This window comes from Rutidosis leptorrhynchoides, chromosome 3 (genome assembly GCF_046630445.1).
Source record: "Rutidosis leptorrhynchoides isolate AG116_Rl617_1_P2 chromosome 3, CSIRO_AGI_Rlap_v1, whole genome shotgun sequence".
In the NCBI taxonomy this organism is placed as follows: Eukaryota; Viridiplantae; Streptophyta; class Magnoliopsida; order Asterales; family Asteraceae; genus Rutidosis; species Rutidosis leptorrhynchoides.
Genome location: NC_092335.1, coordinates 461564061 through 461636149, shown reverse-complemented (window position 1 = coordinate 461636149; position 72089 = coordinate 461564061).

Genomic DNA, 72089 nt, shown 5'->3' with positions numbered 1-72089 from the left:
TTAAAATCTTTTCGGTATAAGTTGTTTGATATACAAGTAAACCATTAGGCATATGCTCAATTTGCAATCCAAGGTAATACTTGGTTTTTTTTCAAGATTTTTTTATTTCAAAATAATTCTTTAGAAGTTGAATAATTTCATAGATTTCTTTATTTGTACCTATGATATTAAGATCATCAACACAAACAGCTATGATCACATATCCGGACATTGTTTTTATAAAACATATGTGCAAAATAAGTTTATTTGTATACCTTTTTTTTATCAAGTAGTCATTTAATCAGTTATACCACATACGTCCCAATTGTATAGACCCATATAAAAATCTTTGTGATTTAATAGAATACATTCCCTTGGATTTTGCATTAGATGCTTATGATACCTTAACTCTTTAGGTATATTCATATATATCATTATTAAGTGATCCATACAGATAAGTAGTAACAACATTCATGAGATGCATTTAAATAACTACCAGGTTGATTAAGTATCTAATAAGTAATTGTATCCATTACAGGAGGATAAGTTTTCCTCCTAATTCATTTATGGTCTTTGTGGGAAATATTGAGTTACAAGTCTAGTTTTCCTTGTAACTTCATTTGCACATTTCTTTTCGGATAAAAATTCATTTGTATCTCATACGTTTCACATCTTTAAAAGTGATAACGATTAATCAGAAAACTTTTTTTTTATTGAGCGATTCTAATTCAGCTCGTATTTCTCCTTTCCATTGAGCTCAATCATGTCTATTTTGATATTCAGTGACAGATTTTGGTTCTAGATCATCATCTTTATTCATGATGTCATTGTAATATTATATGAAAATATCTCATCAAGATTTTTCATTTCATTTCGGTTCCATAATATTGCATAATTTATCGCAATTTATGTATTTACATTTATCAATATCCTCTGCAGAAGGAATATTAATTTGTGGTTCTTCTTGAACACTTTCTTTTACCTCATTATCAGCTGATTTTCTTTTTCGGGGATTTTTATCTTCGGAACCAATTGATCTTCCACGTTTGATGCGTGGCAAAGACTCAACAGTGACATTATTGCCAGCTTTTGGAATTTCAGTTCGAGCTGGAGCATTTATCGCTGGTATAGTGGTATATATGATTTAGTCACTTTTTTTATATCTGTAAATGCATAAAGTAATTAATTTGCAAGTTCTTGCATATGCATTATTTTTGAACTTTCGTTTCACATTCTTTTGTGCGAGTTCAATATACCTTAATTGATGTTCACATCATGAAGCATCATTTTATTTATTTATTTATTTATTTTTACGTCACCCCCTAATCTAGGGAACAATGTTTTATTAAAATGACAATCAGTAAAACGTGCTGTAAAAACATCACCCATCATGGGTTCAATATATCTTATGATTGAAGATGTTTTATATCCAAAATATATTACCATCTTTCTTTGAAAAACCATTTTATTGTGTTGTGGTGATACAATTGGAACATACACTGCACAACCAATGTTCTAAGGTGGAAAATATTTGGCTCTTGGCCAAAATCTAGTAAGTGAAAAATATTTATGACTTCCACATGGTATAATGCGAATTAATGTCGCAGCATGTAAATTTACATGTCCACATATAAATATTGAGAGTTTTGTACTCATTATCAATTGTCTAGTTATTAGCTGCAAGCGTTTATCTATTGATTCAGCTAAACCAATTTTGTGTATGCACATGAGCAACTGGATGTTCAACAACAATTCCTGTAGATATATAATGATCATTAAATGCTTGAGATGTTAACTCACCAGCATTATCAAGTCTCATCCTTTTAATGGTGTAATCAGAATAATGTGTTCTCAATTTAATAATTTGTGCAAGAAACTTTGCAAATGCCATATTACGGCTTGATAACATACAAATATGAGACCATCCGATAGATGCGTCTATTAGAACCATGAAATATCAAAATGGTTCACATGATGGATGAATTGGTTCATATATCTTTACCTTGAATTCTTTCAAGAAACATTTGTGATTCTTTTTCACAATATACTTTTCATTAATCACCATATGTGTTTTCCATTAATCACCATATGTGTGTTTTTTTTTTTTTTTTTTTATAAATCACCATATGTGTTTTTTCATCATATATCCTTTTCACCATATACGCTTTTAATCATATGCGCTGTGTTTTTTCACCATATGCGCTTTTGATCATATGCGCTGTGCTTTCCATCATATGCGCTTTTCATCATATGCGTTTTTCATCATATGCGCTTTTATAATATGCGCTTTTTATGTGAATAGTAAATTAATTAATTTCGTTTTACTATTCATATGAATTAATTTCGATTTACTATTTTGTTAATTGAGTAATATATATACATCATATACTTGTGACTCCGAAGGCTCAAATGAATTTGACCATATAGTTATATGTTGTACCTTGCACATTAATTTTCAGTAGAAGCTTTAGATGCATATTTTTTTTTTCTTGATGAACTATTTGTTTCATATCTAGCTTAGGCAATTATTGTGAACATTTGGTCCCTATAAGAGCATTTATCTTTTAGACTTTTAGTTGATTCGTACTTGTCACAATTAGGGATAGCACCCGCGGGTCGTGGATGCGGATCCATTGGATCCATCACCCGTACCCGTGGATTTTTTTTTTAAATCAAATAACTGAAAATTTGGATTTTTTTTTTAAGAGACATCCAATTGAACCCTTGTTCGTTGAAACAATTTGACTATTTTTTTTAACACTCCATTTATTTAACTTCGTCTCTTGACCTTGCCACATCACCAAAAAGTACATCACTTGCCTTTGATGTCACCGTCACGGTTAGAAACAGTCTAATATAATGCTTATGGCTCTTTGTATACACATAAATAATTTATGTCCATTTTCATTTCCTTACTTATTTTTTCTATTTTTGAAAGACAATTACACCGAGCAATCTTTGTCTCATTCTTTGAAACAATCTTCGTCTCATTTCTAAGATTTGAACATTATCTTCAAGGTTAGAAGGTTTGGCTCTGTACCGCCAAATCAGAGTCCCTTTTATTAGACAAGTTAGTGTCCCTTTTATTATTAGATAATTAGGCATTAGAAAATAGTTTTACATTACTATGCTTTGTTTGTGTACCCTTTTTATTTGGTTTGTTTATAAGTATATATGCAGTGTTTCTTTTCTTTATACTTCTCTTTCATCTTAATTAACACATATAATCTCTCATCATAAAATAAATAGTGTGAATTCTTTTAAGAAAATGGATTATGTAAATCAAATTTGTTTAGATATTGAACCAAATACCTATTGGAGTATGATACTAATTCAAAGCGAGCGGAAGCATTTTTTAAAACTTTATAAAATCATACTCTTCCACGGATCATTGTACAAAACTTTAGTAAACAAAACAAATTAACGAAATCGAACGAGAGAAGATTAGAATACAACCTTTGTAGCCTTTTGAAAATCGAATTTGAAAACTCAAAGAAGAGTTCCTCTAAACGGTAGACACCCAAAGTTCCAATCTTGCTTCGATCTATACCTTCTACTTAACGGATCTTTTCTTCTTCCTTATTTCCACCAAAACCGAACCCAATTATAGATTTCAAGTATTTTGGTTACTTGAAAATGAGAAAGAAAAATAGCATTTTGTGTATGTGTGTTTTGTATCTCTTTTTTTAACTTTTAAGATTTACTTTTAATAAAAATACAAACTACTTTTTTTATTTTAACTTTTAAGATTTACTTTTAATAAAAATACAAACTATTTTTTTTTTATTTTAACTTTTAAAATTTACTTTTAATAAAAATACAAACTATTTTTTGTATTTTAACTTTTAAGATTTAATTTTAATAAAATACAAACTACTTTTTTTATTTTAACTTTTAAGATTTACTTTTAATAAAAAATACAAACTAATTTTTCTTATTTTAACTTTTAAGATTTACTTTTAATAAAAATACAAACTACTTTTTTTTTTTATTTTAACTTTTAAGATTTACTTTTAATAAAAATACAAACTACTTTTTTTATTTTAACTTTTAAGATTATAAATTTAAGAATAAACATTAGTATGCATGAAATAAATAATGATTAATTGCATAAGTAATCATAAATGTTAGATAACATATAAAGACCTCATCATATTCGTATTGATCGGAATTAATCTCGACCCATGGTACCGTGTTGTCAAATGACGTGTTGCGTACATAAAGTACCGTGTTGTCAAATGACGTGTTGCGTACAATCATGAGGTCTTATTAACATAAATATAAATGTTAGTGAAGTTAATAAGAGTTAGATTACAGAAAATATAATTTAGGCGGTATAACCGGCCATATATAACTTAAATAACATAAATATAAATGTTAGTGAAGTTAATAAAAGTTAGTAAACATAAATGATAGTTAGGCGATAGTGTCGACCATATATAATTTAGGTGGCAGAGCCAACCATATAATAAGAACAATACAAATGCACTAAGAACTTAATAAAAATTAGTAGTTCAAAATGTTAGTAGTCCAAAGTTTGATATATTCGAGTCTGAAAATTATTAATAATTTCATACCTTGATCAGTGACTCGTGATCGTTTGAGATATCCTTTGATTACACTAAACTCTTCGTGCTGATAACGTGTTATAATTCAGTAGGCTTATAACTACCTTTAATGGTTATAAGAACAAAGAGAGAAAAAGAGAGAAGAGAGAAGAAATATTGATATTGATATTTCAAGAGAAATGGTACACCTTAAATGGTTACCATACATGTCTATTTATAGTATAAAATATTACTATGCAAGAAATATAATAATAATAAAATTAACATCCAATCTAGATATTTTATAACACAATCTAGATATTTTATAACAAGTTTAACTTTAAAAGTTATTCTTTTTCAACTTTATTTTTAAATATTTTTATTTTTGTTATACAATACTCCATAGTATATTTGAGAAAAGTTGTATAAATAAAATGAGCTTTTAATATAAATGAATTAAAGGCTACTTTTAGCATTTTCTCTAATTATTGTTATACTATTATTATTAATCTTCTATAAGTTCTATTAAAATTCTAAAATGATGATGTCATAAAAATGCTATTTCTCTTCATAAAAAAAATTCAAAAATAAAAAGAAAAAATTTGAGCTACTCATAATGATGTCATTATTATTAATTAATTAAATTTACAATTAATTAAAAAACCCAAAAATATTAAATTATAATTTGGCACATGTATTGCCTAAAAAAACCTAAAAAAAAGGAGATACATTTTGTATTAATACGGAAAGAAAAAATGAAACTTGATCTCATTATTTGATTAATTTTGTAAGTCAAAAACGTGATTAATTGTTAAAAAATGGACGGTTTGATAATTACAATTAAATAAAAAAGCCTAACTTTTAGGAACAAATTAATTGGCCTTATAAAATTGAAGCCGATAATCAAGCAGTAGGAGGCAAATATTATACTGCTTTAAATTTTAGGTCTTTAAAAAAATCAGAATTCCTCAGCAACAAGAATTAAAGATTTACGCTATAAATATGGGATTTAGTATATCACATTAATTGGAAACTAAATTATTTTTTAAAACAAAATTATTTAGTACGTATCACATCAACTATAAACTAAATCAGTATTGTAAACTAAATTAATATTTTAGTATGTCACATTAATGATTCATGATAATTGATTAAACAAAAAAATTATACGTATATTTCTTTCATGTTAGTAAAGATTTTTTTTAAACGACAAAGAAATATATATTATATATATCAAAGTAAACATTTACAAAGAGTTCAGATATAAATAAGACCTATGAGAAAATAAAAACGACAAAATGATAATATTATAAATCCGAGAGGGTAAAGCTCCACTAATGTGCAGGAAAACGCCTTAGTCTGTTCATTATCATTAAGAACGAGATTGGACTTGAGAAAAATTAACTAAACAAGCTGGGATGGGACTGAACACAGTGTTGGCAATTCAACTACAAAGCATCCCTTTCATGTTAGTAAATATACATCGACCAACTCAATGGTTTATGTAATGCGACAAGACTAAGAGTTATTAATCTCGAGAAATCTTTGATCACAGCTAGGGTAGTAACTGGTAAAAATATTGGATTTAAAACCCTGATACCGTGCATGAAATTGGGTCCATCTAATAAACGATTACCTTATAAGATCATTAGAAAGCAGTTTCTAGTAACTCATTAGAAAGTGATTTTTCAAACATACTTAAAGTGATTTTTCAAACATACTTATAGTTTCTTCCACTTTAATAAATATTCTTAGTCTATAGTTTCTATTAAAATCCTATAATGATGATTTCATTATTAGGCTAATTTTTTTGTTAAAAAATTTAAAAAACAAAAGAAAAAAATCTAAGCATTGTGGGTGATGTCATTAATCTAAATAAGTTTGAATTAAAATTAAATCTTATTAATTAGTTATTATTATTAAATCTTATTAATAATTATTTTAATTATTAAAATTAAATAATTTTGAATTATTTTAATTAATTATTTTGAATTAAGTACGAAAAGGTATAAAAGCTAGGTAGAAGGAACCAATTCTAAATTTATATTTTAATTTACACTTTTAAAATAAAATGACAACCAATATTATCTCTTATGTTTGGATGTGGATTGTTTAATATGCATTTTAGCTGTTTGATGAAATGTTCAGCTGACGAGTTTCTTAGTCGAACTCTGTGGTTCCACGGGTCATTAAACTAAATGACTTTAGAATTTACGTTCACTTAATACCTAAAACATATCATTAAACTGTATCGTTTAAACAAACCCGTGATTTCACGGGTCATTTCACTAGTATTAATATAATATAACATAATATAATATAATAATTATATTACCATATTAACTATTAGACAAAAATAATGAATAATATCAGGGGTATTTTTGTCATTTCATCTTTTTTATACCTAACTTCCACTTTGCCAACCCCCCCCCCCCCCCCCCCCAAACTGGGATGGGACTGAACACAGTGTTGGCAATTCAACTACAAAGCATCCCTTTCATGTTAGAAAAGATACATCGACCAACTCAATGGTTTATGTAATGCGACAAGACTAAGAGTTATTAATCTCGAGAAATCTTTGATCACAGCTAGGGTAGTAACTGGTAAAAATATTGGATTTAAAACCCTGATACCGTGCATGAAATTGGGTCAATCTAATAAACGATTACCTTATAAGATCATTAGAAAGCAGTTTCTAGTAACTCATTAGAAAGTGATTTTTCAAACATACTTAAAGTGATTTTTCAAACATACTTATAGTTTCTTCCACTTTAATAAATATTCTTAGTCTATAGTTTCTATTAAAATCCTATAATGATGATTTCATTATTAGGCTAATTTTTTTGTTAAAAAATTTAAAAAATAAAAGAAAAAAATCTAAGCATTGTGGGTGATGTCATTAATCTAAATAAGTTTGAATTAAAATTAAATCTTATTAATTAGTTATTATTATTAAATCTTATTAATAATTATTTTAATTATTAAAATTAAATAATTTTAAATTATTTTAATTAATTATTTTGAATTGAGTACGAAAAGGTATAAAAGCTAGGTAGAAGGAACCAATTCTAAATTTATATTTTAATTTACACTTTTAAAATAAAATGACAACCAATATTATCTCTTATGTTTGGATGTGGATTGTTTAATATGCATTTTAACTGTTTGATGAAATGTTCAGCTGACGAGTTTCTTAGTCGAACTCTGTGGTTCCACGGGTCATTAAACTAAATGACTTTAGAATTTACGTTCACTTAATACCTAAAACATATCATTAAACTGTATCGTTTAAACAAACCCGTGATTTCACGGGTCATTTCACTAGTATTAATATAATATAACATAATATAATATAATAATTATATTACCATATTAACTATTAGACAAAAATAATGAATAATATCAGGGGTATTTTTGTCATTTCATCTTTTTTATACCTAACTTCCACTTTGCCAACCCCCCCTCCCCCCCCCCCCCCCCCACACACACACACACATTGTTCAAACATTAAAACTGGCCCCCCAAACAGGGGGAGGGGTAAAGTGTCAAATCAACATTTTCATAAAAAATCTTAAATAAACTCCACCCAAATATTCAACGGGTCATATCTTCTCGCTCGCAATGAGTTAAATTTTTCCGGCATCATCGTTAAGCTCGAAATAATTTTACGAACACAATGTCACTGACTATACGCAAATCGGATTCTTTTTAATAAACGCTAAATATTTGAGGTACTTTTCATACACGTTGATTTTGCGTTGAATATTTGAAGAGCGACAATTCCATTGCGAAACGCGGAGATGCACATATATTGTTAATTTAAAATAACATTTAAATCTTTCACGGGTTATACCTTTTAGTTCAACTCGAGTTGCGCTTCAACGACATCATCGTTAGCCACGAAATAATTTTACAAACTAAACGCAATAAAATACATTGAAAACCGAACCCCCGGCGCGAAGCGAGGGTTCGAAAACTAGTTATTACTAATAATAATAATAATAATAATAATAATAATAATAATAATAATAATAATAATAATAATAATAATAATATATAATTAAAATACTATTAGTTGACAATAAAAAAATCAGCATATTCATTTGGCGTGCAACACAAAACAAACTACCAGTACGCACCGAACTTGACAATCGTGGCTTAGATTTACACTCGACTAGATGTCCAGTATGTGAAGATGATATTGAAACACTACATCACACGCTCTTAACGTGCAAAGTAGCAACAGATGTATTGGAGAAGGTCCGCAAATAGTGGAACTTTGGCCTCCTAATGATTGATAATCTCTCTGGCCTTCCAAAGGTATAAACTCAAGTTTCAAATCCTCATTAGATTCTACCATCTGGCAAGCGATACTAAGGGTTACCTACTATTATATTTGGAAAACCCGCAACGATCATGTATTCGGAAATAACTGGGCTAGTCTACCAAAAATTTTATCCGTGATACAATCAAAAAGTTTCGAGTGGATCAATTGTCGAGGTAAGAAAGTCAGCCTCGAATGGTTAACCTGGCTAACCGACCCAAAGACTTCCATAGTTCCATTCTCACTTCAAAATTTAAAGAAGGAATTGGATAATTTGCAGGTTTTTTGCTCGTTTGCTTCATATGGTCTCGCGGTGTGAAACTAAGTGTGTTGGATCGAGCTACTTTGTAGCTGAATTGTCATTTGTCTATTTCGAATTTCAACACAGCTTGTGAAAAAAAGTATTTAAGAAAATGAAGTGCTTCCGTAAATTATTACCATATATACTAACAGACAAAACTTATGAATTGTACTATTCATAAGCTTCAATCACTTGCGCACTGTGCAACAATGGTTGTACTATTCATAAGCTTTAATCACTTGTACACTGCGCAACAATGACTGTACACCGGTCACTATTTGCGTGAACAGTACTATTCACATGAACATTACTATTCACGGTACTGTAGCAATTTTTTTTTTTTTTTGTAACAGTTTTTTTCCCATTTTTTTCTTTTTTGGTTTCCTTTATATTTTTCTTCACCCGCAGCAAATATCTGCTAGACAAAAAATATGAATAGCACCGATTGTTTCCTTTATATTTTTCTCTACCCGTTGTAACAATTTTTTTTTTTATTTTTTCTTTTTTGGTTTCTTTTATATTTTTCTCCATCCGCAGAGATGCACCTATATTGTTAATTTAAAATAACATTTAAATCTTTGACGGGTTATACCTTTTAGTTCGACTCGAGTGGCGCTTCAACAACATCATCGTTAAACTAAACGCAATAAAATACATTGAAAACCGAACTCCCGGCGCGAAGCGAGGGTAAACAACTAGTATTTATCATTTACATTTATCTTATTTTTTCTTTTATTTAAAAAATTAAAATTATACTCGTAATAACAAACCTAATTGTAGCGGCCCGTATTTTACAAACCCTAGGCTTCCCTCCTCCCAGCAACCACTATCATCGTCTTTTTCCTCTTCAACCGTTGTCAATCGCCATTGCTAAATGTCCTCTCCACAAACCCACTCCATCTACCATGTATAATTTCACTATCATCGACTCCACTCATTGTTGTTTACGATTCTATTTTGAAAGACATAAAATTGCTATGGCACATAAGTTCGTCATACTTTTGTGTTATTGTGTGTGTTGAAAAGTAAATTGGGTTTTGACCCTTTAGTTTCTTTTGTTTTTGAAGTTTTTGAAGTGAGTCAGTGTCCTAATTTTTTATTTTATTTTTTAATTTGTGTTCTCATGGTTGTCATATATAACTATGTAGTATACTAGCTTTAATAGTTCGGTTGCACGATGGCTTAAAAAATAAGTATACTAATACGTTAATGTTGGTACAGATTGTATGCGTTATACATTAAGTGTAGTGACCCGAACTTTTCTATGATTATATATTAAATGAAAACTATATTTGCATGATTAAATGTTTCCAACATGTTAAACAATCAAACTTGTTAAGACTTGATTAATTGAAATAGGTTTCATATAGACAATTGACCACCCAAGTTGACCGGTGATTCACGAACGTTAAAACTTGTAAAAACTATATGATGACATGTATATGATTATATATATAGTTAACATGATATTATGATAAGTAAGTATCTCATTAGGTATTTTAACAATGAGTTATATACATCAAATTGAGTTTATTGAATTAAGAAACTCGAAACGATATATATAACGATTATCGTTATAACGACGTCTTACTAAATACATATGAATCATATTAAGATATTGATACACTATGTTTAATCATGATAAATGATAAGTAAAGATGGCATTAAGTATATATTAACAATGAACTATATATGTAAAAACAAGACTACTAACTTAATGATTTCGAAATGAGACATATATGTAACGATTATCGTTGTAACAACATTTAACGGTATATATATCATACTAAGATATATTAATATATCATAATATCATGATAATGTAATAATTTAACATCTATTTAGATATAATAAACAATGGGTTAACAACATTTAACAAGATCGTTAACCTAAAGGTTTCAAAACAACATTTACATGTAACGACTAACGATGACTTAAGGACTCAGTTAAAATGTATATACATGTAGTGTTTTAATATGTATTCTTACACTTTTGAAAGACTTCAAGACACTTATCAAAATACTTCTACTTAACAAAAATGCTTACAATTACATCCTCGTTCAGTTTCATCAACAATTCTACTCGTATGCACCCGTATTCGTACTCGTACAATACACAGCTTTTAGATGTATGTACTATTGGTATATACACTCCAATGATCAGCTCTTAGCAGCCCATGTGAGTCACCTAACACATGTAGGAACCATCATTTGGCAACTAGCATGAAATATCTCATAAAATTACAAAAATATTAGTAATCATTCATGACTTATTTACATGTAAACAAAATTACACATCCTTTATATCTAATCCATATACCAACGACCAAAAAATACCTAAAAACACTTTCATTCTTCAATTTTCTTCATCTAATTGATCTCTCTCAAGTTCTATCTTCAAGTTCTAAGTGTTCTTCATAAATTCTATAAGTTCTAGTTTCATAAAATCAAGAATACTTCCAAGTTTGCTAGCTTACTTCCAATCTTGTAAAGCGATCATCCAACCACAAGAAATCTTTCTTATTTATAGTAAGATATCCTTCTAATATAAGGTAATACTCATATTCAAACTTTGATTCAATTTCTATAACTATAACAATCTTATTTCGAGTGGAAATCTTACTTGAACTTGTTTTCGTGTCATGATTCTGCTTCAAGAACTTTCAAGCAATCCAAGGATCCTTTGAAGCTAGATCTATTTTTCTCATTTCCAGTAGGTTTATCCATAAAACCTGAGGTAGTAATGATGTTCATAACATCATTTGATTCATATATATAAAGCTACTTTATTCGAAGGTTTAAACTTGTAATCACTAGAACATAGTTTAGTTAATTCTAAACTTGTTCGCAAATAAAAGTTAATCCTTCTAAATTAACTTTTAAAATCAACTAAACACATGTTCTATATCTATATGATATGCTAACTTGATTCTTTAAAACCTGAAAACACGAAAACACCGTAAAAGCGGATTTACGCCGTCGTAGTAACACCGCGGGCTGTTTTGGGTTAGTTAATTAAAAACTATGATAAACTTTGATTTAAAAGTTGTTCTTCTGGGAAAATGATTTTTCTTATGAACATGAAACTATATCCAAAAATAATGGTTAAACTCAAAGTGGAAGTATGTTTTCCAAAATGGTCATCTAGACGTCGTTCTTTCGACTGAAATGACTACCTTTACAAAAATGACTTGTAACTTATATTTTTGACTATAAAGCTATACTTTTCTATTTAGATTCATAAAATAGAGTTCAATATGAAACCATAGCAATTTGATTCACTCAAAACGGATTTAAAACGAAGAAGTTATGGGTAAAACAAGATTGGATATTTTTTTTATTGTTGTAGCTAAGGGAAATATTGTAACAATTCTATACAAATCATATCCTAGCTAACTTATATTGTATTATACATGTATTCTAATATATTATGTAATCTAGGGATACCATAGACACGTATACAAATGTTTTGACATATCATATCGACCCATGTATATATATTATTTGGAACAACCATAGACACTCTATATGCAGTAATGTTAGAGTTAGCTATACAGGGCTGAGGTTGATTCCAAAAATATATATACTTTGAGTTGTGATCTAGCCTGAGATGTGTATACACTGGGTCGTGGATTGATTCAAGATAATATATATCGATTTATTTCTGTACATCTAACTGTGGACAACTAGTTGTAGGTTACTAACGAGGACAACTGACTTAATAAACTTAAAACAGTAAAACGTATTAAAAATGTTGTAAATATATTTTGAACATACTTTGATATATATGTACATATTTGTTATAGGTTCGTGAATCAACCAGTGGCCAAGTCTTACTTCCCGACGAAGTAAAAATCTGTGAAAGTGAGTTATAGTCCCACTTTTAAAATCTAATATTTTGGGATGAGAATACATGCAGTTTTATAAATGTTTTACGAAATAGACACAAGTAATTGAAACTACATTATATGGGTGAATGATCGAAGTCGAATATGCCCCTTTTGCTTGGTAACCTAAGAATTAGTAAACCGATATACTAATTGACGCGAATCCTAAAGATAGATCTATTGGGCCTAACGAACCCCATCCAAAGTACCAGATGCTTTAGTACTTCGAATTCGTTTTTATCATGTCCGAAGGATTTCCCGGAATGATAGGGGATATTCTTATATGCATCTTATTAATGTCGGTTACCAGGTGTTCACCATATGAATGAATTGTATCTCTATGTATGGGATGTATATTGAAATATGAAATCTTGTGGTCTATTATTTTGATTTGATAATATATAGGTTAAACCTATAACTCACCAACATTTTTGTTGACGTTTTAAGCATGTTTATTCTCAGGTGATTATTAAGAGCTTCTGCTGTTGCATACTAAAATAAAGACAAGATTTGGAGTCCATGCTTGTATAATATTATGTAAAAACTGCATTCAAGAAACTTATTTTTGATGTAATATATTCTTATTGTAAATTATTATGTAATGGTCGTGTGTAAACGGCATATTTTAGATTATCATTACTTGATAATCTACGTAATGCTTTTAAAACCTTTATCGATAATATAAAGATTATGGTTGTTTTAAAAATGAATGCAGTCTTTGAAAAACGTCTCATATAGAGGTCAAAACCTCGCGACGAAATCAATTAATATGGAACGTTTATAATCAATATGAACGAGACATTTCAGTTGGTATCCGTGCGTTGGTCTTAGAGAACCAGAAATTTGCATTAGTGTGTCTTATCGAGTTTGTTAGGATACATTAGTGAGTCTGGACTTCGATCGTGTTTTCTTTAAAAACGATTGCTTAACACTTTTGTTGGAAACTATATATTATTAACTTGTAAATATTATGTGATATATTAACCTCTTAATGTGTTTGATATTGTGTGATAGATGTCTACCACTAGTACAAATCCCATCGACTCACCTAATAATAATGAAGAGTCGAATATACTTTGGGAAGATTCACAAATTCCCGAAGAGGAACCGAAAGAGGAGGAACCGGAAGAAGAAGAGGTTTCGGAGGAAGAAATATTGATACCTACTGTAAATCGATTAAATAAAAGAAAATCCTCAACCAACGGACCAAAGTTAATAATGGTCAATGGTGTTTCCGCCGAGAAAGCAAAATATTGGGAATATTACCAATTTTTCGATGAATCGGATCCCGATGAGGATTCCGATGATGTTATAGAAATTACCTCGACCCAATTTAATAAAGCGAAAGAAAATAATAAGGGAAAAGGTATAAAAATAGAGAAGCCCGATTCCAACCCCGATGAACTTTATATGTATCGGCAACGTCCGTATTTCCTAAATTTTAACAATAACCCGGGAACCTCTAAACCACCAGGTTTTTCTAAACCATTGTGAAAAACGACGGCTCGTATCAGAGGAACATCATATATCCCTAGAAAATTAGGAAAATGAACCAAGTCCGAAGAAGAAGAAACCAGTGATTCAGATTAGAGGGTTGTAATCATGTTGTGTATTATATGTATTGTAGTGTGCTTGTCCTTTTATGTTCTATGTAAAAATTGCTTGTATTGTTTATTAATTATCTTTTACGAATCTAATCCTTGTCTATTTTACAGTATAAAAACAAAATGGACGTTAAGGGTAGACAACCGAATATTTTAGAAGACCTACCAGAGGATATGATTGAGGAAATTTTGTCTAGAGTCAGTCAGAATTCATCGGCACATTTAGTTATGGCGAAATTAACTTGTCAAATATTTGAAAGACTTTCCAGAAATGCCTTAGTTTATAAAAGGCTTTCCTTTTATAGGTGGGGTATATCACATTGGGGAGACCGTAAGTTACGCCGTATTTTCTTTAAAGCGTTAAATGCGGGGAACCCAAATGCAATTTTACGCTACGGGTTAAGAACCTATTTTGACTCAACATATCCCAACATAGGATTTCGTGAATTAGAAAGAGCGTCTAACATGCAACATAAAGAAGCATGTTATGCTTACGGGTTAGTGATGTTCGCTTCTTACCAAAGTGAGAAAAAGAACATCGGATTGCAACTTTTAAATAAAACCTTCCCACAAGTGACGGATTCAGTAGTTGGGGTGAGAAACAAGGTTTTTAGATTATTACGGGGCTGTTGGACATTACGAAACCCTCGTCCTTTTGACGACATTACAACATGCTGCCTAGCCAATGGTCATAACGGTTATTTTCCACAAGACCAAGGATGGGAAGTCGTCTTAGTAAAACCAGAATGCATGACTTGTTTCTGGACTTATGAATTACGTGTCTTTATTTCCTTTACTGAACAACTTGCGTATTAACAAGATTTATCTTCAAAACTGTCCTGTATCAAAGTGTACTATATTTCATGTTATACGTAATATAGCGAAGTTGTAAGTTTGAAGAATATTTGTATGTGATATATTATTATAATCAGTTTTTCATATGGAATTGTAGTAGTTGAATTGTATATTAGCCACTAAGTATGAACTTAACGGGTAGGTAGTACCAGAATTTAAACCTATAAAACGCTAATATAAAGAAAAAGCTTTTATAAATGAGTTCATATTATGCTACGAAATACTATTGATTACTCTTAATATTCTGTATGATTAACTCGATTCAGTTGGCTATTTTGAAGGAAATGGCACCGACTACTCGACACACCATGAATATGAGCGAAGAGGAATTTTGTACCTTTCTTGCTGCAAACATAGCCGCAGTACAGGCTGTGCTACATGATGATGGTGAAACGTAACCTTTATTTTGAACGGATTTGAGTTGTTTTGTTACACGAACTGATTTATTGTATATGTGGTATTTTATTGAATTCAGGTTGATTTCACACATATATAGGCAACTAGTCCTATCCGTGTAGTTTAGTTTGTCGGTAAATCCGATTCGTTCCATAGGGAGATGGAGTGTTTAATGGTTTTTAATAGTCTTTGATGTCAAACTTAATTAAAGGGGGTTTTGGATTAGGAATTTATAATATAACAGTAAAAGAAAATAACTTAAACTAATTTAATTCATACATAAAATTACAAGATTATAATAAATAACTTACAAAGGAACTAAATGAAATTATACTAACTATGATGCGAGTATTTTATTACTAAATAGTAATTAGTAAAATAGTAACTTTTAATAAAACTATATGTTTAGAATTTTGTTTTGAGCAATTATAATATAAATTTATTTAAATTAACTAAATGACATGTTTAATAAGATTAATACAAATTAAAAGGAATTAAAATGATTAACTAATTGTAAACTCTTTTCTAATTATAAAGTATTATAATTAACACTAATTATTAGGATTTAACATGTATTAAAGTATTTTATAATAACTAATACAAATTATATAGTAATAACCTAAATATAAATAATTAAATAACTAAAACCCTAATTTTGCCCTAACTGGTACTGTAGCCGGATTACTATCTACGCGTTTCGCGTATTTATACGCGTATCGCGTATATCTTAAACCTTACACGAATTGTGTAGATCTGATCGTACAGTTTGATAAACAGGCTTACGCGTTTCGTGTAATCATACACGTTTCGCGTATGGTATAAATAATGTCTGGTACGAATTTTAAGTATTTTTATGTAATCTTTTATATTTTATAATAATAATTCGTAAATAATAATAATAATACTTTTATAAAAAATATAAATGGGATAAATGGGAGTATTTACTTAAATGTGTCACCCCTAGGTCCATGGATTGTTTTGAGTTTTAAGCCCTATTTAAAATGTTTTAGTAATAAACTTTATATTTTTCTTTCGAATAAATATAAGGTTACAACTAACTAAAATAAATCTAATTTTCATCGGATTCTTTTTAGATAGCTACTATTCCCTAAGTATTTAAATTGAGACCTAGCCTAGTTTTGACTTTCGCCAATACCCAAATCATAACGGTTTCCCTTTTTACAATTTCACTGTCATATAATTATTGATATTACCCAAACCACCGAAGTTTATTTCTGAATTGGTGTTAATAACTTATCCATAAATTCGTCTAGATCATTTTTAATGTTAAAGCTTAATTTATGTAAATAAAAACAACTTTCGTTATTTAAATCTAATAAATTAAGTGGCAAGGGTTAAATACCTAATTACACAATAATGATTCTTTTAACTAGGCTCAATATTAAAAATACTAAAGTTACATTTTAACTTTTACAATTGATAACAATCCATTTCACTAGAGGCTCTACATCTAAGCAAACACTATGAAAATTTAGCTATTCATTACACTAGGGTAAACATAAAAATATAAATATGCAAACATAATAACAACGATAATTTTAACAGAGTAAACTTACTAAAAATTCTTCACTTTCATTAACTTCAAACGGTAGAAAATTACAATAATAACACCCTTTCCACGCGTACAATAACACCCTTAATCACGAACAATACACCCTTAATATTTAAAACTACCTAAATATTTGAACCTTGAAATTAATACAAAGTAATAAAATGACAATATATTTCTGTATAATAATTGTTGTATATTATGTGTTGTCTCCACCCCTTGTACACTGACTGCTACTCCGTATTTAACATTGAGGATTAGTGATATAGTTGGTCAAAAAGCCATCCCATTTGCTGTAGCACTAGGAAAAAGAATAGTTTTTAATCTCAAAAGCAGCCGCCCCATTTCTGATCCATGATTAAACTCGGCCTAACATTACGTGTTTCATGTAGAGGCTACACGATTCGTGTAAGAACAAATTACTACGCGTTTCGTGTAATCCTACACGATTCGCGTAAGAGTAAATGGCAGTTTTCATATTTTTATTTTCTTGTTTGTTCTTTGTTGACCTCGTATCGATATATACTGACTTGGGACTTTCTATTTGAACTCTTTTTCTTCGATCATCTTGCACTTTTATTCGGATAAACGTTTCTTGATATAAATTTGGTTAAAACCCCTCGTTTTATCGTCGTTTCTTCAAACAGCAAGCTCTTGTCCGCTTTTGTCATTTTTCTTGAATATTATACATTGAATGTCTTTGTAAATGATAAAAGCTGATGAAATATAACTGATATTGCGTCGAATAATATGTATGTTTAGAGCAATATCAAAATACCCCACACTGGAATGTTGCTTGTCCTCAAGCAATTACATCTTTTAACAGAATCGGAACATTACATATTTTTAGATCACACAACACACACTACACGAAATGAAACACACGCTATATGGAATAGTTTGAAACACTACACAATTTTTATTGAATCATACGTACACCACACGAAACGAAATTCTGACAATAGAAACAAACATGAAACTCGTGATTAAGGTTTAAAAATTTGGATCCTTAGGGAAAATTGGACCTTGTGAAAACGTTTTATGATTTTATAAAATGTCATGCTAGTTTTTACACTAGACACGTTTTTCGGTTTTAACCTCAAATTCCGGTTGAGGGTAACTGAAAACCGAAGTCTCAGTCGGCGATTAGCAAGCTATTCGCCCCCATGATTGTAGTATCATGGAACTTGAAGCCGAATGTCCAAAAAAATAGTTTTACACAATATAATTCATAAAATAGCATAAGTTTTAGAACAAAATTATATCGTGTCCAAATATCATCGGTGAACCATGAGTTTGCACACCTCAATTTGTTATGGCATATGTATGTTGACCGCGATCAAACATAGATGCGGTTAATCTTTACGGAGATCATCCATCTGGGGATTAGATTCATTAGTCTTAAAAGCTAATTTGCATTGTGCCCCCCCATTGTACGAGACAGATCCATCTCATGGTTAGGATAAGTCTGACCACCAAAAACCCTGTTTGATGCTGAGGTTAGGTGGATTTCCAGCCGATGATAGGGATGAATTTTCAAGATTTTTCGTCAACCTACAGCTGTTCTGGACTACATCTTCTAACATAAGTTAGCAAGTGTGTCAATTTGGAAGACTTTACTTCCTTACGGGATGGACTTGATTCATCCTCTAATACTCGTAATAATGGAGTATTCAGGTTTATACGTTCCAAAGCAATGATATCTGCAATAACTTCATAGAAACATGTGATAAATGGTTCTCAACATAAGGTTTTATAAATGTTTGTTATAATTGGTTTTCTTTTATAGGTTTTAAACAAATATCCTTATGCATTTTTAATGTATTGAGACGATAATTTCGATTTTTTGACACCTATGCTTTAATCGCTCGTAGTTACCTTAAAAATGTATTTGATACATTTGTTTAAAAATTTTATAAACTTTGATAAAAATCACCAAATTATAAGTTTTCGAGAATTTATATATTCCCACCCCACACTTAAGATTATGTAATGCCCTCATTACATAAAATCAGATAATAATGTATAAATTTGAGAGGACAAAAAGTGTAAAGTATTTGGAACATCCTTTGTTAACCGTTTTGGATTTTCAAATTGTTTTACCTATGATTATATCCATCTTTTGTATCACAATGCATATCGGTGTTTCGTTGTGTTTAATTGCATTTTCGTCTGTACCTGTCAAAACCATGTTAAAAAAAAAAAAAAATACAAAACATGGGGTTGTACTTCAATCGTACAAAACAATTTTACCCCACACTATTTTTTTGCTAATATATAATAAAACATAAGAAACATAAAAAGTATCAATACACACCATACAATTATGTTATTACAAACCATAAAAATAAAAATGTTTTAAAGAATAGAACTAGTTAAATGGATTCCAAAACGGGCCTCCATGTTCGCCTTCTTCCTGTTGCTGTCGCTGCCGTTGTTCGTTTAGGCGTTGTTCCTCGTAGAAACGCCTATATGCATCCTGACTCGCGGCTATGGCAGCGTTATGGTCATATGGTGGAGGTAGAGGGTCATTGGGTGTCTGCCATTGGGAGTATGAAGGATAGGCTGAGGGTGCGTAATTCTGCGGGTTAGACGCGTATAAATATGCCTGATGATGCGCCCACTCTAATTGTGCTCCCTGACCCCTCTGATCGTATCGGATGTTAGACATAATATTATACTGATCTAGTTGGGTATGCCTAATATCCCCCAATTGTCGAGACAAAACAGTATACTGGTCTTCTGATCTCACTCCCCAGTTTTGATATGAGTTACGTACATCTAAACTCAATGCGTTAAAGAATTTTTGGAGCATATCAAAATCAGAAGTACCTGTATGAGACGAGCTAGCCTAATCTGTCTCTTTGCGTCTCCTCCTAGCTTCCCTCGCGGGTTCATCATCATCCTCCTCCATAGGTGCGTGAGCAGCAACTTCCTGTTGCCTTAAACTACGTACCCCACCCCTCACACGTATAGCCTTAGCTGTCTTATACATCTCCAATCCTAAAGTACGAACCCGTTGATCTATCGGCTGGATTGGAGGATCTAATTCGTTCGGGTTGAGACCGAACCAGGCTGCCAAACACGTGACATAGTGACCCCCCGACATGTCACTGGATCCTCGAGCACCCTTACCTATATGGGCCAAAAAGTAGGCCACTCCATAGGGTATACTAATAAATGTATCCCTATCTCTAATTGCATCCAAATACCAAAGGTCAACATAATTAATCTTATCTGTATTAAGGAATGCCCTTTGGTTAATTGTGTTCGCTATAAATTTATGAATTATTCGATAGCGAACATCAGTGATCTTAAGGTATGATTCTTGGCCTGCTACATATGTATTCTTTTGGGAAAAAGAACGCCAGACGCTCAAAGAATCATAATCTCCTGTATACTTAGCTCCTGTAAAAATATATTCCCAAAAACCGGGAGCATTCATCTCATTACCGTCATAAATCCCTAAGGCCATAGTCATGTCGCCTAGGGACATTACTCTATCTACACCACCCAATCTAAATTGTAGGAATCTAGTATCTTGGACATTTTCCGGGTGTACATTCATCCTAACGGTAGAATAAAATTCTAAACACAATTCTCTATATACAGGAGAATTCAACCTAAACAATCTCTCAAAGTCATTATAATACGTGATTTCCCCAAATTCATTCGTGAAACTTTGGGTTAAAATTTCCCTTATCGGTGTATCTAAGTTGACTGGGTCTCCTAGGGGATCCCAATCAACAACGTAAACTGGAGAGATGGTTCTATTTACCAGAATGAGTAAATCCTTAACCTTTTGTACCCTTTGATGTAATTCGTTAGGAAATTGCAGGATCGGGTGTAGGTTCAAGAGTTGTTGTTCCATTTCGGGTGTAACTTGATTTTCTGCTTGTTGTTGGTTAAATGCCCTCATTCTAATTGGTCCCTGCATAACATTTTAAATCAAGAAAATCATCCCAATAGGATGTGTTAATGTTAGCAAAGAGTCTAAATTCAACATACAAGCTTGTTTCAACAACACAGGAATCAACTTATTTCAACAACATTGGAAGATTTAGTTCTATGATTCAAAACAAAACAAAACAAATCAAAAATCATAAATCAAAAATCAAGTTTCATATACAAAGTTTAATTCATAAGTGAAAACACGCAATTTATCTAAGTATATCGAATTCAATTCAATCACATTGCGTGCATTTCAGCTTCTAAATAATCCTTAACAACATTACAATTCATACTTGATTCATGATATTTACAAAAATTATCAAATTTAGGCTAAAATTAAAAATCACAAAATCAAACAATCAAAATCATGTTCAAGAGTTCTAACTACCAACAAAACACTTAAAAACACCTAATTACAACCAAAATAACACACCTCAGTATCAATTTCTCAATTATCCCCAATTTGTATAAACCCTAATTTTTCAATAATCAATTAAACATCAGTTTTTCATGCTAATCGGGTTTATTATCTTACTAACAACATAGATATAGCAATAATCAAGCAAAAATCAACAATATCATGCATATAATTCGGATTAAAGCCATAAAAATAAATAATGAAAAACTTGAAGAACATGAGGTAAAATGGGTTTAGGACCCTTACCAATCTAGGCATGTTAAAAAATTGAAGAATTGGGGAAGATTGGAAGTGTTAATTTAAGTTTTGGGTGTGATTTTTGGGGATTTTGGCTTGGGTTCTCGTCTCAGCAGCAGAAATAATAAGAATGGAGTGAACAAAACAGGCTGCTGCTCGATCTGATATGTCCCAATTTTTGACCGTACGCGTTTCGCGTAGGTATACGCGTTTCGCGTATAACTGGGATCCACGCGTTTAGTGTACTGCTACACCTTACGCGTATGCCTTGGCCCTTTTTTTTTTTTTTTTTACTAAAAATTCTTTTTCGAAAACAAATTTAAAATAAAATAAAAACACTCTATTTTTTTGTGTTAAAAATATTAACATTTTTAATTTTTAGAACAAGTACATGAAAAATAAAAATTACACAAATTAAAATACACTCTATTTTTTGTATACCCCTAAATCAACTAATTTTCAAACTTAAAACTTTGTTTCCTATCGATTAGGTAGAGATAAATTCGGTCGTCAAACCTATCATTATCCACGACAAAGATTTACAAGTTATATATTTTTACGGTTATTGATAAAAAGGTATATTTTGCAATCTACTGTAGACTTTTAGAATTTAACAAATTTTTTTTGTGTAATTTAAAGAATGAAAATTCAGTTGTGACACCTAAATATTTTCATTTTCAAAGAAACAAGTTAAACTCAAGGCGTTTCACCTTCAATTTAGTAGAAAGGATTTTTTTTAAATTTTTATTTTGTTTTCGTGGTTTACTATTTAACAGATATCTTATGAATCCAACAAGAAATTTCGTGCAATTTGAAAAACGATAATTCAGTTGTAACACTTAACATTTATCGTTTTTAATGAAAACATATTGAACTCAAGGTTCATCACTTTTAAATGGTAGACCGTTTTAATAGAACATACAACAAACAAAAACAAACCAAACACACCAAAACATTACACACAAAAATGCACAAACACACAATTGGCGAGAAAAAGATTTAAAGAGTGAAGCCTCGTTGGCTCGCCTCGTAGTGGAGTCGCATTATTTCGCTCCCCATTGCTTCGTAGGCGTGACCTCGCTGGTTTAAGAGGTTTTCTTCTGCACATTTTAAAGGCCCTTCTCGGCATAAGGTTACGTACTCGTAATTAGAGTCCGTTTGGTTCTTTGGGCAATCTCCGGAGTGAGTCGGTTTTCCACATTTCACACATTTACCCAAATGACGTGCTCGACGCCTTTTAGCTGACTTAGATTTTCCTCTTGCATAGTTTGTCTCATTTAGTTTCTGTCTTTCTTCTTTCCTCGCCTTATCGCATCTTTTCTTAATATCTAACACCACATCCCTCGGTAAAATCTTATCGCACTTTAAAATGAAATGGTTGTAGATATACTGACTGCGCATCTTGAAATTACACAATAAAAACAAAAAGAAATTAAAAAGGTAGAATGGAGGGAGAAGACTAGTTCTTTAGGGTCTGCTAGGGAAAGACCAATCTAACCCCACTCTTAAAGATATGAATAAAAATCGAGAATGGAGTTTAAAACCTTAGAGTTACCCTGAATTTATTTGTCCTTAGGGTAGAAGGTGATTTCGTCTCTTTCCGTAGTATTGATTTCTTCAAAGTATAACTTTAGTCTGTGTCCGTTCACTTTGAAAGTTCCACCGTCTTTACCATACAACTCTGCATATCCAGATGGAAAAACCTGTTTTATTATATATGGCCCAGTCCATCGGGATCTAAGTTTACCAGGTGAAAACTTGAAACGTGATTGGAATACCAATACTTTATCCTTGTTCAAATTCTTTCTTTTTTAATCGTGCATCGTGCCATACTTTAGTTTTTTCTTTATATGTTTTAGAATTTTCGTAGGCTTGTAATCTTAATTCATCTAGTTCGTTAAGTTGTAATAACCTATTTTCTCCGGCTTGTACAAGGTCAGTATTACATTCTCTCATAGCCCAGTATGCCTTGTGTTCAACTTCAACAGGTAGATGACACGCTTTACCGTATACAAGTCTAAATGGTGTGGTACCTATTGGTGTTTTATATGCAGTCCTAAAAGCCCACAACGCGTCATCTAACTTGCGTTGCCAGATTTTAGGGTTGTTATTAACCGTCTTCTCAAGTATGCGTTTTAAGGCACGATTTGTGTTCTCTACTTGACCACTTGTTTGCGGGTGGTACGGAGTAGAGAAACGATGAGTTACGCCATACTTCTTCAACACCTTTTCAAGAAGGTTGTTGGTAAAATGTGTTCCTCGGTCGGATATGAGCGCTTTTGGGATTCCGAAGCGTGAGAAGAGATTTTTCAAGAAGTTTACCACCACCCTAGCATCATTTGTAGGTAAAGCTTTTGCTTCAGCCCACTTGGATACATAGTCAACGGCTACTAGTATGTACTTGCACTTATGTGAACTTGGAAAGGGTCCCATGAAATCGATTCCCCAAATGTCAAAGATTTCACAAACTTGGATGCCGGTTTGAGGCATCTCATCCCTTTTCGTGATGTTACCCGTTCGTTGGCATGCGTTACAAGTCCGAACGAAATCATGGGCATCTTTAAAGATCATGGGCCAATAAAAGCCCGATTCAAGGATTTTTCTTGCAGTGTGGTTTGGTCCGAAATGACCGCCGGTTGGCCCTTGATGGCAATGCTCAAGAATTTGTTGAGCTTCTTGTCCGTACACACAACGGCGAATTATTTGATCCGCACCAACACGAAATAGGTCTGGGTATTCCCAGAAATAAGACTTTAAATCCGCAAAGAATTTCTTCTTTTGCTGATAAGTAAGTCCTTTTTGTAGAATGCCTGAAGCAAGATAGTTTGCAAAATGGGCAAACCATGGGATTTCAGATTTTTTTTCAACCCTCATTAGAGATTCATCAGGAAATGTGTCCTTGATGATTGTGTCATCAAGTTTATCTAATTCGGGGTTTTCAAGTCGGGATAAATGATCGGCAGCTAGATTCTCGGCTCCTTTCTTATCACGTATCTCAATGTCAAATTCTTGAAGTAAAAGAACCCAACGTATGAGACGATATTTTGCATCTAGTTTCGAGAATAAATACCTAAGTGCCGAATGGTCCGTGTAAACAATGGTCTTGGACAACACCAAATATGACCGAAATTTATCAAATGCATAAACAACCGCTAGGAGTTCTTTTTCCGTGGTGGTATAATTAATTTGGGCTCCCGTTAGAGTTTTACTTGCATAATAAATCGGAAGAAAATGATTATCGAGACGTTGTCCTAAAACAGCACCTAAAGCATAGTCGCTTGCGTTACACATTAGCTCAAATGGCATACTCCAATCCGGAGATACCATAATTGGAGCTTGTGTGAGTTTTGACTTTAGAATCGAGAATGCATTCTCGCAATTAGAATCGAAGTCAAATGGAGCATCCTTTTCAAGAAGTTTGGTCAATGGGCGGGCGATTTTAGAAAAATCTTTGAAAAATCGCCTATAGAATCCTGCGTGACCAAGAAAGCTTCTAATTGCTTTAACATTTGATGGTTTAGGTAGCTTAGAGATAACTTCAATTTTAGCTTTATCTACCTCTATTCCCGCACGAGATATTTTGTGACCAAGTACAATGCCCTCTTTCACCATGAAGTGGCATTTTTCCCAATTTAGGACCAAGTTTGCTTTCTCACATCGGATAAGCATACGTTCAAGGTTGAAAAGACACGATTCAAAGGAGTCTCCAAATACGGAAAAGTCATCCATGAAGACTTCCATACAATCCTCTACCATATCATCAAAGATTGCCATCATGCACCTTTGAAAGGTTCCGGGTGCATTGCATAAACCAAACGACATGCGACGATAGGCAAAGGTACCGAAAGGACAAGTGAATGTGGTCTTTTCTTGGTCGTTGGGATCAATTGGAATTTGGAAGTAACCGGAGAAACCGTCTAGAAAGCAATAATATTCTTTTCCCGCTAATCGTTCAAGCATTTGATCAATAAAAGGTAACGGGAAATGATCCTTTCTAGTGGCATCATTTAGACGTCTGTAATCAATACAGACTCTCCAGCCGGTAACTGTTCTAGTTGGGACGAGTTCGTCCTTTTCATTTAATATAACGGTTGTACCCCCCTTTTTGGGTACTACTTGTACTGGACTAACCCATGGACTATCGGAGATGGGGTAGATTAACCCGGCGTCAAGAAGCTTGACGACCTCCTTTTTAACAACCTCTTTCATGTTGGGATTTAGCCTGCGTTGTCTTTGTACTACGGGTTTGTAGTCATTCTCAAGGAGAATTTTATGTGTACAATAAGACGGGTTTATTCCCGGAATGTCGGTTGTTTTCCAGGCTATAGCCTTTTTATGGGTTTTTAATACAGAAATTAGCTTATCCTTCTCATTATCTGAAAGATGTGAAGCAATAATTACTGGTAATTGAGATGTACCTTCGAGATAAGCATACTCCAAGTGTTTGGGTAGCTCTTTAAGCTCTAGTACGGGTGGTTCTTCTAAGGAATTTTTTATACGAAATCTATCTTCATTTTTGATTTCCTCAAACGATTCCTCTTCCATGGGAATTTCTTCTATTATGGTCTCGTCATCCGTGACCACCTTCATCAACTCATCAAAATCTTTATCAATATTGAAGTATTCATTCTCACTTACCGGGGCTAACCCCGGGATATCAATTTCAAGTAGCTCCTTCAATTCATTCTCGACACAAAGATCTATAACATCAATTTGAAAACAAGAGTCATCGGTAGAAGTGGGTCTTTTCATGGCTTTGTCAATGTGACAAATTATTCTCTCGTTTCCCACACCTAGACTCAATTGTTCTTTTTGGACATTAATGATAGCATCTGCAGTGTTTAGGAAAGGACGTCCTAAAATGATAGGAACTTTTGTGTCCTCTTGCATTTCTAGAATAACGAAGTCGACGGGAAAGATAAGTGAGCCAACTTTTACAAGTATATCCTCGGCTATACCTATGGGAGTATCAAATGATTGGTTTGCTAATCGAATACCCATTCGGGTTGGTTTTAAGTCTCCTAAGTCAAGTTTTAAATATAACGAGTAAGGCATTAAGTTAACACTTGCACCTAGGTCGGCTAGTGCATCGTACACTACCGAATCACCCATCATACATGGTATGATAAAACTACCAGGGTCTCCTAATTTTGGAGGTACATTTTGTTTCTTTAAGATGGCCGAACATTCCTCATGGAGGAATGTGGCAGAAACGTCGTGGTATTTACCCTTCGAGGATATGAGATCCTTTAAAAACTTCCCGTAATTGGGCATATCCCTAAGAACCTCCGCGAGTGGCATGTTAATGCTAATTTGCTTAATCATGTCCGCAAATTTCTCATACCGCCTTGCGAGTCTGTCTTTCTTTAATGCTTTTGGGTATGGAATGGGTTCCTTATGCACCTTTACTGTTGGTTCTTCACTTTTCTTTGGTATGACCTCAGGTGGATCATCTTTCTCTTGTTCTTTGTCAACTTGCTCATTTTCATCAACCGGTATTTGTAAAACAGAAGGACATAAAGGAACTTCCGGGGACTTAAGAGTCTCCGGTTTAGTAGTTAAACCACTTCTAGTAGTTATAGCATTTACATGCTCGTTCCTTGTTTGGGGGTTGTTGGGATTCACTTGAGTATTTGAGGGGAGAGTACATGGTGGTCTCTCTGATAGTAACTGTGATATCCTTCCAACATCCCTTTCTAAGTTTTGTATTGTGGCTTGTTGATTTCGGATTTACTGAGTTTGGAGCTCTGCATTTTGCTCGTGCTTAACCATAAAATCTCTTAAGAGATCTTCTAAACCAGATTTCCTCTCAGGTTGAGGTTGCATAATTGCTAATGGTTGTGGTTGCATAAGTGCTAGTGGTTGTGGTTGATTGTGTTGGAAATTATTTTGATAATTTCGTTGAGGTTGATTTCGGTTATTATAACCTGGTGGCGGATTTCTTTGATTTTGATTTGGGAAATTCCGGTTATTTTGGTAACCTGGATTTCCTCCTTGATAGTTATTATTATTTTGATAGTTATTATTATTTGATCCTGAAGGTCCTCCTACTTGATAGCTGTTTATAGGAGGATATTTTCGGTTGTTTGCTTCTATAGCTGGAAAATCACTGAAGTTCATTTCACCTTTTCGTAAGTAACCTAAGAAATTTGCTTGCTCTTCCATTGTACTTTGATCACAATCTCTAGTAAGATGGGGACCTTGGCATAGTTCACATCCTACTCTGATAGCATGCATTTCCTTGGTTACTTTCTCGATTTGCCTTGCTTGATTTGCTATTTGAACTTTTAAAGAAGCAATTTCATCATTACTTTCAATACTAGCAACATTTGATGATCTAGAGAATTCTATTTCTTGATGCCAATTATGGGAATGGGAAGCTAAATCAGCAATGATTGTGTGAGCGTCTTCAGGTGTTTTCTTCATGATCGAACCTCCGGCTGCAACATCTATATCTTTTCTAGTTGCCACATTGACTTCTTTATAGAATATTTGGACCTTTTGGAATGTATTCAACCCGTGTTGAGGACATACCCTAAGCATTTTGTTGAATCGGGTCCAAGCTTCATAAAGAGTTTCATTAGGCTTTTGCATAAAGTGATTTATATCACTTTGCAATTTTGCTGCTTTTGAAGCAGGAAAGAATTCTGACAAAAACTTATCCATCATATCATTCCAGTTTTCAATATAACCTTCTGGTAATGAGTCTAGCCAATCTCTTGCATCATCTTTTAAGGACCATGGAAAGATTTTTAAACATGCAACTTCATCGGTGACATCTTTGATTTTGAAAAGCTTGCAAATGCTTACAAACTTAGGAAGATGCTCGTTAGCATCCTCATTTGGGGCTCCACCGAATTGACATGTATTAGTCACCATGTGTAAAAATTGACCTTTTATTTCAAAGCCATCACTCATCGTGGGTTGGATGATTGCGTGGCCTTGACCTTTTCTTGTGGCCTTCATTAATGCTTCCATCGTTTGATTTGTATCAGCCATTTCTTCTTCTTCTTTAATAATCGGCTCTATGATTGGTTGAATTATTGGTTAAGAGTCGGATTCTAAGGAAAGTGACTCTAAATTTTTAGCAAGAGATTCTACTTCTTGAGCTCTTAAGCGTTCGTGGAATTTTCTTTCGGGTTCAGGATGTGAAGGAGTTAATTCAGCGTTGGAGGAACGTAAGTTCATGCATTAATTTCTATTATGAGATCATAACACCAAAAGCTTTTCTAGTGTTACTTACTTGTTTCTTTTTTAGTGTTTTTCGGTGTTTTAAAATTACTAGTACTTCTTTTTGTTGTTTTTGACTTTTATTAATTCTTTGTGGTTCCGGATTAAGTTTAACGAGTTTAGTATTTTCTGAACGGATCATACAATTGGGAAATTGTACAAAGAACTAAAGGATTTATTCATAAACTTTGAACTTTCTTGGAAATGAATTTCCTCGAGAGGATCGAATAACATAAAAACAATGATAAAAACCCTTAAACAAACAGATTTTTCTTCTAATTTTGCCCACATTTCGAATAGCCAAAAGATGCAGCAGAGGGGCAGGATCCTTCTATTGACCAATAAAATTGGTGATCCAACAACCCGGTCCACGTACAAATCCAACTACTACTACGAATCAGAAAAATTATCTATTTATTTAACTGCCAACTCCCCGGCAGCGGCGCCAAAAAGTTGATGATGGTGAAACGTAACCTTTATTTTGAACGGATTTGAGTTGTTTTGTTACACGAACTGATTTATTGTATATGTGGTATTTTATTGAATTCAGGTTGATTTCACACATATATAGGCAACTAGTCTTATCCGTGTAGTTTAGTTTGTCGGTAAATCCGATTCGTTCCACAGGGAGATGGAGTGTTTAATGGTTTTTAATAGTCTTTGATGTCAAACTTAATTAAAGGGGGTTTTGGATTAGGAATTTATAATATAACAGTAAAAGAAAATAACTTAAACTAATTTAATTCATACATAAAATTACAAGATTACAATAAATAACTTACAAAGGAACTAAATGAAATTATACTAACTATGATGCGAGTATTTTATTACTAAATAGTAATTAGTAAAATAGTAACTTTTAATAAAACTATATGTTTAGAATTTTGTTTTGAGCAATTATAATATAAATTTATTTAAATTAACTAAATGACATGTTTAATAAGATTAATACAAATTAAAAGGAATTAAAATGATTAACTAATTGTAAACTCTTTTCTAATTATAAAGTATTATAATTAACACTAATTATTAGGATTTAACATGTATTAAAGTATTTTATAATAACTAATACAAATTATATAGTAATAACCTAAATATAAATAATTAAATAACTAAAACCCTAATTTTGCCCTAACTGGTACTGTAGCCGGATTACTATCTACGCGTTTCGCGTATTTATACGCGTATCGCGTATATCTTAAACCTTACACGAATTGTGTAGATCTGATCGTACAGTTTGATAAACAGGCTTACGCGTTTCGTGTAATCATACACGTTTCGCGTATGGTATAAATAATGTCTGGTACGAATTTTAAGTATTTTTATGTAATCTTTTATATTTTATAATAATAATTCGTAAATAATAATAATAATACTTTTATAAAAAATATAAATGGGATAAATGGGAGTATTTACTTAAATGTGTCACCCCTAGGTCCATGGATTGTTTTGAGTTTTAAGCCCTATTTAAAATGTTTTAGTAATAAACTTTATATTTTTCTTTTGAATAAATATAAGGTTACAACTAACTAAAATAAATCTAATTTTCATCGGATTCTTTTTAGATAGCTACTATTCCCTAAGTATTTAAATTGAGACCTAGCCTAGTTTTGACTTTCGCCAATACCCAAATCATAACGGTTTCCCTTTTTACAATTTCACTGTCATATAATTATTGATATTACCCAAACCACCGAAGTTTATTTCTGAATTGGTGTTAATAACTTATTCATAAATTCGTCTAGATCATTTTTAATGTTGAAGCTTAATTTATGTAAATAAAAATAACTTTCGTTATTTAAATCTAATAAATTAAGTGGCAAGGGTTAAATACCTAATTACACAATAATGATTCTTTTAACTAGGCTCAATATTAAAAATACTAAAGTTACATTTTAACTTTTACAATTGATAACAATCCATTTCACTAGGGGCTCTACATCTAAGCAAACACTATGAAAATTTAGCTATTCATTACACTAGGGTAAACATAAAAATATAAATATGCAAACATAATAACAACGATAATTTTAACAGAGTAAACTTACTAAAAATTCTTCACTTTCATTAACTTCAAACGGTAGAAAATTACAATAATAACACCCTTTCCACGCGTACAATAACACCTTTAATCACGAACAATACACCCTTAATATTTAAAACTACCTAAATATTTGAACCTTGAAATTAATACAAAGTAATAAAATGACACTATATTTCTGTATAGTAATTGTTGTATATTATGTGTTGTCTCCACCCCTTGTACACTGACTGCTACTCCGTATTTAACATTGAGGATTAGTGATATAGTTGGTCAAAAAGCCATCCTATTTGCTGTAGCACTAGGAAAAAGAATAGTTTTTAATCTCAAAAGCAGCCGCCCCATTTCTGATCCATGATTAAACTCGGCCTAACATTACGCGTTTCGTGTAGAGGCTACACGATTCGTGTAAGAACAAATTACTACGTGTTTCGTGTAATCCTACACGATTCGCGTAAGAGTAAATGGCAGTTTTCATATTTTTATTTTCTTGTTTGTTCTTTGTTGACCTCGTATCGATATATATTGACTTGGGACTTTCTATTTGAACTCTTTTTCTTCGATCATCTTGCACTTTTATTCGGATAAACGTTTCTTGATATAAATTTGGTTAAAACCCCTCGTTTTATCGTCGTTTATTCAAACAGCAAGCTCTTGTCCGCTTTTGTCGTTTTTCTTGAATATTATACATTGAATGTCTTTGTAAATGATAAAAGCTGATGAAATATAACTGATATTGCGTCGAATAATATGTATGTTTAGAGCAATATCAAAATACCCCACACTGGAATGTTGCTTGTCCTCAAGCAATTACATCTTTTAACAGAATCGGAACATTACATATTTTTAGATCACACAACACACACTACACGAAATGAAACACACGCTATATGGAATAGTTTGAAACACTACACAATTTTTATTGAATCACACGCACACCACACGAAACGAAATTCTGACAACAGAAACAAACATGAAACTCGTGATTAAGGTTTAAAAATTTGGATCCTTAGGGAAAATTGGACCTTGTGAAAACGTTTTATGATTTTATAAAATGTCATGCTAGTTTTTACACTAGACACATTTTCCTGTTTTAACCTCAAATTCCGGTTGAGGGTAACTGAAAACTGAAGTCTCAGTCGGCGATTAGCAAGCTATTCGCCCCCATGATTGTAGTATCATGGAACTTGAAGCCGAATGTCCAAAAAAATAGTTTTACACAATATAATTCATAAAATAGCATAAGTTTTAGAACAAAATTATATCGTGTCCAAATATCATCGGTGAACCATGAGTTTGCACACCTCAATTTGTTATGGCATATGTATGTTGACCGCGGTCAAACATAGATGCGGTTAATCTTTACGGAGATCATCCATCTGGGGATTAGATTCATTAGTCTTAAAAGCTAATTTGCATTGTGCCCCCCATTGTACGAGACAGATCCATCTCATGGTTAGGATAAGTCTGACCACCAAAAACCCTGTTTGATGATGAGGTTAGGTGGATTTCCAGCCGATGATAGGGATGACTTTTCAAGATTTTTCGTCAACCTACAGCTGTTCTAGACTACATCTTCTAACATAAGTTAGCAAGTGTGTCAATTTGGAAGACTTTACTTCCTTACGGGATGGACTTGATTCATCCTCTAATACTCATAATAATGGAGTATTCAGGTTTATACGTTCCAAAGCAATGATATCTGCAATAACTTCATAGAAACATGTGATAAATGGTTCTCAACATAAGGTTTTATAAATGTTTGTTATAATTGGTTTTCTTTTATAGGTTTTAAACAAATATCCTTATGCGTTTTTAATGTATTGAGACGATAATTTTGGTTTTTTGACACCTATGCTTTAATCGCTCGTAGTTACCTTAAAAATGTATTTGATACATTTGTTTAAAAATTTTATAAACTTTGATAAAAATCACCAAATTATAAGTTTTCGAGAATTTATATATTCCCACCCCACACTTAAGATTATGTAATGCCCTCATTACATAAAATCAGATAATAATGTATAAATTTGAGAGGACAAAAAGTGTAAAGTATTTGGAACATCCTTTGTTAACCGTTTTGGATTTTCAAATTGTTTTACCTATGATTATATCCATCTTTTGTATCACAATGCATATCGGTGTTTCGTTGTGTTTAATTGCATTTTCGTCTGTACCTGTCAAAACCATGTTAAAAAAAAAAAAATACAAAACATGGGGTTGTACTTCAATCGTACAAAACAATTTTACCCCACACTATTTTCTTGCTAATATATAATAAAACATAAGAAACATAAAAAGTATCAATACACACCATACAATTATGTTATTACAAACCATAAAAATAAAAATGTTTTAAAGAATAGAACTAGTTAAATGGATTCCAAAACGGGCCTCCCTGTTCGCCTTCTTCCTGTTGCTGTCGCTGCCGTTGTTCGTTTAGGCGTTGTTCCTCGTAGAAACGCCTATATGCATCCTGACTCGCGGCTATGGCGGCGTTATGGTCATATGGTGGAGGTAGAGGGTCATTCGGTGTCTGCCATTGGGAGTATGAAGGATAGGCTGAGGGTGCGTAATTCTGCGGGTTAGACGCGTATAAATATGCCTGATGATGCGCCCACTCTAATTGTGCTCCCTGACCTCTCTGATCGTATCGGATGTTAGACAGAATATTATACTGATCTAGTTGGGTATGCCTAATATCCCCCAATTGTCGAGACAAAGCAGTATACTGGTCTTTTGATCTCACTCCCCAGTTTTGATATGAGTTACGTACATCTAAACTCAATGCGTTAAAAGAATTTTTGGAGCATATCGAAATCAGAAATACCTGTATGAGACGAGCTAGCCTGATCTGTCTCTCTGCGTCTCCTCCTAGCTTCCCTCGCGGGTTCATCATCCTCCTCCATAGGTGCGTGAGCAGCAACTTCCTGTTGCCTTAAACTACGTACCCCACCCCTCACACGTATAGCCTTAGCTGTCTTATACACCTCCAATCCTAAAGTACGAACCCGTTGATCTATCGGCTGGATTAGAGGATCTAATTCGTTCGGGTTGAGACCGAACCAGGCTGCCAAACACGTGACATAGTGACCCCCCGACATGTCACTGGATCCTCGAGCACCCTTACCTATATGGGCCAAAAAGTAGGCCACTCCATAGGGTATACTAATAAATGTATCCCTATCTCTAATTGCATCCAAATACCAAAGGTCAACATAATTAATCTTATCTGTATTAAGGAATGCCCTTTGATTAATTGTGTTCGCTATAAATTTATGAATTATTCGATAGCGAACATCAGTGATCTTAAGGTATGATTCTTGGCCTGCTACATATGTATTCTTTTGGGAAAAAGAACGCCAGACGCTCAAAGAATCATAATCTCCTGTATACTTAGCTCCTGTAAAAATATATTCCCAAAAACCGGGAGCATTCATCTCATTACCGTCATAAATCCCTAAGGCCATAGTCATGTCGCCTAGGGACATTACTCTATCTACACCACCCAATCTAAATTGTAGGAATCTAGTATCTTGGACATTTTCCGGGTGTACATTCATCCTAACGGTAGAATAAAATTCTAAACACAATTCTCTATATACAGGAGAATTCAACCTAAACAATCTCTCAAAGTCATTATAATACGTGATTTCCCCAAATTCATTCGTGAAACCTTGGGTTAAAATTTCCCTTATCGGTGTATCTAAGTTGACTGGGTCTCCTAGGGGATCCCAATCAACAACGTAAACTGGAGAGATGGTTCTATTTACCAGAATGAGTAAATCCTTAACCTTTTGTACCCTTTGATGTAATTCGTTAGGAAATTGCAGGATCGGGTGTAGGTTCAAGAGTTGTTGTTCCATTTCGGGTGTAACTTGATTTTCTGCTTGTTGTTGGTTAAATGCCCTCATTCTAATTGGTCCCTGCATAACATTTTAAATCAAGAAAATCATCCCAATAGGATGTGTTAATGTTAGCAAAGAGTCTAAATTCAACATACAAGCTTGTTTCAACAACACAGGAATCAACTTATTTCAACAACATTGGAAGATTTAGTTCTATGATTCAAAACAAAACAAAACAAATCAAAAATCATAAATCAAAAATCAAGTTTCATATACAAAGTTTAATTCATAAGTGAAAACACGCAATTTATCTAAGTATATCGAATTCAATTCAATCACATTGCGTGCATTTCAGCTTCTAAATAATCCTTAACAACATTACAATTCATACTTGATTCATGATATTTACAAAAATTATCAAATTTAGGCTAAAATTAAAAATCACAAAATCAAACAATCAAAATCATGTTCAAGAGTTCTAACTACCAACAAAACACTTAAAAACACCTAATTACAACCAAAATAACACACCTCAGTATCAATTTCTCAATTATCCCCAATTTGTATAAACCCTAATTTTTCAATAATCAATTAAACATCAGTTTTTCATGCTAATCGGGTTTATTATCTTACTAACAATATAGATATAGCAATAATCAAGCAAAAATCAACAATATCATGCATATAATTCGGATTAAAGCCATAAAAATAAATAATGAAAAACTTGAAGAACATGAGGTAAAATGGGTTTAGGACCCTTACCAATCTAGGCATGTTGAAAAATTGAAGAATTGGGGAAGATTGGAAGTGTTAATTTAAGTTTTGGGTGTGATTTTTGGGGATTTTGGCTTGGGTTCTCGTCTCAGCAGCAGAAATAATAAGAATGGAGTGAACAAAACAGGCTGCTGCTCGATCTGATATGTCCCAATTTTTGACCGTACGCGTTTCGCGTAGGTATACGCGTTTCGCGTATAACTGGGATCCACGCGTTTAGTGTACTGCTACACCTTACGCGTATGCCTTGGCCCTTTTTTTTTTTTACTAAAAATTCTTTTTCGAAAACAAATTTAAAATAAAATAAAAACACTCTATTTTTTTGTGTTAAAAATATTAACATTTTTAATTTTTAGAACAAGTACATGAAAAATAAAAATTACACAAATTAAAATACACTCTATTTTTTGTATACCCCTAAATCAACTAATTTTCAAACTTAAAACTTTGTTTCCTATCGATTAGGTAGAGATAAATTCGGTCGTCAAACCTATCATTATCCACGCCAAAGATTTACAAGTTATATATTTTTACGGTTATTGATAAAAAGGTATATTTTGCAATCTACTGTAGACTTTTAGAATTTAACAAATTTTTTTTGTGTAATTTAAAGAATGAAAATTCAGTTGTGACACCTAAACATTTTCATTTTCAAAGAAACAAGTTAAACTCAAGGCGTTTCACCTTCAATTTAGTAGAAAGGATTTTTTTTTAAATTTTTATTTTGTTTTCGTGGTTTACTATTTAACAGATATCTTATGAATCCAACAAGAAATTTCGTGCAATTTGAAAAACGATAATTCAGTTGTAACACTTAACATTTATCGTTTTTAATGAAAACATATTGAACTCAAGGTTCATCACTTTTAAATGGTAGACCGTTTTAATAGAACATACAACAAACAAAAACAAACCAAACACACCAAAACATTACACACAAAAATGCACAAACACACAATTGGCGAGAAAAAGATTTAAAGAGTGAAGCCTCGTTGGCTCGCCTCGTAGTGGAGTCGCATTATTTCGCTCCCCATTGCTTCGTAGGCGTAACCTCACTGGTTTAAGAGGTTTTCTTCTGCACATTTTAAAGGCCCTTCTCGGCATAAGGTTACGTACTCGTAATTAGAGTCCGTTTGGTTCTTTGGGCAATCTCCGGAGTGAGTCGGTTTTCCACATTTCACACATTTACCCAAATGACGTGCTCGACGCCTTTTAGCTGATTTAGATTTTCCTCTTGCATAGTTTGTCTCATTTAGTTTCTGTCTTTTTTCTTTCCTCGCCTTATCGCATCTTTTCTTAATATCTAACACCACATCCCTCGGTAAAATTTTATCGCACTTTAAAATGAAATGGTTGTAGATATACTGACTGCGCATCTTGAAATTACACAATAAAAACAAAAAGAAATTAAAAAGGTAGAATGGAGTGAGAAGACTAGTTCTTTAGGGTCTGCTAGGGAAAGACCAATCTAACCCCACTCTTAAAGATAAGAATAAAAATCGAGAATGGAGTTTAAAACCTTAGAGTTACCCTGAATTTATTTGTCCTTAGGGTAGAAGGTGATTTTGTCTCTTTCCGTAGTATTGATTTCTTCAAAGTATAACTTGAGTCTGTGTCCGTTCACTTTGAAAGTTCCACCGTCTTTACCATACAACTCTGCATATCCAGATGGAAAAACCTGTTTTATTATATATGGCCCAGTCCATCGGGATCTAAGTTTACCAGGTGAAAACTTGAAACGTGATTGGAATACCAATACTTTATCCTTGTTCAAATTCTTTCTTTTTTAATCGTGCATCGTGCCATACTTTAGTTTTTTCTTTATATGTTTTAGAATTTTCGTAGGCTTGTAATCTTAATTCATCTAGTTCGTTAAGTTGTAATAACCTATTTTCTCCGGCTTGTACAAGGTCAGTATTACATTCTCTCATAGCCCAGTATGCCTTGTGTTCAACTTCAACAGGTAGATGACATGCTTTACCGTATACAAGTCTAAATGGTGTGGTACCTATTGGTGTTTTATATGCAGTCCTAAAAGCCCACAACGCGTCATCTAACTTGCGTTGCCAGATTTTAGGGTTGTTATTAACCGTCTTCTCAAGTATGCGTTTTAAGGCACGATTTGTGTTCTCTACTTGACCACTTGTTTGCGGGTGGTACGGAGTAGAGAAACGATGAGTTACGCCATACTTCTTCAACACCTTTTCAAGAAGGTTGTTGGTAAAATGTGTTCCTCGGTCGGATATGAGCGCTTTTGGGATTCCGAAGCGTGAGAAGAGATTTTTCAAGAAGTTTACCACCACCCTAGCATCATTTGTAGGTAAAGCTTTTGCTTCAGCCCACTTGGATACATAGTCAACGGCTACTAGTATGTACTTGCACTTATGTGAACTTGGAAAGGGTCCCATGAAATCGATTCTCCAAATGTCAAAGATTTCACAAACTTGGATGCCGGTTTGAGGCATCTCATCCCTTTTCGTGATGTTACCCGTTCGTTGGCATGCGTTACAAGTTCGAACGAAATCATGGGCATCTTTAAAGATCATGGGCCAATAAAAGCCCGATTCAAGGATTTTTCTTGCAGTGTGGTTTGGTCCGAAATGACCGCCGGTTGGCCCTTGATGGCAATGCTCAAGAATTTGTTGAGCTTCTTGTCCGTACACACAACGGCGAATTATTTGATCCGCACCAACACGAAATAGGTCTGGGTATTCCCAGAAATAAGACTTTAAATCCGCAAAGAATTTCTTCTTTTGCTGATAAGTAAGTCCTTTTTGTAGAATGCCTGAAGCAAGATAGTTTGCAAAATGGGCAAACCATGGGATTTCAGATTTTTTTTCAACCCTCATTAGAGATTCATCAGGAAATGTGTCCTTGATGATTGTGTCATCAAGTTTATCTAATTCGGGGTTTTCAAGTCGGGATAAATGATCGGCAGCTAGATTCTCGGCTCCTTTCTTATCACGTATCTCAATGTCAAATTCTTGAAGTAAAAGAACCCAACGTATGAGACAATATTTTGCATCTAGTTTCGAGAATAAATACCTAAGTGCCGAATGGTCCGTGTAAACAATGGTCTTGGACAACACCAAATATGACCGAAATTTATCAAATGCATAAACAACCGCTAGGAGTTCTTTTTCCGTGGTGGTATAATTAATTTGGGCTCCCGTTAGAGTTTTACTTGCATAATAAATCGGAAGAAAATGATTATCGGGACGTTGTCCTAAAACAGCACCTAAAGCATAGTCGCTTGCGTCACACATTAGCTCAAATGGCATACTCCAACCGGAGATACCATAATTGGAGCTTGTGTGAGTTTTGACTTTAGAATCGAGAATGCATTCTCGCAATTAGAATCGAAGTCAAATGGAGCATCCTTTTCAAGAAGTTTGGTCAATGGGCGGGCGATTTTAGAAAAATCTTTGATAAATCGCCTATAGAATCCTGCGTGACCAAGAAAGCTTCTAATTGCTTTAACATTTGATGGTTTAGGTAGCTTAGAGATAACTTCAATTTTAGCTTTATCTACCTCTATTCCCGCACGAGATATTTTGTGACCAAGTACAATGCCCTCTTTCACCATGAAGTGGCATTTTTCCCAATTTAGGACCAAGTTTGCTTTCTCACATCAGATAAGCATACGTTCAAGGTTGAAAAGACACGATTCAAAGGAGTCTCCAAATACGGAAAAGTCATCCATGAAGACTTCCATACAATCCTCTACCATATCATCAAAGATTGCCATCATGTACCTTTGAAAGGTTCCGGGTGCATTGCATAAACCAAACGGCATGCGGCGATAGGCAAAGGTACCGAAAGGACAAGTGAATGTGGTCTTTTCTTGGTCGTTGGGATCAATTGGAATTTGGAAGTAACCGGAGAAACCGTCTAGAAAGCAATAATATTCTTTTCCTGCTAATCGTTCAAGCATTTGATCAATAAAAGGTAACGGAAAATGATCCTTTCTAGTGGCATCATTTAGACGTCTGTAATCAATACAGACTCTCCAGCCGGTAACTGTTCTAGTTGGGACGAGTTCATCCTTTTCATTTAATATAACGGTTGTACCCCCCTTTTTGGGTACTACTTGTACTGGACTAACCCATGGACTATCGGAGATGGGGTAGATTAACCCGGCGTCAAGAAGCTTGACGACCTCCTTTTTAACAACCTCTTTCATGTTGGGATTTAGCCTGCATTGTCTTTGTACTACGGGTTTGTAGTCATTCTCAAGGAGAATTTTATGTGTACAATAAGACGGGTTTATTCCCGGAATGTCAGTTGTTTTCCAGGCTATAGCCTTTTTATGGGTTTTTAATACAGAAATTAGCTTATCCTTCTCATTATCTGAAAGATGTGAAGCAATAATTACTGGTAATTGAGATGTACCTTCGAGATAAGCATACTCCAAGTGTTTGGGTAGCTCTTTAAGCTCTAGTACGGGTGGTTCTTCTAAGGAATTTTTTATACGAAATCTATCTTCATTTTTGATTTCCTCAAACGATTCCTCTTCCATGGGAATTTCTTCTATTATGGTCTCGTCATCCATGACCACCTTCATCAACTCATCAAAATCTTTATCAATATTGAAGTATTCATTCTCACTTACCGGGGCTAACCCCGGGATATCAATTTCAAGTAGCTCCTTCAATTCATTCTCGACACAAAGATCTATAACATCAATTTGAAAACAAGAGTCATCGGTAGAAGTGGGTCTTTTCATGGCTTTGTCAATGTGACAAATTATTCTCTCGTTTCCCACACCTAGACTCAATTGTTCTTTTTGGACATTAATGATAGCATCTGCAGTGTTTAGGAAAGGACGTCCTAAAATGATAGGAACTTTTGTGTCCTCTTGCATTTCTAGAATAACGAAGTCGACGGGAAAGATAAGTGAGCCAACTTTTACAAGTATATCCTCGGCTATACCTATGGGAGTATCAAATGATTGGTTTGCTAATCGAATACCCATTCGGGTTGGTTTTAAGTCTCCTAAGTCAAGTTTTAAATATAACGAGTAAGGCATTAAGTTAACACTTGCACCTAGGTCGGCTAGTGCATCGTACACTACCGAATCACCCATCATACATGGTATGATAAAACTACCAGGGTCTCCTAATTTTGGAGGTACATTGTGTTTCTTTAAGATGGCCGAACATTCCTCATGGAGGAATGTGGCAGAAACGTCGTGGTATTTACCCTTCGAGGATATGAGATCCTTTAAAAACTTCCCGTAATTGGGCATATCCCTAAGAACCTCCGCGAGTGGCATGTTAATGCTAATTTGCTTAATCATGTCCGCAAATTTCTCATACTGCCTTGCGAGTCTGTCTTTATTTAATGCTTTTGGGTATGGAATGGGTTCCTTATGCACCTTTACTGTTGGTTCTTCACTTTTCTTTGGTATGACCTCAGGTGGATCATCTTTCTCTTGTTCTTTGTCAACTTGCTCATTTTCATTAACCGGTATTTGTAAAACAGAAGGACATAAAGGAACTTCCGGGGACTTAAGAGTCTCCGGTTTAGTAGTTAAACCACTTCTAGTAGTTATAGCATTTACATGCTCGTTCCTTGTTTGGGGGTTGTTGGGATTCACTTGAGTATTTGAGGGGAGAGTACCTGGTGGTCTCTCTGATAGTAACTGTGATATCCTTCCAACATCCCTTTCTAAGTTTTGTATTGTGGCTTGTTGATTTCGGATTTGCTGAGTTTGGAGCTCTGCATTTTGCTCGTGCTTAACCATAAAATCTCTTAAGAGATCTTCTAAACCAGATTTCCTCTCAGGTTGAGGTTGCATAATTGCTAATGGTTGTGGTTGCATAAGTGCTAGTGGTTGTGGTTGATTGTGTTGGAAATTATTTTGATAATTTCGTTGAGGTTGATTTCGGTTATTATAACCTAGTGGCGGATTTCTTTGATTTTGATTTGGGAAATTCCGGTTATTTTGGTAACCTGGATTTCCTCCTTGATAGTTATTATTATTTTGATAGTTATTATTATTTGATCCTGAAGGTCCTCCTACTTGATAGCTGTTTATAGGAGGATATTTTCGGTTGTTTGCTTCTATAGCTGGAAAATCACTGAAGTTCATTTCACCTTTTCGTAAGTAACCTAAGAAATTTGTTTGCTCTTCCATTGTACTTTGATCACAATCTCTAGTAAGATGGGGACCTTGGCATAGTTCACATCCTACTCTGATAGCATGCATTTCCTTGGTTACTTTCTCGATTTGCCTTGCTTGATTTGCTATTTGAACTTTTAAAGAAGCAATTTCATCATTGCTTTCAATACTAGCAACATTTGATGATCTAGAGAATTCTATTTCTTGATGCCAATTATGGGAATGGGAAGCTAAATCAGCAATGATTGTGTGAGCGTCTTCAGGTGTTTTCTTCATGATCGAACCTCCGGCTGCAACATCTATATCTTTTCTAGTTGCCACATTGACTCCTTTATAGAATATTTGGACCTTTTGGAATGTATTCAACCCGTGTTGAGGACATACCCTAAGCATTTTGTTGAATCGGGTCCAAGCTTCATAAAGAGTTTCATTAGGCTTTTGCATAAAGTGATTTATATCACTTTGCAATTTTGCTGCTTTTGAAGCAGGAAAGAATTCTGACAAAAACTTATCCATCATATCATTCCAGTTTTCAATATAACCTTCTGGTAATGAGTCTAGCCAATCTCTTGCATCATCTTTTAAGGACCATGGAAAGATTTTTAAACATGCAACTTCATCGGTGACATCTTTGATTTTGAAAAGCTTGCAAATGCTTACAAACTTAGGAAGATGCTCGTTAGCATCCTCATTTGGGGCTCCACCGAATTGACATGTATTAGTCACCATGTGTAAAAATTGACCTTTTATTTCAAAGCCATCACTCATCGTGGGTTGGATGATTGCGTGGCCTTGACCTTTTCTTGTGGCCTTCATTAATGCTTCCATCGTTTGATTTGTATCAGCCATTTCTTCTTCTTCTTTAATAATCGGCTCTATGATTGGTTGAATTATTGGTTAAGAGTCGGATTCTAAGGAAAGTGACTCTAAATTTTTAGCAAGAGATTCTACTTCTTGAGCTCTTAAGCGTTCGTGGAATTTTCTTTCGGGTTCAGGATGTGAAGGAGTTAATTCAGCGTTGGAGGAACGTAAGTTCATGCATTAATTTCTATTATGAGATCATAACACCAAAAGCTTTTCTAGTGTTACTTACTTGTTTCTTTTTTAGTGTTTTTCGGTGTTTTAAAATTACTAGTACTTCTTTTTGTTGTTTTTGACTTTTATTAATTCTTTGTGGTTCCGGATTAAGTTTAACGAGTTTAGTATTTTCTGAACGGATCATACAATTGGGAAATTGTACAAAGAACTAAAGGATTTATTCATAAACTTTGAACTTTCTTGGAAATGAATTTCCTCGAGAGGATCGAATAACATAAAAACAATGATAAAAACCCTTAAACAAACAGATTTTCCTTCTGATTTTGCCCACATTTCGAATAGCCAAAAGATGCAGCAGAGGGGCAGGATCCTTCTATTGACCAATAAAATTGGTGATCCAACAACCCGGTCCACGTACAAATCCAACTACTACTACGAATCAGAAATATTATCTATTTATTTAACTGCCAACTCCCCGGCAGCGGCGCCAAAAAGTTGATGATGGTGAAACGTAACCTTTATTTTGAACGGATTTGAGTTGTTTTGTTACACGAACTGATTTATTGTATATGTGGTATTTTATTGAATTCAGGTTGATTTCACACATATATAGGCAACTAGTCCTATCCGTGTAGTTTAGTTTGTCGATAAATCCGATTCGTTCCACAGGGAGATGGAGTGTTTAATGGTTTTTAATAGTCTTTGATGTCAAACTTAATTAAAGGGGGTTTTGGATTAGGAATTTATAATATAACAGTAAAAGAAAATAACTTAAACTAATTTAATTCATACATAAAATTACAAGATTACAATAAATAACTTACAAAGGAACTAAATGAAATTATACTAACTATGATGCGAGTATTTTATTACTAAATAGTAATTAGTAAAATAGTAACTTTTAATAAAACTATATGTTTAGAATTTTGTTTTGAGCAATTATAATATAAATTTATTTAAATTAACTAAATGACATGTTTAATAAGATTAATACAAATTAAAAGGAATTAAAATGATTAACTAATTGTAAACTCTTTTCTAATTATAAAGTATTATAATTAACACTAATTATTAGGATTTAACATGTATTAAAGTATTTTATAATAACTAATACAAATTATATAGTAATAACCTAAATATAAATAATTAAATAACTAAAACCCTAATTTTGCCCTAACTGGTACTGTAGCCGGATTACTATCTACGCGTTTCGCGTATTTATACGCGTATCGCGTATATCTTAAACCTTACACGAATTGTGTAGATCTGATCGTACAGTTTGATAAACAGGCTTACGCGTTTCGTGTAATCATACACGTTTCGCGTATGGTATAAATAATGTCTGGTACGTATTTTAAGTATTTTTATGTAATCTTTTATATTTTATAATAATAATTCGTAAATAATAATAATAATACTTTTATAAAAAATATAAATGGGATAAATGGGAGTATTTACTTAAATGTGTCACCCCTAGGTCCATGGATTGTTTTGAGTTTTAAGCCCTATTTAAAATGTTTTAGTAATAAACTTTATATTTTTCTTTCGAATAAATATAAGGTTACAACTAACTAAAATAAATCTAATTTTCATCGGATTCTTTTTAGATAGCTACTATTCCCTAAGTATTTAAATTGAGACCTAGCCTAGTTTTGACTTTCGCCAATACCCAAATCGTAACGGTTTCCTTTTTTACAATTTCACTGTCATATAATTATTGATATTACCCAAACCACCGAAGTTTCTTTCTGAATTGGTGTTAATAACTTATCCATAAATTCGTCTAGATCATTTTTAATGTTGAAGCTTAATTTAAGTAAATAAAAATAACTTTCGTTATTTAAATCTAATAAATTAAGTGGCAAGGGTTAAATACCTAATTACACAATAATGATTCTTTTAACTAGGCTCAATATTAAAAATACTAAAGTTACATTTTAACTTTTACAATTGATAACAATCCATTTCACTAGGGGCTCTACATCTAAGCAAACACTATGAAAATTTAGCTATTCATTACACTAGGGTAAACATAAAAATATAAATATGCAAACATAATAACAACGATAATTTTAACAGAGTAAACTTACTAAAAATTCTTCACTTTCATTAACTTCAAACGGTAGAAAATTACAATAATAACACCCTTTCCACGCGTACAATAACACCCTTAATCACGAACAATACACCCTTAATATTTAAAACTACCTAAATATTTGAACCTTGAAATTAATACAAAGTAATAAAATGACACTATATTTCTGTATAGTAATTGTTGTATATTATGTGTTGTCTCCACCCCTTGTACACTGACTGCTACTCCGTATTTAACATTGAGGATTAGTGATATAGTTGGTCAAAAAGCCATCCCATTTGCTGTAGCACTAGGAAAAAGAATAGTTTTTAATCTCAAAAGCAGCCGCCCCATTTCTGATCCATGATTAAACTCGGCCTAACATTACGCGTTTCGTGTAGAGGCTACACGATTCGTGTAAGAACAAATTACTACGCGTTTCGTGTAATCATACACAATTCGCGTAAGAGTAAATGGCAGTTTTCATATTTTTATTTTCTTGTTTGTTCTTTGTTGACCTCGTATCGATATATATTGACTTGGGACTTTCTATTTGAACTCTTTTTCTTCGATCATCTTGCACTTTTATTCGGATAAACGTTTCTTGATATAAATTTGGTTAAAACCCCTCGTTTTATCGTCGTTTCTTCAAACAGCAAGCTCTTGTCCGCTTTTGTCGTTTTTCTTGAATATTATACATTGAATGTCTTTGTAAATGATAAAAGCTGATGAAATATAACTGATATTGCGTCAAATAATATGTATGTTTAGAGCAATATCAAAATACCCCACACTTTTATGTTGCTTGTCCTCAAGCAATTACATCTTTTAACAGAATCGGAACATTACATATTTTTAGATCACACAACACACACTACACGAAATGAAACACACGATATATGGAATAGTTTGAAACACTACACAATTTTTATTGAATCACACGCACACCACACGAAACGAAATTCTGACAACAGAAACAAACATGAAACTCATGATTAAGGTTTAAAAATTTGGATCCTTAGGGAAAATTGGACCTTGTTAAAACGTTTTATGATTTTATAAAATGTCATGCTAGTTTTTACACTAGACACGTTTTCCGGTTTTAACCTCAAATTCCGGTTGAGGGTAACTGAAAACCGAAGTCTCAGTCGGCGATTAGCAAGCTATTCGCCCCCATGATTGTAGTATCATGGAACTTGAAGCCGAATGTCCAAAAAAATAGTTTTACACAATATAATTCATAAAATAGCATAAGTTTTAGAACAAAATTATATCGTGTCCAAATATCATCGGTGAACCATGAGTTTGCACACCTCAATTTGTTATGGCATATGTATGTTGACCGCGATCAAACATAGATGCGGTTAATCTTTACGGAGATCATCCATCTGGGGATTAGATTCATTAGTCTTAAAAGCTAATTTGCATTGTGCCCCCCCATTGTACGAGACAGATCCATCTCATGGTTAGGATAAGTCTGACCACCAAAAACCCTGTTTGATGCTGAGGTTAGGTGGATTTCCAGCCGATGATAGGGATGACTTTTCAAGATTTTTCGTCAACCTACAGCTGTTCTGGACTACATCTTCTAACATAAGTTAGCAAGTGTGTCAATTTGGAAGACTTTACTTCCTTACGGGATGGACTTGATTCATCCTCTAATACTCGTAATAATGGAGTATTCAGGTTTATACGTTCCAAAGCAATGATATCTGCAATAACTTCATAGAAACATGTGATAAATGGTTCTCAACATAAGGTTTTATAAATGTTTGTTATAATTGGTTTTCTTTTATAGGTTTTAAACAAATATCCTTATGCGTTTTTAATGTATTGAGACGATAATTTCGGTTTTTTGACACCTATGCTTTAATCGCTCGTAGTTACCTTAAAAATGTATTTGATACATTTGTTTAAAAATTTTATAAACTTTGATAAAAATCACCAAATTATAAGTTTTCGAGAATTTATATATTCCCACCCCACACTTAAGATTATGTAATGCCCTCATTACATAAAATCAGATAATAATATATAAATTTGAGAGGACAAAAAGTGTAAAGTATTTGGAACATCCTTTGTTAACCGTTTTGGATTTTCAAATTGTTTTACCTATGATTATATCCATCTTTTGTATCACAATGCATATCGGTGTTTCGTTGTGTTTAATTGCATTTTCGTCTGTACCTGTCAAAACCATGTTAAAAAAAAATAAAAATACAAAACATGGGGTTGTACTTCAATCGTACAAAACAATTTTACCCCACACTATTTTCTTGCTAATATATAATAAAACATAAGAAACATAAAAAGTATCAATACACACCATACAATTATGTTATTACAAACCATAAAAATAAAAATGTTTTAACGAATAGAACTAGTTAAATGGATTCCAAAACGGGCCTCCCTGTTCGCCTTCTTCCTGTTGCTGTCGCTGCCGTTGTTCGTTTAGGCGTTGTTCCTCGTAGAAACGCCTATATGCATCCTGACTCGGGGCTATGGCGGCGTTATGGTCATATGGTGGAGGTAGAGGGTCATTGGGTGTCTGCCATTGGGAGTATGAAGGATAGGCTGAGGGTGCGTAATTCTGCGGGTTAGACGCGTATAAATATGCCTGATGATGCGCCCACTCTAATTGTGCTCCCTGACCCCTCTGATCGTATCGGATGTTAGACAGAATATTATACTGATCTAGTTGGGTATGCCTAATATCCCCCAATTGTCGAGACAAAGCAGTATACTGGTCTTCTGATCTCACTCCCCAGTTTTGATATGAGTTACGTACATCTAAACTCAATGCGTTAAAAGAATTTTTGGAGCATATCGAAATCAGAAGTACCTGTATGAGACGAGCTAGCCTGATCTGTCTCTCTGCGTCTCCTCCTAGCTTCCCTCACGGGTTCATCATCCTCCTCCATAGGTGCTTGAGCAGCAACTTCCTGTTACCTTAAACTACGTACCCCACCCCTCACACGTATAGCCTTAGCTGTCTTATACACCTCCAATCCTAAAGTACGAACCCGTTGATCTATCGGCTGGATTGGAGGATCTAATTCGTTCGGGTTGAGACCGAACTAGGCTGCCAAACACGTGACATAGTGACCCCCCGACATGTCACTGGATCCTCGAGCACCCTTACCTATATGGGCCAAAAAGTAGGCCACTCCATAGGGTATACTAATAAATGTATCCCTATCTCTAATTGCATCCAAATACCAAAGGTCAACATAATTAATCTTATCTGTATTAAGGAATGCCCTTTGGTTAATTGTGTTCGTTATAAATTTATGAATTATTCGATAGCGAACATAAGTGATCTTAAGGTATGATTCTTGGCCTGCTACATATGTATTCTTTTGGGAAAAAGAACGCCAGACGCTCAAAGAATCATAATCTCCTGTATACTTAGCTCCTGTAAAAATATATTTCCAAAAACCGGGAGCATTCATCACATTACCGTCATAAATCCCTAAGGCCATAGTCATGTCGCCTAGGGACATTACTCTATCTACACCACCCAATCTAAGTTGTAGGAATCTAGTATCTTGGACATTTTCCGGGTGTACATTCATCCTAACGGTAGAATAAAATTCTAAACACAATTCTCTATATACAGGAGAATTCAACCTAAACAATCTCTCAAAGTCATATTAATACGTGATTTCCCCAAATTCATTCGTGAAACTTTGGGTTAAAATTTCCCTTATCGGTGTATCTAAGTTGACTGGGTCTCCTAGGGGATCCCAATCAACAACGTAAACTGGAGAGATGGTTCTATTTACCAGAATGAGTAAATCCTTAACCTTTTGTACCCTTTGATGTAATTCGTTAGGAAATTGCAGGATCGGGTGTAGGTTCAAGAGTTGTTGTTCCATTTCGGGTGTAACTTGATTTTCTGCTTGTTGTTGGTTAAATGCCCTCATTCTAATTGGTCCCTGCATAACATTTTAAATCAAGAAAATCATCCCAATAGGATGTGTTAATGTTAGCAAAGAGTCTAAATTCAACATACAAGCTTGTTTCAACAACACAGGAATCAACTTATTTCAACAACATTGGAAGATTTAGTTCTATGATTCAAAACAAAACAAAACAAATCATAAATCATAAATCAAAAATCAAGTTTCATATACAAAGTTTAATTCATAAGTGAAAACACGCAATTTATCTAAGTATATCGAATTCAATTCAATCACATTGCGTGCATTTCAGCTTCTAAATAATCCTTAACAACATTACAATTTATATTTGACTTCGGGAATAAGAATAATTTGACTTCGGGAATAAGAATAATTTGACGAAGGCTTTCGCTCTTTATATTTATGACTGATGGACTATTATGGACAAATCCGTATGGACATATTAAATAATCCAGGACAAAGAACAATTAACCCATGGGAATAAACTAAATCAACACGTCAAACATCATGATTACGGAAGTTTAAATAAGCATAATTCTTTTATTTCATATTTAATTTCCTTTATTTTATATTTAATTGCACTTTTAATTATCGTACTTTTTAATTATCGCAATTTTATTTTATCGCACTTTTATTTATCGCAATTTCATTATCGTTATTTACTTTACGCTTTAAATTTAGTCTTTTATTTATTTTTAATATTTTACATTAAGTTTTAACTGCGACTAAAGTTTTAAAATCGACAAACCGGTCATTAAACGGTAAAACCCCCCCTTTATAATAATAATATTACTTATATATATATATTTGTATTTTTATAAATTAAAACTAATATAGCGTTATGCTTTGTTTAAAAGATTCCCTGTGGAACGAACCGGACTTACTAAAAACTATACTACTGTACGATTAGGTACACTGCCTATAAGTGTTGTAGCAAGGTTTAAGTATATCCATTCTATAAATAAATAAATATCTTGTGTAAAATTGTATCGTATTTAATAGTTTTTCCTAGTAAAATATAAGCTATTTCATATACACCTCGCATAACATCAAGTATTTTTGGCGCCGCTGCCGGGGATTCGAAATCTAGCTTAAAAGTCGGAAGCGCAACGCTAATATAAAAAAAAAATTTATTTTTAGTTTACTTTTATAAAAATACGCTTTTGTAAAAATACGTTTTAAATATTCAAAAATATAAAAAGAAAAACAAAAATATAAATATTTTTAAGAGTTTGTTAAATTTTTAAGTTTTATAAAGTTTCTTTATTTTTATTTTATAAAAATATAAGTCTTATTTAAATATTTTGTTTTTATTTAAAATATATAAAAAAACCGAAAAAATATATACATATATAAATCTATTTTTAAGATTTTTATAAAATTATAAAGTATTTTATTTCTATTTTAGTTTTTAAAATATAAGTTTTATTAAATTTATATAACTATATTAATTAAAAAACAGAAATATAAAAAAAAACGGTCGAACGAAAGCAGCCTGTCATATGAAATTTCATACCCCGCGACTTGCGGAGAAATTGAACCGAGACTACCGCGACTCGCGGAGGTTTCTCTGACAGGTCACACAGAACACTAATCAGCATTAATTACAGAGTTTAATTATATTATTTTTACTTTAACCCTAATTAGGTTATTTATATTATATTATTTAGTTTAATTTATTTATTATTTGTATTATTTAGTTTAATTAGTTTAATTAATTTACAAAATTAATAGTTTTATTAAATAAATAATATAAAAATAATATTTTTATAAAAATTGTAATTTTTACAACTTTTAGTATATTTTTATATTTTGTCCCTTTTTAATTGTTTTAGCGTATAATTTGTATTTTTTCGCTCGTAGCTAGTTTTAAGTCTAGTATTTTACCGTAGCTTATTTTTATTTTTTTTAGATTTTTAGGCTTTGCCGTAAAATCCCTTAAGTGCTTTTTCTTTAGACTAAGATTTAGGTGCTTTAGAATTTCGCGACGCCTTTTTAAGTTTTAGTACCTTTTTAAGATATTTCCATTTGGGATATAGTTTTATTTGTAAGCCTTAATATTTTTAGACGCAACTTTTAATTTTTAAGTTTTTAGTTCCTTTTTAAGTTTTAACGTGCTACTTTCTTATTTTTATTTTTCGACGCCTTTTACCTATGTATCAATTATCACTCCAATTAGTAATCTCAATTTGTAATTTTAATTTTAAGTTAGTGATAGTAATAAGGTTGGGTTAGTCGAGTATTTTAAAGTTTCATAGTCACTCTTTTTCTTTCTTATTTTTCGACGCCTTTTATTTTTTTATTTTTTTTCAACCCTTTTCTTTTTCGACCTTTTTCGACGCGCTCTTTTTCTTTCTTATTTCTCGCCATTCTAGTTTTAGGACATAGATTTTTATTCTACTTCTTCTCTATATTTCTTAAAATTACGAAAATTTATTTTAAGTGGTTAAATTGATAGACATCAAAATTTTCTGGTTCGTAGTAATAGTTGGATTTGTACGTGGACCGGGTTATTGGAGCCAAACAGTACTCAATTATATTGAGACCAAACGAATCCTGCCCCTCTGCTGCATCTTTTGGCTATTCGAAACGTGGGCAAAATCAGAAAAGTCTATTAATTGGATAACTTATATAATTTTCCTTTCCTTTTAAAAACTAATAGGATATTCAGTGAATGCACCGAGCAAGACGTTCACCACCTTTTGTACGTTCACCACCTGTAACTAGATCAAGACATCTAGCTAATATTACCGCCGTTGATTTTTCTTTAGAATCGTCATCCAGTCGACCAAGTACTCCAATTCAAATTTCCGATAATCTATTTTTTGAACCCGACCTCACAATTGAGAATCTGGAGAATATTCAGGGACAATTCATAGATCCTGAACCATTAATTTTTCCTCCGGAACCACCAATCATTCAAACAGAGATTGTTGAGGAACGAACCATTAAATCAGAATCCTCTAGTGATTCAGATTCAACAAATTCAATCATGGAGAATCTGGAACCTTTAAGTATGGAAGACCGAATGAGAGCTAAACGCACTGGCCAAGGTCACGCAATTACTCATCCTGACATTAATGCGCCAGATTATGAAATCAAAGGACAAATTCTACATATGGTGACTAATCAATGCCAATTTAGTGGTGCGCCGAAGGAAGATCCAAATGAACATCTTCGTACCTTTAATAGGATCTGCACACTATTTAAAATCCGAGAAGTTGAAGATGAACAGATATATCTCATGTTATTTCCCTGAACTTTAAAGGGAGAAGCCAAAGATTGGTTGGAATCGTTACATGAAGGGACGATTGATACATGGGATGTTTTAGTTGAAAAATTTCTTAAACAATTCTTTCCGGCATCTAAAGCCGTAAGACTTCAAGGAGAAATTGTTACGTTCACACAGAAACCGAATGAAACTCTATATGAGGCGTGTACCAGATTTGGAAAGTTATTAAGAGGATGTCCGCAACATGGTTTAGACACTTGTCAAATAGTACAAATATTCTACCAAGGATGCGACATCACTACAAGGAAAGACATAGATATAGCAGCTGGTGGTTCTATTATGAAGAAAACCGAAACCGATGCTTATAAAATTATTGATAACACTGCTTTCCACTCACATGAGTGGCACCAAGAAAAAGATATCATTAGATCATCTAAAGCAGCTAGAGCCGATTCTAGCCATGACTTAGATTCCATTTCAGCAAAGATAGATGCTGTCGAGAGACGAATGGAAAAGATGACTAAAGATATACACTCAATACGAATTAGTTGTGAGCAGTGTGGAGGACCACATTTGATAAAAGATTGTCTCAGTATTGAACTAACAATGGAACAAAGAGAGAATATTTCATACATAAACCAAAGGCCTGGAAATAATTATCAGAATAATTATCAACCGCCAAGACCGATCTACAATCAAAACCAGAATTATAACCGAAATATTCCATACAACAACCAACAAGGTCCTAGCAATCAACAAGTATCCAACAATACTTACAATCAGCAAAGACCTAATTTTCAAAACAAACCACAACAAACCGATGATAAAAAGCCGAATTTAGAAGATATGATGACGAAGCTAGTTGAAACTCAAACGCAGTTTTTCACATCTCAGAAACAAACCAATGAACAAAATGCTCAAGCATTTAGAAATCAAAAAGCTTCTATTCAAAATTTGGAACAAGAAGTAAGTAACCTAGCAAGGTTAATAGGTGAATGAAAACCGGGAAGTTTACCTAGTGATACAAATGCTAACCCCCGGAATGAAACAGCTAAAGCCATTACCACAAGAAGTGGTACAACACTTAAACCACCTGAAAAACCTGAAATTTCTGATGAAGCTATTCCTACTCCACAAGAACCACAACCTGAACAAGATAAGGAAACAGAACCGGTAGTTGAAAAGGTTAATGAAGATAACACAGTTAAGGCTAAACCTTATGTTAAACCATACCGACCACCACTTCCTTACCCGAGTAAAATGAAAAAAGAGAAACTTGAAGCCGAGCAATCCAAATTCTTGGATATGTTTAAACAGATAAATGTAAATCTTCCTTTCATTGATGTGATTTCAGGAATGCCTAGATATGCTAAATTTCTGAAAGATCTGATCACAAATAGAAAGAAAATGGAAGAACTCTCGGCTGTTACTATGAATGCTAATTGTTCAGCAGTTCTGTTGAATAAGATACTAGAAAAATTATCAGATCCAGGAAGTTTCACAATTCCATGTTTTCTGGGTAGTCTTAGTTCAATAGAAGCATTGGCAGACTTAGGTGCTAGTATAAATTTAATGCCGTATTTATTATACACTAAACTAGACCTTGGAGAATTGAAACCAACAAGAATAAGCATACAACTAGCCGATCGATCAATAAAATATCCTAGAGGGATAATGGAGAACATGCTAGTTAATGTTGGTACTTTAGTATTTCCAGTAGATTTTGTTATTCTGGACATGGAAGAAGATTCTCAAGTTCCTCTCATATTAGGAAGACAATTCTTAAACACGGCTAAAGCAATGATAGACGTGTTTGGTAAGAAACTGACCCTAAGTATAGAGGATGAGAGTGTTACCTTTTCAGTTGATAGAGCAATGCAACAACCGCAATCTGCAGATGATACATGTTATTATATTCAAACTATAGATTCACATGCAAAATTATTAGAAGAATTTCCAGAATTACAAGGAACAGGAGAATGTTCTTTAGGAGAAGGAACTGAACCAATTGATGAAACTGAAATGTTAGCTACACTAATAGCCAATGGATATGAACCAACAACAGAAGAAATTCAAATGTTAAAAGAAGAAGACAGATATCGATATAAATCATCGATAGAAGAACCTCCGACATTAGAGTTAAAGCCACTTCCAAACCATTTGGAATACGCTTATTTACATGGTGAATCTGAATTACCTGTAATAATATCGTCTTCTCTTACTGAAAATGAGAAATCTCAACTCATTTCTGTGTTGAAAGCTCATAAACCAGCTATTGCATGGAAGATTCATGATATAAAAGGAATAAGTCCTTCGTATTGCACACATAAAATCCTTATGGAAGAAGGTCATAAAACGTATGTGCAACGCCAACGAAGACTAAATCCTAATATGCAAGATGTAGTTAAGAAAGAAATTATTAAACTTCTTGATGCAGGTTTAATTTATCCAATCTATGATAGTCCATGGGTAAGCCCAGTTCAATGCGTGCCTAAGAAAGGTGGCATGACTGTTATCACAAATGAAAAAAATGAGCTTATTCCTACTAGGACTGTAACAGGATGGCGTGTATGTATTGATTATAGAAAATTAAACGACGCCACCAGAAAAGATCACTTTCCCTTACCTTTCATTGATTAAATGTTGGAAAGATTAGCCGGAAATAGTTACTATTGTTTTCTTGATGGATTTTTCGGATATTTTCAAATTCCAATAGCACCCGAGGACCAAGAGAAAACCATGTTCACATGCCCTTATGGTACTTTTGCTTACAAACGCATGCCATTTGGACTTTGCAATGCCCCTGCAACCTTTCAAAGGTGCATGATGGCAATTTTTCACGACATGATAGAAGAATGCATGAAAGTTTTCATGGATGACTTTTCAGTCTTCGGTGATACATTTGAATCATGTCTAGTTAATCTGGAACGAATGCTTATTAGATGTGAACAATCAAATCTAGTACTTAATTGGGAGAAATGCCATTTCATGGTTAAAGAAGGCATCGTACTTGGTCATAAAATTTCAAAGGAAGGAATTGAAGTGGATAGAGCTAAAGTAGATGTAATTGCTAAACTTCCACATCTCACCAATGTTAGAGGAGTTAGGAGTTTTCTAGGGCATGCCGGTTTTTACCGACGTTTTATAAAAGATTTTTCTAAAATTGCCACTCCTATGAATAAACTTCTAGAAAAGGATGCTCCATTCATCTTTTCAGATGAATGCATCAAATCTTTTAATATTCTTAAAGAGAAACTCACTAATGCGTCGATCATGATAACACCAAATTGGAATCTACCATTTGAACTTATGTGCGATGCAAGTGATTTTGCAATGGGAGCCGTTTTAGGACAAAGGATTGAAAAACGATTTCAACCTATTTATTACGATAGTAAGACGTTACAAGGAGCACAAACAAATTATACAACTACTGAAAAAGAACTCCTTGCTATTGTCTTTTCTTTTGACAAATTTCGATCATATCTCGTTCTAGCAAAAACGGTGGTCTATACCGACCATTCTGCTCTTAGATACTTATTTTCGAAACAAGATGCCAAACCACGATTAATCCGTTGGATCTTACTCTTACAAGAATTCGATATTGAAATCCGAGATAAAAGAGGAGCAGAAAAACTCGTCGCTGATCATCTTTCTCGTCTTGAAAATCCCGAATTAGAAGTTCTAAATGAATCGGCCATACAAGACAACTTTCCTGATGAATATCCATTGAAGATAGATTATAATGAAATACCATGGTTTGCAGACTATGCAAACTACTTAGTATGTGGATTCCTTGAAAAAGTATTATCGTACCAAAAACGAAAGAAATTCTTTAGTGATATAAAACACTATTTCTGGGAAGATCCACATCTGTTTAAAAGTTGTCCAGATGGAATAATACGCCGATGTGTATTCGGAGATGAAGCTAGTAAAATCTTAAACCATTATCACAAAGGACCAACAGGAGGGCATTATGGGCCTCAACTCACAGCAAGAAAAGTTTACGATGCTGGATTTTATTGGCCTACAATTTTCAAAGACGCACACCTTCTTTGCAAATCCTGTGATGCTTGTCAAAGGGCCGGAAAAATAAGTCAACGTGATGAAATGCCACAAAATGTCATTCAAGTATGTGAAGTATTTGACATTTGGGGTATTGACTTTATGGGTCCATTTCTAAAATCTCTTCATAATCTCTACATTCTCGTAGCCATTGATTATGTATCTAAATGGGCGGAAGCACAAGCTCTCCCTACTAACGATGCACGAGTTGTAGTCAATTTTTTAAAACGTCTTTTTGCAAGGTTTGGAACACCGAAAGCTTTAATAAGTGATCGGGGTACTCATTTCTGTAATAATCAACTTGAGAAAGTTCTCAAAAGATATGGAGTAACTCATAAAATCTCCACTGCTTATCATCCACAAACAAGTGGACAATTTGAAAATACCAACCGAGCTTTAAAACGTATTCTAGAGAAAACCGTAGGATCAAATATGAAGGAATGGTCCATTAAGTTGGAGGATGCACTCTGGGCTTTTAGAACAGCCTACAAAACTCCAATTGGAACCACACCTTTTAAACTCGTTTACGGAAAAGCATGTCATCTTCCAGTAGAAATTGAACACAAAGCATTTTGGGCTTTGAAGACATGTAATCTTGATTTACATGAAGCCGGACGTCTACGGTTAAGTCAATTAAACGAATTAGAAGAATTAAGACATGAAGCATATGAAAATTCCTTAATCTATAAGGAAAGAACGACGAAATGGCATGATAAAAGAATCAGAAGTTTAAAATAATTCAAAGAAGGAGACAGAGTTCTTCTTTTCAATTCACGATTCAAGCTATTTCCTGGAAAATTGAAATCAAGATGGTCTGGACCTTTCATAGTCAAAAGAGTTTTCCCATACGGAACAGTAGAATTAATAAATTCAAATGGGATTGAATTTAAAGTTAATGGTTACAGAGTTAAACATTACATACATGGACCGATGGAAGTTGACAATGAAGTTAATCATAATTTCACCACCCAAGAAAACCTTCAAAATGAAAACATAAATATATTATCAACAACATATGAAAAATCAAAATTGGAATATAGGGAGGAGTCAAATTTGAGTGATGAAGAAGAATTCTTATACAAACCTCCAATTCCAAAAAACGAAGAAAAATGTGAACAAGAAGTTCAAATAGAAGTGAAAGAACCAAGAAAAGAACACCCGAAAAGGTTTACAAACCAACTCGACTTACTAAAGTAGGAGACCCGGGTGAATTTATCATTTCTTGCTTGCTTAATGATGGTGCTGTATATAATGGACTCGCAGATTTAGGAGCAAGTGCAAATATTATGCCTCTTTCCTTATACAAAAGATTAGGCATGGGTAAATTAAAACCAACCAAAATAGGTGTTCAATCATTTGACCAAACCATTAAACACCCGGTTGGAATAGCAAATAATTTAATTGTTAACGTGGGAAGTTTGACGTTTGTTGCAAACTTCATAGTGATTAATATGGAGGAAAACCTTGATATTCCTCTAATTCTAGGTCGCCCATTTTTAGCAACCACCGAGGCATTCATTGATGTAAGAGAAGGTAGAATGACACTTAGGGATGGTGATACATCGATCACCTTTGTAAACTGAAAGTTTAGATCTCCACCAACCAAAACTGTTAGACCAATAAAAACGCATAAGTGTAGGGAAGATGAAGAAACACTTAATGATGATCCAATCACAAAGAATGCCGTTGATGATACGAAATTAGATGAACCCATTTTTAACAGTTCAACGAAGAAACTTTATAAACGGATTCACGATGCTAAGATTAAAGGAAACTTTAAGTTATGTAACCGATTAGTATCCAATTTATCGCCAAAAGAAAAGGCGATGTTAGTTGAATTTGTGAAAGTTACAGAGGAAATCAACAAATGGATTGAAGTAAAAGTCAAAGATATACAAGTTGTTGATGATTCAATTGAAAATAATGTTAATCACAATTTCAACTAAGTGTAGGGAGGTTTATGTATATCTGTTAGAGTTAGATTTTCTGTTTTCGTGTAGTTCTCAAAAATGAAACCCGAATGGTCTTTCCCTAGCAGACCCTAAAGAACTAGTCTTCTCCCCCCATTCTGAATTTTTATTTTTTTTTAGGTTTTTACGAAATGAAGACTTCCTGTGAACTAAACCATGGTCTAATGCTACACGCTTTGATCACTAAACGTAATAATGACACACTTCCAAGTGAAATAGTATCATTAATCAGAGGTAAATTGGACGGAGTAAGAAAAGAATCCAGATGCGAAGATAATAAGTTACAATTTGGTAAAGGAAAATCAAAATCCGCAGCGAAAAGAAGAGCACGACACCTTAAAAAATGTCACAAATGCGGAAAATGGTCACACGAAGGTAAATGTTCAAATAATCAAACCTATTCAAACACCGAATTTGTTACTTTATGCAGAGATGGACCGTTCATATGTTTAGAAGAAAAAACATTAAATGCTCGAGGTTACGCCTATGTAGCCATGGAAAATCAATTAGTCCGACTATCTTATGAGTGGGCTAGAGCATATCACTAAGAATGCTATCTCACAGGTAAGTCTGTACAGTTTTTTATTTTTTTATTTTTAACCTTTTGATAATAAACGCTAATTTGTTCGCTATAAAGTATTAAATTGGTATTCAATAAAATTAGGTCTTGCGACCGAAATTATTGATATCATACAAAAATTTATTACATCACTGCGAAATTTAACGTTTATTCTTAAGGTATAAATATCTTTAATCAATCAACTCAAAATATTTCAAAAAATCGTCATGAGTTAAATTAGGTCAAGGAACCGAAATTACTTTACCGAAAAGAGGGCGTATATTTTTGATAATATTTGATTGATTAAAGTGGGATAAAAGCCAAAAAGATTTTTAATTTTATTTTTACCAAGTTTTTAAAAAATTAAAAAATTAATATTAAATAAATATTGTAAACTTTTAAAATTGTAAATATTTGGAAAATTAATATTTTTAATATAAGTTTGTAAGTATAAAAACAAAAATTTAATTTAAGTTTGGTGTGAATTTTTTTTTAATTTTATGCATTTTAAATTTAAGTTTGGTGTGAATTTTTTTTAATTTTATGCATTTTAAATTTAAGTTTGGTGTGAATTTAAAAACAAAAATTTACTTTATTTCGCTAAGTTAAAAATATGATTTCTAAAATTCGTCGTGAGTTGAAGACTAGGTCGTTTAACCGAAATTGCTTTACCCGAGGGAGGGACGAGAACTTTTATTATCATTATTTTTAATCTTATTGAATTAAAGTATGCCAAAAACATTAAAAAAACCCATAAATCTTTGCATTTAAAACCGCGCTTTAAATAGACAAATTTTAAAAATTTGTCGAGGGACGGACTAGGACATCGATCCGAAACGACCTCGTCCTAAATAACAAGGGAAACAAAATTTTAAATTTAATTAATTAATTATTTTATAAGTTAAGGTTTTTATAAAAAAAAAAAATACACAAACACCGCAAGTCGCGGAATTTGAAAGAGGTAAACACCGCGACTCGCGGAGCATAAAAATTCCAGGAAAAAAATATAAGCTGATCGAACAGCTCAGTATCCAAACCCAACTCAAAAAACTGCGAAAATACACACACAAACACTGCACAAAATCGAATTTTTTCACCATTTTTCATCAAATCTTTCATAAAATCATGTTGAGAAGAATGCTATCAAGGAATTACTCAAGGAAAACGGTAAATTTCTACACCAAAATACCATTTAATCCGAAAATTAGTGTTCTTGAACAATTTTATACCCAATTCGATTTGATGCTTTTTAGTGTAATTATACTTAAATTGCTTATGTATTATGCTTGTATAACCTAGATTGATGCTATTTAACATGATTAGAAGCCTTAAACTTCAAATTTTGAGTAATCTAGGGTTTGTATTCTTGAGCAATTTGGGGTTTTTTGATATAAACAGGTTATGGCCGATTTTTGTCATGAATTATTGCTAAATTAAGTAGTGTAACATGTTTAGGTAGTTAAATGATCCAAACTTTGAGCCTAAACATGATTTTTAAGAATTAAAGTGGACTTTTTCAAGTCTAAAATTCATGAACTTGATTTTTGAGAGATAATGTCATTTGAAACTTGTTTAGTTACTAATAATGATTATTTTGACATGATATTTGAGTTGAATGCTTATGAACTCGGCAAACATTTTCGTATATGCTTATTTGAAAAAGTGTAGATTTGATAAAAATATGAAAATGAGCATAAGTTTGATATAAATTGAACATGTCATTGTAATTATTTTGATTGATGATTTTATTGACACTAATGCATATTTGGATGCACAAAACTTGTGTTTGATATGTTTTGCAGACTGAAAGGGGTGAATCTTCATCCCAAGCTCGCATTGCTCCTCCTAAGAATGCGGAACAACAGGATGTTGATAACTATTAAAAACAAGATATACCTCATCCAGTTATGACATTTTCAGATATGCACGTGGAAAATTTGCACCCGAACTTGAGATTAGACAGACGTTGGATAGATTATCGAAAATACCAAAGCGGCTTGCACACTCTTCATTCTAAAGCTGTTGAAGTACCTAGGGTAATAGAGAATTACTTACACAGGGGTACGGTAATTCTACTTTTAACGATTGGGTACGATTATTCAACATGCGTAGACCTGTATATAAAGTATGGTGTGAAGAATTATTGTGTAGTATAGAAATAAATGATCGGGTAGCTAGTTTAACCGATCGAACTTTTATTAGATTTTTGTTAGGAGGTTCGATGCGCAACATGTCTCTACTAGACATGGCTCAGACCTTACGTATATATACGCCTGAGGAGCTAGCATCTGCCAATTGTCGAGGGTTGATATTAAATGGTAGGAAGATTGACGAAAATTTTGATACGCATGGTGTATGGAGTCAAATGACTAGCCATCACCGATTTAAAGGGGGAAATTACTTTTATTTGGATATAGATAGAGCTGAGTTAAGAGTAATTCACAGGTTTCTAGCGAACTTGATTACACAGAGAGGTAAAAATAAGGAAAAGGTAAATGAGCAAGATTTATTTTACCACATGTGTATTCGAGACCCACAAGGCGCTGTAAGTATACCTTATTGTGTGGGTTATTATTTATCAGCTATGGTTAGGGGGATGAGACCGCACAGTATAATAGGAGGTGGTATATTTATTACTTTGATTGCTGAATATCTCGATGTGGATATAAGTCAGGGGGGATTATTAATCGAAGAACCAGAACCCTACGATACAATTGGTTTAAATGTATATCATGGTGCTAAGGTTTTGAAGAGGCGAAATAACGCCGCAGTAAGATATAATGGAAGACATCCACAGGTTGAGAGAAATCAACAGCCAGGTAATGTGGGAGGGGGAAATGAAATGACAGAAATGCAAAGGTTTATAGCTTCACAAGAGTATGAAAATGCTAGACATCGAGCATTTGAAGATTGGCAAGTTCATCAAAACCAAATCATAGCTCATTGCCAACATGTAGGTAGAAACTATATTCCTACTCCAACGCCCATATTTCCTCCCTGGTCTATAGAAATCCAACCACCGTATCCTACTTATAACCCAGCTGAAGCATTTTATAACACATACGGTTATGCATGGAACCCCTACTGGTATCAGTAACAACCCTAGTTTATTTAGTTTTATTTATTTTATTTTTGTAATGTTACTACATTAAACACTTATGTTAATATTGTAATAGTTTTTATAATTTTCTAACTTTTATTATTAGATTTTAATAATTTTTGAATGTGGGGTAATATACCAAACTTCAAAAATATGTATATATGTTTGCAGTTTATCTTATGTACACAACAGGGTAAAACAACGCATTTTCAAAGACTGGTATTAAGTTCAGCAAAAGCAACTAATTTTGACGACAAGATGCAAAATATATGTGAAATAACAACAAGATGGAATGAACAAATGATATGCACCATTTATCATTCAGCAAACAAACGCCAATATGTTTGGAAACTTTGGTAAAATTTAATCATTTTTCTGCGCTAATCACCCTCAATAATTTAAATTGTTACTGATTTCTTGCAAATGAGGGCATTGCAAGATCTTAAGTGTGGGAAGGGGTTAAATTCTTTCGAATTTTAAAATTTTTACTTTATACACTTGGTTACCATTAGAAATACTAGTAAAGCAGTAGTTGTATTAGAATCTAGTGCTCTCTGATAATAAAGAACAGCCCTAGTCTTATATACTAACTACCCAATTCTAGTAAAATTGAAGAAAATTTTCAATTAAATGAACTCAAAATCATGTTTATACATATTTATGAACGATAAAACTAGGTGTTAACACCGAAATTATTGTTACCTCGGAAATGACATAAATTGAGAAACAAACCAAAATGTTAGAATTCATTTAAAATGGAATAGAGGATAATAAAAAGGAAAATAAAAGTCAAGTGTGGGAAAATTTACCAAGTTATTTTAAACATATGTCACATATTTTTAAAGATACAATATACTTTTGCTTTGGACTAAACTAAAAAGTTTTACCCGATTTACTGTAAGAAAGATGGATCTACACGATGAATTAATTCCATCGTTAAAAGGAAGTAAAGTCTTCCGAAAAAGAAACGCGCTTCTTGATTTAGGTCATGAAGTTGTCGTCCAGACCAGCTGTAGGTTGACGAAAAATCTAGAAAAGTCATCTCTAAAATCAGCAGGAAATCCACGGACCTCAGCATCAAACATGGTCGCCAAGTGGTCAGATTTATCCTAACCATGAGAGGATCTGTCTTGTAAAATGGGGAGGACACAGTGCAAATTAGCTTGATAAGACTAATGAATCAGATCCTCAGAAAGGATAATCTCCTAAAAGATCAAAAATCAGCTTTTAAGACTGATATTACTCAATCCTAGAGATTGACCTTAAAGATTGAGAATTACAAACTCAAGGAATTCAATGATATCTAAACTCGAGCTTGAACGAGAAAATATTTTGATCAAAATTTCAAACCGATTTGTTTTCTAAAAACCCATTTTCAATGCATTCATTACCATTGAACGTAAAATCCTAGGAATTCACCTAGAATTCATTAGGTCACCTGAACCAAATCGGGTGTCAACCGTAAGAACGGTGGTTGCATAGCATGGTCGAAGACAGGACCTTGTGCCAGACCGAAAAATTATAAGGGTGAGCTTTACTATTGCTCCTACAAAGGATAGTAATTGCGTCCGACACGTTATAGACCATAATTAAAAGCATGTCAGGGGACATTGCCTTAACAGTTGCTTGTTCAACGCTTTCCTTTACAACCGGACGGTAGTTTACCGAAAGGTAATATACGGAGCAAGTATACTGGAAGTGTTGCTTTCCCAATACAAGGTTAGCAAGTGGGTGACACAAAACCGCAAGTTTTGAGCTAAAATTTTCAAATCTGAAACCCACCAAACCTACAAAAAGAATTTGCAAACACCGGTGAAGGGTTATTCCAGAAAACTTATCTAGGGTAAAAACTAGATTTAATTTTCAAAAGATCAAATGTTTTCATAAAGATCCAATTTCCTAAAGGATCTAAATTTTCATAAGTCATGTGGGACTGTAAACCACATCGTTAGTACCATTGTTTATACCGCCGTATAGAAATCACTGATGTACAAAGTGTGAAGAATAAAGAAGTGATTCTAGTATTTCAAGACTATATTGCTTGAGGACAAGCAACGCTCAAGTGTGGGAATATTTGATAATGCTAAAAATGAACATATATTTCATAGCATTATTCCTCAAGAAAGACAAGCTTTTAGTTGAAGTTGTCCTATTTACAAGTAATATTCGTTTAAATAATAAAAGGTGAAGACAAAAGACAGATTCGACGAATTGAAGACGCAAACGACCAAAAAGCTCAAAAGTACAAAATACAATCAAAGAGGTTCCAATTATTGATAAGAAACGTCTCGAAATTACAAGAGTACAAGATTCAAAATGCAAAGTATAAGATATTAAATTGTACGCAAGGACGTTCGAAAATCCGGAACCGGGACCAGAGTCAACTCTCAACGCTCGACACAACGGACTAAAAATTACAAGTCAACTATGCACATAAATATAATATAATATTTAAATAATTCTTATAATTATTTATATATTATATAATATATTATAAACCGTCGGCAAATTAAAAGACAAAATGGTGTGAGCTGGTTTTACGAACTCCGCGACTTGTGGAGTTCGAAGACGAAAAAGGCCGCGAGTCGCGGAGCCCCAAATTATGAAACTGCCTATAAAGCTCGCGCATTCTGATCGTAAAAATATCCATAAAATCAATCTCTCTCTATATATGTATACGTAAATATTTATATTTTAATTTTAATTTTAATTTTAATTTTAAATCCTAATAATAAGGGTATGTTAGCAAATGTTGTAAGGGTGTAAGTCGAAATTCTGTCCGTGTACGCTACGCTATTTTTAATCATTGTAAGTTATGTTTATATTATTTTCATTAATGTCTCGTAGCTAAGTTATTATTATGCTTATTTAATACCGAAGTAATCATGATGTTGGGCTAATTACTAAAATTGGGTAATTGGGCTTTGTACCATAATTGGGGTTTGGATAAAAGAACGACACTTGTGGAAATTAGACTATGGGCTATTAATGGGTTTTATATTAACTAAACCATACCTTGTTAATTTAATATACAAACTTATAATTTGACGTATTTATATATAACCACATACGCTTGCTGGGTACGGTGGGCGGGATATCTATAAATACCAATAATTATTCATTTTACCGGACACGGAACTGGATTAATAGTTAATAGACTTGTTGAAACAGGGGTGAATTACATTCAAGGGTAATTGGTGAAATTGTTAACAAGGTAGTAAAACCTTGGTTTACACGCAGTCGATAACCTGGTGTATTCATTAAACAAAGTATTAAAACCTTGTTACAATTCGAATCCCCAATTAGTTGGAATATTTGACTTCGGGAATAAGAATAATTTGACGAAGGCTTTCGCTCTTTATATTTATGACTGATGGACTGTTATGGACAAATCCGTATGGACATATTAAATAATCCAGGACAAAGAACAATTAACCCATGGGAATAAACTAAATCAACACGTCAAACATCATGATTACGGAAGTTTAAATAAGCATAATTCTTTTATTTCATATTTAATTTTCTTTATTTTATATTTAATTGCACTTTTAATTATCGTACTTTTTAATTATCGCAATTTTATTTTATCGCACTTTTATTTATCGCAATTTCATTATCGTTATTTACTTTACGCTTTAAATTTAGTCTTTTATTTATTTTTAATATTTTACATTAAGTTTTAACTGCGACTAGAGTTTTAAAATCGACAAACCGGTCATTAAACGGTAAAAACCCCCCTTTATAATAATAATATTACTTATATATATATTTATATTTTTATAAATTAAAACTAATATAGCGTTAAGCTTTGTTTAAAAGATTCCCTGTAGAACGAACCGGACTTACTAAAAACTACACTACTGTACGATTAGGTACACTGCCTATAAGTGTTGTAGCAAGGTTTAAGTATATCCATTCTATAAATAAATAAATATCTTGTGTAAAATTGTATCGTATTTAATAGTTTTTCCTGGTAAAATATAAGCTATTTCATATACACCTCACATAACATCAAGTACCGTCTTAGAAACGAAGTCAATAAACTCAAGGCAGAACTTAGAGAGTTACGAACACAAGGGTTCGACATTACCACATATGAACGACGATTCACAGAGTTGTGCCTACTATTGTAGTGACCCGAACTTTTCCATGTTTATATATATTAATTGAGATTGATATTTACATGATTAAATGTTTCCAACATGTTAAGCAATCAAACTTATTAAGACTTGATTAATTGAAATATGTTTATATAGACAATTGACCACCCAAGTTGACCGGCGATTCACGAATGTTAAAACTTGTAAAAATGACATGACGATATATATATGGATATACATATGGTTAACATGAGATTATGATAAGTAAGTATCTCCATAAGTATATTAACAATGAGTTATATACATATAAACAAGACTACTAACTTAAGGATTTCGAAACGAGACATATATGTAACGATTATCGTTGTAACGACATTTAAATGTATATATATATATATCATATTAAGATATATTAATATATCATAATATCATGATAATATAATAATTTAACATCTCATTAGATATAATAAACAATGGGTTAACAACATTAATTGAGATCGTTAACTTAAAGGTTTCAAAACAACACTTACATGTAATGACTAACGATGACTTAACGACTCAGTTAAAATGTATATACATGTAGTGTATTTAGATGTATTAAAATACTTTTGGAAGACTTCCAGACATATATCAAAACACTCATACTTAACGAAAATGGTTACAGTTACTTTTCCATTCTTTTCTTTCATCAAGAATTCTAGTCGTATTCTTACCCGTATTATACACAGCTTCAAAACGTACTTACTATGAGTATATACCAATAGGAACTAGCATGGGATTCCACTCTTGATTATGTCATGTATGACTAATCAATTTTAACTTCTACCATGAGCTAGTCAACTAACTAGAACTCCTTTTAACCCCACTCACCACTCACCAATTACCACTCATCATTCACTCCATTTCACTTCCAATTCTCTTTCTAATTCTCTCTCAACACACATACACACACTATTATGAACGTATTTTTCCAGTAGTTAATCATCATATTCATCAAAAATCACTTCAAGAATCAAGCTATAATCATCATAGGAAGAACACTTCAAGAACACTTCAAAAATCCCTTCAAGTTTACTAATTTACTTCCAAGCTTTCTAATCCATTCCAAGTAATCATCTAAGATCAAGAAACCTTTGTTATATATAGTAGGTTATCTTTCTTATTCAAGGTAATATTCATATTCAAACTTTGATTCAATTTCTATAACTATAAACTATCTTAATTCGAGTAAAAATCTTACTTGAACTTGTTTTTGTGTCATGATCCTACTTCAAGAACTTTCAAGCCTTCCAAGATCCTTTGAAGCTAGATCATTTCTTGTCACTTCCAGTAGGTTTACCTACTAAACTTGAGGTAGTAATGATGTTCATAACATCATTCGATTCATATATATAAAACTATCTTATTCGAAGGTTTAAACTCGTAATCACTAGAACATAGTTTAGTTAATTCTAAACTTGTTCGCAAACAAAAGTTAATCCTTCTAACTTGACTTTTAAAATTAACTACACACATGTTCTATATCTATATGATATGCTAACTTAATGATTTAAAACCTGGAAACACGAAAAATACCGTAAAACCGATTTACGCCGTCGTAGTAACACCGCGGGCTGTTTTGGGTTAGTTAATTAAAAACTATGATAAACTTTGATTTAAAAGTTGTTATTCTGAGAAAATGATTTTTATTATGAACATGAAACTATATCCAAAAATTATGGTTAAACTCAAAGTGGAAGTATGTTTTCTAAAATGGTCATCTAGACGTCGTTCTTTCGACTGAAATGACTATCTTTACAAAAATGACTTGTAACTTATTTTTCCGACAATAAACCTATACTTTTTCTGTTTAGATTCATAAAATAGAGTTCAATATGAAACCATAGCAATTTGATTCACTCAAAACGGATTTAAAATGAAGAAGTTATGGGTAAAACAAGATTGGATAATTTTTCTCATTTTAGCTACGTGAAAATTGGTAACAAATCTATTCCAATCATAACTTAATCAAATTGTATTGTATATTATGTAATCTTGAGATACCATAGACACGTATACAATGTTTCGACCTATCATGTCGACACATCTATATATATTTCGGAACAACCATAGACACTCTATATGTGAATGTTGGAGTTAGCTATACAGGGTTGAGGTTGATTCCAAAATATATATAGTTTGAGTTGTGATCAATACTGAGATACGTATACACTGGGTCGTGGATTGATTCAAGATAATATTTATCGATTTATTTCTGTACATCTAACTGTGGACAACTAGTTGTAGGTTACTAACGAGGACAGCTGACTTAATAAACTTAAAACATCAAAATATATTAAAAGTGTTGTAAATATATTTTAAACATACTTTGATATATATGTATATATTGTTATAGGTTCGTGAATCAACCAGTGGCCAAGTCTTACTTCCCGACGAAGTAAAAATCTGTGAAAGTGAGTTATAGTCCCACTTTTAAAAATCTAATATTTTTGGGATGAGAATACATGCAGGTTTTATAAATGATTTAAAAAATAGACACAAGTACGTGAAACTACATTCTATGGTTGAATTATCGAAATCGAATATGCCCCTTTTTATTAAGTCTGGTAATCTAAGAATTAGGGAACATACACCCTAATTGACGCGAATCCTAAAGATAGATCTATTGGGCCTAACAAACCCCATCCAAAGTACCGGATGCTTTAGTACTTCGAAATTTATATCATATTCGAAGGGTGTCCCGGAATGATGGGGATATTCTTATATATGCATCTTGTTAATGTCGGTTACCAGGTGTTCACCATATGAATGATTTTTATCTCTATGTATGGGATGTGTATTGAAATATGAAATCTTGTGGTCTATTATTATGATTTGATATATATAGGTTAAACCTATAACTCACCAACATTTTTGTTGACGTTTTAAGCATGTTTATTCTCAGGTGATTATTAAGAGCTTCTGCTGTCGCATACTTAAATAAGGACGAGATTTGGAGTCCATGCTTGTATGATATTGTGTAAAAACTGCATTCAAGAAACTTATTTTGTTGTAACATATTTGTATTGTAAACCATTATGTAATGGTCGTGTGTAAACAGGATATTTTAGATTATCATTATTTGATAATCTACGTAAAGCTTTTTAAACCTTTATTGATGAAATAAAGGTTATGGTTTGTTTTAAAATGAATGCAGTCTTTGAAAAACGTCTCATATAGAGGTCAAAACCTTGCAACGAAATCAATTAATATGGAACGTTTTTAATCAATAAGAACGGGACATTTCAACTATGTCCAGGAACGTTCGAAGATGAAGAAGAGAAGATCGACGCGTTTATAAAAGAGTTACCAGTAAGGATTCAAGAAGATGTGAGTTCACACGAGTCCGCTTCTATACAGAAGGCAAGTCGAATGGATCATAAACTCATAAATCAGATTGAGGGAAGAATTAAAGAGCAGGCGGCCAATGACCCGGGAACTTCTAAACCACCAGGTTTTTCTAAACCAATGTGGACAACGACGGCTCGTATTAGGAGAACATCATATATCCCTAGAAACTTGGCAAAACGAACCAAAACCGAACATGAAGAAATGAGCGAGTCGGAATAAGATAGTTGTATTCGTGTGGTGTAATATATGTAATATAGTGTGCTTATGCTTTATGATATATGTAAAAATTGCTTGTATTAATAAGTATTTTTTTTATGAATCTAACTCTTGTCTATTTTACAGTATAAAAACTCAAAATGGATAGACAACCCAATATTTTAAGAGACCTACCCGGAGACATGATTGATGAAATCTTGTCTAGAGTCGGTCAGAATTCTTCGGCACAACTATTTAAGGCGAGATCAGTTTGTAAGACATTCGAAGAACGTTCCAAGAATGCCTTGGTTTATAAAAGGCTTTCGTTCGAAAGATGGGGGATATCACATTGGGAAATCCATAAGTTATGATGTGTTTACTTTGACGCATATATTGCGGGGAACCCAAATGCTATTTTACGCAATGGTTTAAGAAATTATTTTGACTCAATATATCCGAATATTGGACTTCGTGATTTAGAAAAAGTGGCTAATATGTAACATAAAGAAGCATGTTATGCTTACGGATTAGTAATGTTCGCTTCTCACCAAAGTGAGAACAAGAACATCGGGCTATAACTATTAAACAAAACGTTCCCACAAGTGATGGAGTCGGTAATTGGGGTAAGAAATGAGGTTTTTAAATTGTTACGGGACTGTTGGACATTACGTAACCCTCGTCCCTTTGACGACGTTACAACACGATGTCTTATCAACGACCATAACGGTTATGTTCCACAAGACCAAGGATGGGAAGTAATCCTAGTAAAACCAGAATGCATGACTTGTTTCTGGACGTATGAATTACGTGTCTTTATTGCCTTTGCTGAACGACTTGTGTACTAGCTAGAATTATCTTCACAACCATCTTGTATCAAATTTATTGTGTGCTATATTTCATGCTATATGTAAAATAAGCGGTATTGTAAGTTTGTAAAATATTGTGTAAAAGTTTGAACGCGAAATATTATTATAATCAGTTTTTCATATAGAATTGTAGTAGTTGAATTGTATATTAGCTACTAAGTATGAACTTAACGGGTAGGTACTACCCGAATTTAAACTTATAAAACGCTAATATGAAGAAAAAGCTTTTATAAATGAGTTCATATTATGCTACGAAATACTATTAACTACTCTTAATATTCTGTATGATTAACTTGTTCCATTTGACTATTTTAAAGGAAATGGCACCGACTACTCGACACACCGTGAATATGAATGAAGAGGAATTCCGTACTTTTCTAGCTTCAAACATAGCCGCAGTACAGGCTGCGCTACATACCAACAATAACCTTGGATCTAGCAGTACAGGAAATCGTGTAGGATGCACCTACAAAGAATTCACTGCCTGCAAACCTTTGGAATTTGATGGAACCGAAGGACCGATCGGATTGAAACGGTAGACCGAGAAGGTCGAATCGGTGTTTGCCATAAGTAAGTGTACTGAAGAGGACAAAGTGAAGTACGCTACGCATACCTTCACAGGTTCTGCGTTAACATGGTGGAATACCTATCTAGAGCAAGTGGGACAAGATGATGCGTACGCACTACCGTGGTCAGCATTCAAGCACTTGATGAACGAGAAGTACCGTCCCAGAACCGAGGTCAATAAGCTCAAGACAGAACTTAGAGGGTTACGAACCCAAGGAATTGATATTACCACGTACGAAAGACGATTCACAGAATTGTGCCTATTGTGTCCGGGAGCATTCGAAGATGAGAAAGAGAAGATCGACGCGTTTGTGAAAGGATTAATGGAAAGAATCCAAGAAGATATAAGTTCACACGAGCCCGCCTCCATACAACAGGCATGTAGAATGGCTCACAAACTAGTGAACCAGATTGAAGAAAGAATTAAAGAACAGACTGCTGAAGAGGCCAATGTGAAGCAAGTCAAAAGAAAGTGGGAGGAAAATGGTGATAAGAATCACCAATACAACAACATCAATTACAACAATAATCGCAACAATTATCCGAACAATCGCAACATCAATCGCAACTACAACAAACGGCCCAACAACAACAACAACAACAACAACAACAACAACAACAACAACAACAACAACAACAACAACAACAACAATAACAACAACTACAACAATCATCCCAACAACAATAATAACCGCAACAACAACAACAATCAGAACCAGCTATGCCAAAGGTGTGAAAAGTATCACTCGGGGTTCTGCACCAAATTTTGCAACAAGTGTAAAAGAAATGGTCATAGCGCGGTGAAGTGTGAGGTCTACGGACCAGGGGTTAATAGAACGAAAGGAACAAATGGTGTCAGAACGAGTAATGGCGGAGCAAGTAGTGTCGGAGCAAGTTATGCCAATGTAGTTTGTTATAAATGTGGAAA